Raw genomic sequence first — 72089 nt, forward strand, 5'->3', positions numbered from 1 at the left:
ATTAACGCCACTGCTGAGTTTATCAAAGATGTTCAGTGGCGGATCCAGGGGGGGGGGGGGGGGGGGGGGGGGGGGTTCCGGGGGTTGGAACCCCCCCTTTTTTGGAACCCCCCCTTTAAAAATGACTGGATCCTCCCCTGATGTTACACATGTACAATCAACATACATGTGTATATATACATGTTTATAAATATAATTATATTGCACACAACATAATAAAACAAAAAAGAAAAAGAAACAACCCTCCAGTGCTATCAAACGTATTTTATTAAGAATAACATTGGAAGGACTAAATAAATTTAAAAAAAATACCAAGTACTTTAGTCCGATCGATTTAACGCTGACGTGCTGAGTGATCAAAACTCACCTTTTCGGCGGAAAATGAATGTTCGATAGACAAGAGAAAATAATTTCACATTAATTCACTAAGTTGAAACGTGTGAAATTATGATTAAACGCACCCTCCTGTAGTGGAATAGTATTCATGGGTATTAAAATTGGTCCTAGTTTCTCAGTCTGAGGGGTTCGACTCCTACTAGAGGTCTGCCCGATTTGATGTATGGTTGATATGAGGACTTTGAATCCAATGCCTCATGCAGGGAAAGTGTCACGCTCTCTTCATGTTAAAGAACCAAGACTTAACAAGACTTAAGGGTTCGTAGATGCATGGTCTGTTGGAAGGAAAAAATAATCTCTATCCAACATGAACATATTCATTTTTCAAGGTTCCTGCTCTTCATCACTTTGAAGAGCCCACCTATTAGATTTTTTGTTAATTTGTTATCGTCATGAATATGCATGAAATATTTACCATTTAACTTTAAGCAAAGAACAATTAATTTATCAAGATAGAACATAACAGAAGTTTATCATTTGTTCCATTGGTTGACTATGGTTAATTATTTTCCCTTTTTGGTATAGAGACTTTCAACTTCAATATTTTTTTGTAATTATAGGAAGTTTATCTTCATTCTCCTCAAATGATCCAAATTTAAAATTCAATTTCTTTTTTTTTTTTTATAATTTAGGTTTAAAAATGCATGATGTTTATTTATATTAAGTCAATATAATGTCGAACAGTTTTAATTGCTTTCAATGTGAAATGAAATGTTGAATGTAATTATTTGTTCTGAAGTTTAAACAATCATTAATAGTAAACTGGACTAAAAAATTCAAAAATACAGCGCAGTTTCACTTCATATTACTTTTAAATCACATGTTGAGCATTTGTGACATTTTCCTTCGGGTTGAGTTAACCTAAGACGTATTAACCATTCTTTTGAGGCTTTTTATTGTTGTCACTACGCTTATACTTCTTTGGCTTCAAAATTGTAACCATCAGGATTTTTATAGGAAACATCTGTATCACAAATTACCAAGGATACATGCCTCGTGTCTATAGCAACAATTCTACCCCCTTTTTTTCCCTCGTATATGACATCACCGAATGAGACTTGTAACCATATTGTTACTTGCTATGATCATCATGATGAATCTCTATAGTGGACAAGAAATTGTTAACCCTGCAGATATAGTCCAGTTACCCCGGGTTATTTACAGAGCTCATGACACTGCAGATATATTCCAGTTACCCCGGGTTATTTGTAGAGCTCTTGACCCTGCAGATATATTCCAGTTACCCCGGTTTACATTGTATTTGTAGAGCTCATGACACTGCAGATATATTCCAGTTACCCCGGGTTATTTGTAGTGCTCATTACCCTGCAGATATATTCCAGTTACCCCGGGTTATTTGTAGAGCTCATTAAACTGCAGATATATTCCAGTTACCCCGGGTTATTTGTAGAGCTCATGACCTTGTAGATATATTCCAGTTACCCTGGGTTATTTGTAGAGCTCATGACCCTAGCTGCAGATATATTCTAGTTACCCCGGGTTATTTGTAGAGCTCATGCATGTTGCTCAATATTCAGTCTTTGCATTTATTGTTTTGGTGACTTTTCTTTGCTCGCTTTTTCCTTTTGACACTTGTATGTCCGTCTTTGTTTTTGATTTCAACATTTTTATCTTCTCCATCTTCGTTAAACTGTTATAGATATATTTATAACTTTATATTCAATGTTGTCGCAGATAAGGCCTGAATCTATTTGTGATCTGATTTTGCTGCGAACACCACATAAACTTGGTTTAATATTTACAGACAGCACTAAGTACCATTTATAAACACCAACAACACTATTGGTATGAAATATTTGATTAGGACAATACTGATCCATTAATTCTATGTTTATTTTGGTCCACTAAAACACATTAAGTAAAATATTTTAAATGCAACTTAATTGAAAATATAGATTTACATGATTGTCCTAACAAAGTAAAATCCGGAATTGAAAGAAATGATTTACATTTTAACAAAATAACAAAATGGAAAAACGTGTACGAATAAAGAGAAATATAAACAGTCTAATAAATCACATTTTCCTTTATTTACACATCAAATAATTGAGATAATTACAAGATATGGGCTATTTATGTTGTTAGCATTCAACACTATTTTCAGTGACCTTGGCTATATCATATCGGACAGTTTTTATTGGTGGAGGAAGCTGGAGTGGACGAAAAGAACGATGAGTCGATCACACCTCGCGATGAGCAAGGTTCGAACTCACATCCTTAGAGTGTACAGGCTAGAGATCACTGAAGATGAACTAAACAGACTAACTCGGTCACTGGTGTAGTACCCATTGTTAGTCAACTGATGGATATCAAACTAGAGGTTCTAAAGAGCCTGTGTCGCTCACCTTGGTCTATATGCATATTCAACAAAGGACACTCTCCAACTTTGTAAACGAGAATAGAATTCATGACAAAAATCTCTGTTTTGTTGATCTTGTATTGCTGATCATTTAGTCTGTTTAGTTTCTCTCTATCTTCTTTAGTTTTAGCCCAAACACAAAAGACAGTAAAAAAATCCTCATTTAAGGGCAATCACTACTATACAGAGTGACATTCTACTAACTATATCAGCAACATTTGACTTGTTAGTAGCTATATATAGATCTTGCCTTGCTGGTCATTTTTGTGATTTAAAGTGTCCATTTATTTATTATAATTGTTATCATATAAGGCAAAACGCCCCAAAAAAATGGTAAATCGTCATTAAAGAGCAATAACACCAATAAGGAGTCTTAATTGTAGATCGTGTCTTGCTGATCATTTTTGCTTATTGAAGTTTCTATCTATCTATTATAATTTTTAAGATATAAGACAAAAACCCCAAAACTTGATAAAAATTGTCATCAAAGGGCAAATAACTCTAATAAGGAGTCGACTGACGATTTCGACCATGTTAAACAGATTTGTAGAACTTGCCTTACTGATCACTTTTTCAATTCAAAGTTTCTCTCTATCTATTATAGTTTTCAAGATAATAGGCAAAAAATGGTAAAATGTGTCATTTAAGGGCAATAACTCCTATAAGAAGTCATTTGACAGTTTTGACGGACATGAACAGTTTGTAGAGCTCATCATTCTGAACATTTTTTATTCTTGTCAGATTTTCTCTATTTATTACGGTTTTCAAAATAATAGACAAAACTTGCATTTTACCCCTATGTTCTATTTTTAGCCATGTCGGTCATCTTGGTTAGCAGGCGGGGTCATCGGATACTTGATATCCCAATGATGATTGTGGCCAAGTAGTTTCAGTAGACAAGATTTTTGAAAAAGTTAACGACGACGGACGACGACGGACGGACGACGGACACCAAGTGATGAGAAAAACTCACTTGGCCCTTCGGGCCAGGTGAGCGTAAGTAAAAGGAGAGGAGGGAGGTCTTAAAAAGCTCATTTTACCCCACGATATATTCATGTGCCGTCCCAAGTAAGAAACGTGGCCAGTGATCATGTCATGTATATATATCTTAATCTTATTCTTGATATATCTTAGTATATTTCTTAGTGTTGTTTTTTTTATTTTTTTTTATTTTGAGAATTTTAGCTTCTGTTTTATTAACTAGTATTAAAAACTCTTCTAGACTCGGGGCGATTTGGAGCTTGATATAAACTGCATACACAACTTTCTATTGTTGAAGACTAAGTTCTTACTAGATGTATTTTGTTTATTTGTGTCGTTTGGGTGCTGTATCATAAACGTACTACATCACTTATCTCATTATTAAAACAGAGTCAACAGTTTATACCATAACACTTTGAATTCATCAAATATCACAGTTCTAATTTATTCTTCTGTAAGCATGCAAGAACATTTTTGTTTGGACTTTATAGTACATTTAATAATAAGGAGATGTGTTATGATTGCCAATGAGACAACTATCCACCACAGTTCAAAGGACGTGGATGTGAGCAATTATAGGTCACCGTACGGCCTTCAATAATTAGAAAAACCCATACCGTATAGTCGGCTTTAAAGGCCACGACATGAAATCAAAGTACTGAAGTACTGAACATCGGAAGACCGCAGGTTCTTGTGTATGGTCAAAAGCACATGTCACAGAAACAGATCACATCTCTATACCTGAAACTGAGGTTAATTTACAGAGATTTTTTTTTCTGATACAAGTTCCTGCTTGGATGATGAATAAATGACAGAAAATTCAACCTCACCGTAATAACTATTATATTGTAGTGATACAAATCAGTATACCTTAGACTATTATACTAATATAATAATAGTTCCAAAGAATACACTGGTTTGTTGTTATATATTATATTAATATTACGGTTGCATGTATATATAATTTTCATCTTTTTGTATATCATTCTATTCTACTATTATTATAGTGCAGTGCAAGTGCATGGTGGACACTCTTCTGTAAAAAAAATCAAAGCCTTAAAGGCTGTAAAAGCAATTGCTGCCATGTTAATGCTTTGTGGACTTTTATTTTTCATCCATATATATAAGAATTAAACCTGACAGGACAGGAGTGTTGACTAGTGAGAAGCAAGACGGTTTTAACTTTATATCAATAAAAGACTTTAGCAGGAAACCATTTTAAATATGTTTTATATTTCACAAGGAGACAACAAGTTTACCAGGCTAAAGTTGGGGTTAATTATACATGTGCTGAAACATATACCTAAAAAAAAAAACAATATGGATTGTCCCCTGGTAGTGTTTGTAACTGGGCAATAATTTCCTTTATTGATTTAATTTTAACAATTTTCATAATAAATTTAAATTAACCATTCAGTTAAAACATTTCAACTTTCCAGACGCAAATGTTGAAAAACGGGCAAGAAATAAAATATCTTACAAGACATAAACATGTGAAAAATAAATATATATTTCAGCTTACTAAAAATATTTTCATAATGTTACTTTGACATCATTTCTTAAAACTAATTCCCAAACATAATTGCTCAGTTGATATGTGTCATCCTCATGCGATACGAAATGACTGTAATTCTGATGCAATCCCGAAAAGGGGGGTCATCACAAACAAACATGACATTAAATTGTCATTATACGAACTAGAATAAACAGCTCTATGTTGCTTTGATATTTATCAATTTTCAGGAAACATGTGAAATAAATTTCAGGTCCATTTCATTATAGTGCCTAACAAGATTGTGTGAGGTAGACGAAATTGACCTTAAAACGATCGTATTGTCTTTTGATGTCCAAAAATAGGCAGATCGGACATATAAGGACTTTATCTAATGACTACATAAATTTGGGATTTATTATTATTATAATATTCTAATGAAACTGAAAATTGTATTTTTTTGTTAGGATAAACAACAATTTTACCTGGCGTAGCCGTGCATAAAATGTTTTTCTGCGAAAAATGGCATATTTAATGGAATAGAACGTTAATACAGTAAACTTTTTCGCAATAGGCTATCAAAAATAATTTATCTAGTGTGTTCTTTATACAGAAAATTCGTCCATGTAAAACATTTAATAGTTCACAAATGATACGCGATTTTAAAGTAAAATTATTTCTTAAAACACTGCAAAAAATTTCATTCATATTGATAAAGTGGTATCGTCATAAAGTGCGTTGAAATGAACAGTGGTATGGCAAACATCGAATTCCCTCACAAAATGTTATCACACACTATAGTAAAGGGAGTCAGTTAAGTTTGTTTATTTTTAGGTTACAGGTAATCATTTGACATTACGTATACAACCTGTGTGACCTGTGTAGTGATTTTGATTTTACGATAAATTCATGAATGAATGAACGATAATTTTATGAATGAACATGAGCACCTGACCTCTTTCTTAAACACCAATTAAACATATAAAACCGTATTTAAAAGGAGATAATTCAGTCAAATTTTCAGTACTAAATCATGAACTGAAATGATTCCATTTTTTGATGAAACATCGTACGAACGAAAAACGGAATCGCAGGTATAAAAATGCACTTTTTTCCCTTGTAATGACCGCGGATCTATAATTTTTATAGATCGGTTGAAATCCCAAAACTAATTTGCATAATGGAAATTTAGGCGATAGCAATACATCGGAATGACCTGAAGGTCATCCTCTGTAAAAAGTGGCTTAGGTGATTCAGTTAAAAACAACAACAAAGTCCTATTACATGAAAAGTAACACACTTGAACATGAGTATATTTGCTACAACAAGTAAAGTAAAGACTAGAGAATCTGCCAGCAGTCCACTTTGTTAGGATGTTTATATCATTACATGATTGTTGAGAGACTGTTGTTTGAAACTGAAACTTCAGTAACCAACATTTCAAAAATATTCATGACGGAGTTGATCAATAAACAATCTATGCAACCTTTAAAAATTTGGTCTACTGGGATTGAGGAAAATTTGGACTGTCGCTGTCTCTTTTTAATGGACAGAAACTTTGCCCAGCAACTTTTGACCTAAGGACAAATCAGAAAGTTGTTCAAAGTTCTTTACCACACAAAGAGCGCGTTAACTGTATCTCAAAGCACTGGGGATTATAAATTATTGGGCGCATGTTATTCATCCCGCAGGGTGTTTAACTGCCACACAAGAATCATTTGAGTTTTATACACAAGTCATTTCAATGTGAAACCTTTCATTGTTAATTTTTTTTATTATTAAAAAAATGGATTGCATTCGACAATTTACAATATTTTCCAAAAGCCAAAGGTATCAATCATCCTTTGGATCACAATGAATTGTTATTGACCTTCCATATAGAATCAAAAATAGTTATCCTTTTATAATTACAATGTTAGTACATCATTTACACCATTGAATTTTTAAACACATTGGCAAACTACCAAAATTTCCTCCATTGCTTTCGACATTATGTTTTTGAACAAGTAATGTAACTCAGATATGAGAACATTATGAAACGTGACTTCGAAGTCATTTTATCAACTATTTTTTAACATTATGAAATAAATAAACAAATTATATCTTTAGCCTTTTTTAATAGTTTCGTTTACGGCTAAACATTTTGAGGACCATTTTCATTGAGAACGCCATAGGTAAGCCAATTCCAGATCATCCACAAACTTCGTGTAAAATTTTAATTTAGAATTAGTGCATTTTTTTTTACATCTTTATACAGCATCATCGCAAATGAAACAAAAATTTGAAGAAATAGTTTATTCTGTCTGACTTTTTAGTGAATTCAGGCATACGACCTACATATAAAAATGCAGATGTTGCCGGTTCCAACAAACTGACGTTGCTCAATGTAACGTTACAATTATGAATTAATTGTCACGTGGTATTTTCATAAACATACTTTTGAGTTGAAAAGAGACATTTAAGCTATTAAAAGGTAGACCTTGTTTGTAATGTGATATGCTTAGTCAAAATCATTAGCAACTTTTCAATAAAATTATGCATTCAGTATCCCTGTAAGCAGGTTCAGTGAAACATAATTATTCTCAGACCAGTGCCGATATTCAAAGGGGAATATTCACAAACGAACCCCTTGAAAATGTCACGTACATCATTGCTAGTAATTTGATATGATTAGTGTTTAAATCATGCTACCTTGTACATAGTTTTGTTCAAAATTGTTTTACATAAAATGCATATAATCGGTAGATTTATTAGACGGTGACGATGAATCATTCAAACTCATTTCATCACCTTGGTTATATTGTGACATTTGACTGTATGGTGCAATATCAATAACATTTGACGGGTGATCATCGACATTGAACACGTCATCATGGGTCTGATTTCTGCTATACGAAACCGAGGCTGCTGCACTAGATTTTGCGCGGGAATAATCAACGCCTTCCATCTGATTCATGTAAATTTCAAACTGCTTTTGTGCTTGTGATCTGGTTGGTAGGATTGGCTTGCTCTGCTTAGAACTTTCCGTATACTTTTTCTCCTGTTGGAAATTACAGCAACAACGACAAAGTATGCAAATTATTATTCCGATGCCTAAAAATATTCCGAATCCAACTGACATCCCGACAATCATGTCCGATTTTATACCAGATGAGCCCTAAAATAAGGAAACATAGAACACTGTCATTATAATATAATACAGAATCTGATTTCTTTAATCTCAGCTTACTTAATGGTAAAAAATACCAGTGTATTTTGCTTTTATTTCCATATTTTCGTGTTCTCGTTTCAATTTTCTATAAAACAAATGCTAATTTAAGTATGACCGAACGACCCTTGAATTTGTTTCGGAAAAAGCTCAAATTGACTCATCAAAATACATTGAAATATTTTTTAGTGTTATGTACGAGGCAAATTGTTTGTAATGTTATATCCACCCCCCCCCCCCTTTTCCCCTTCTAGGATTAAAACAAAATAAACCGTTCTCGAAAAATATTTGAGTTTGGTAATGATAAAATAAATAAAAAAAACGTCATTTTGAGTAATACGACGGGTGTCACTACTATAGTGGAGCTGGAACTTATAAGTCTTCCAGAGCACCTGAGTTTTCCGCCAGTTTCGTTGGGTTTGTGTTGCTCAATCTATATTTGACTGTGACAGACGTGTTTTGTATGTTGCTTTATGGGAAATTTTCGCGTGTGTTTAATTTACGCTATATTCGCTAACATTTGACTGTTAATTAAGATGCATTGTACGAGGCTAAAAACGCGAATAATGAATACAGTAAAGTTTTAACAATCCACCAAGGGTCCAAACCACAAAAAAAAACCGACGCGAAAATAACGCGATATACGGTAATTAGATCTTACCGTGTATACTGCTGTTGTGGATGTAACAAGTTCTGAAAATTAAAAACAAAATATTTTTATATGTGTAACCACAGTGAAAAAACACCAAATAAAATAGGTTTATTGTCCAAAGAAGAACATTATTGCAGTACAGCAAATTTGTCATGAATCGACGCTATTGTTACATTTTTACATTTATATATTTATATAAGGAAATTCATTTGAGTTAGCACAAAAATAGTAATCTACTGACGTGTAATGTATATATCAATTTACATTATAATCTTCTATAAGGGCTTTTTGTTATTTTTCTACTATCTTTGATCAAGTTATGTTTGTCCACCAGGTTTGCTTACCCCTTTTACACACTCCTGACTTTGGTACGAGTACCAGTACTCATGGTACGAGTAGGCAATGCTTTATTTTTGTTCTCTATAAACTACATGTAGGAATGATATAACAGTTCGAGACTGTTATACTAGGTTTGTGTATGATGTGTTTCTAGAGCATGAAAAATGTCAGATTTATCTTTAATTTTCTTTATTAAGAAGCAAAACCTTTTACGAAACATCAACTATTTTAAATTATATTCCTTTTATGAATAAGAATAATAATAAAAAAGCAACACGTCAAAAATAAATAAACAAGCATACATACAAAAAAGCAATGTTGAGGTAACAATTTATTTGTTGGATGCTGCACTAGACTACGCATTATCTTTTTATGATAATAAAAGCGATGTACTTAAGCCATAGACAGAACACATAAAGTTTAATCCTGATCGAAGTAAGGAATTATTCATTTTCTTTTAAACAATATACCAGTTGTTTTCTTTGATGTCAGAATCTTTGAACAGAGAATTGCATATTTCTCCTGAAATAGTATCCAAATATTTTACGGTTTAGCATCTTAGCGATCAGGACTATACTTTGGGTTGTACTGTTTCTACTACTGATTTGGATAAGGATTATGAATTTGATCTAATTATACATTAAGTAAAAGCATTAATACCTTGTACAACAGGATCTGGTACATAAACTGTACATATAGAAACAAATATGTATACTCTGTTTAAAAGACATATTTAGAAGAGAAGTTCCACGTGCATTTAAGTTAACTAACTTGTTTTATCTCTTGTTAAACAAAAGAATACGACAGAGATCTTGTTAATGCAAAGTATTCAAAACATATGATCAAGTAAGTTGTCAAAAACTAAAAAAAAACATTGCTCTTTTTCTATAGTCAGCTATACCAATGAGCTCTGCAAGTAAAATATTTTAGTCACACCGAATTTAAAACGTTCGAAGCAGTTTTCAGGATTAAACATAATCAAGACCATTTGGAAAACCTTGTATACGAATGCATGAAAAATCAAATGAGATTCCAAAAAAATCAAAACGTTAACGCACATTTAAACCCTTCAGAATACCGGTATTTGGATAGAGAATTATCAATAAATAAATGGAGAATGTGTCCATTTGACACAGATGATACTCACGCTTGCATATAACGTTATATAGGGACATAACTCAAGAAGGTAAAAGTGACGCAAACTAAATTCGAACTTGATCTGTGTTTATGGTAATGAGCATTGTGTATAAGTTTCATTACATTCGGTTGAGGCAAACAAAAGTGAGAGAACGGAAACCAATTTTGGGACGTATGTATGTACGTACTCGTGAACGGACAAACGGACGGACAGACGGACAAGGGTAACACTTAATGCCCCCCTCCGATGCGGCGGGGGCACAAACAAGTAGAAAAATCTTTTTTTGAATGTTTAGTATTGATCTGGTCCTAAATAAATAATAAAAAGGAACAGACACAGAGGCGTTTGTGTTGTTTATCTAAATAAATAATAAAAAGGAACAGACACAGAGGCGTTTGTGTTGTTTATCTAAATAAATAATAAAAAGGAACAGACACAGAGGCGTTTGTGTTGTTTATCTAAATAAATAATAAAAAGGAACAGACACAGACTGAGTCGTTTGTATTGTTTATCTTTAAGTCACGTAAATCTTAAAAAAAAAAAAAAAAAAAAAAAAAACACTCGTCCATCTATTTTTGTAGCCGGTTGGTATTTGATAAAATGGTATAACGATCGTGAATTGCTTAACGTTTCATTAAGTTTTGCAGAAAAAAAAAACTGCTACGATCATAGAACATACATTTAATGGGATAATTGATGCAAGAACCAGACTTTGGTTTCCACAATATTTGCTTTAGAGTATCAGGACTATTGTCTGACTAAAGTTATGCTTCTGACTGTAATTATAATGTTTTATAATGTTTATATTACAGATATTGTACACATTACCGGTCTATGACATGGTATTATTTCAATTACTGCATATCGATGAAAATATAATTCCAAGCACTCCCATTATAACTTTTATACAACGCACTTGAAGGAAATGTCTTCAATCGATAGAATCTTTTGTAGTGTGACATTTTTTTGTTCTTTTTTAAATGTGACTTTGTTTTTTTTTTATAATCAATATGTTTGAACTATAATAGCGAAGTATTTCCGTCCAAATCAATCCATGAGACAGAATATTCACAAAGATTAAACTGACTTCTCCAATCTAACAGAGATGGGTCATTAGTTGTAAAAGCCGTGTAACAATTATAACAATGTGTTACTTTGTTTATTGCTCTGTAACCTATGCAAGATTAGATTTAAAACTGGAACTTTCATGAAAAATAACAGGAATTTCTATATTTGTCGATTGACACATTGGGGTTTACAGAATAATTCTTTTTATTAAAATAATATGTCAACATTTGTTATATAACTCTTAAATTTGATTCGATACTAGATAAAGATTTTGTTCATTGAAGTTCCATTTCCTGTCGGGCGAAAAATCTTGCACTGATTTTATTGTCAGAATCAATAAGTGTGCCTGATACGGTTTAGTATATCCAAGCACAGTACAACAGCAATGTGTCAACCGGAGGCATGTTACGTCAATATTACATTACAATGGAAGTTGTTGGATAAAATCATTGCCTTCTTCCTGAGCATCAGGAGGTTAATGTCATTTATGAAAGAAAATGAAACTACTAACATAGTAGCAAACGGCATGGCGAACATGTGGTTTTATCGAAGGGTATAGGCAAAATCAATTGTTTTCTTTTAGTCAAGCAGCTAAGTCCAATTTTTCATCAGAATTCTGCAAAATGTGGTAAAAGCATCAAACTTGGTATATAAGCTCCTAGCACCATTCTAGGCAAAATAAGATATGGAGCCAACCTGAAAAAAATCAACTTCCATGTTTTTCCAAGATGGCGGACAAAATTGCAAAAATTCTCAACTAAATATCAAAGAAACCGTACACAAGGTGGTAAAACAATGAAACTTTATATATTATCTCTTTAGACCCTTCTTAACAAATAAAGATATGAAACCAATATAAAAAACTATTAACTTCCGTTTTTTCCAAGATGGCGGCCGAAATAACAAAAATGTTAAAACAAGTCAAAAGGAAGTTGCAAATAAAGGCAACAGTAGTATACCGCTATTCGAAACTCTTAAATCGATAGAGATAAAAACAAATCCGGGTTACAGACTAAAACTGAGGGAAACGCATCAAATATAAGAGGAGAACAACGACACAACAAAAACACAACATTAAAATGTAACACACACAGAAACGAACTATGATGTAACAATGGCCATTTTCCTGACTTGGTACAGGACATTTTAAGAAAAATGGTGGGTTGAACCTGGTTTTGTGGCATGCCAAACCTCCCGCTTTTATGGCAATGTTAAATATAACATTAAAATGACAACATTACATGACATGACTACAATACATATAAATGGGAGAACATATAGGACAAAGAAACACACGAATAATAGCTAACAAAAGGTACTAGGTTTAAAATTTAATACGCCAGACGTGCGTCTCGTCCACACAAGACTAACTAGTGACGCTCAGATGAAAAAAGTTTGAAAGCCAAAACAAGTACAAAGCTGAAGAGCACCGAGGACCAAAACTTCCAAAAAGTTGCGCCTAACACGACTAGAGTTTTCTGCCTGGGACAAGAACATCCTTATTATTTAGAATAATTTATACTTTTGCAAACAGTAAATTTTATAAAATGACTATATAATAGATATACATGATAAAACCGAAGTGGGGACTAACTACTGAATAAAAACGGATACATTACATAAAACAACTTAATCCAACACATAAAAATACACAGCCGAGTTAGCCAAAGCCTCAACGCACAAAGTGACGTCACATTTGAAATTCTAAAAAAACCCACATAAAGTGACGTCACATTTGAATTTGTAAAAATATTTCCCAAAAATAAGATAGAATTAGGATTGATTCAAGATTAGATTTGTAATACTGACATTACATTCATTAATAACAATGAAAATTACAATACTATTAATATCAAATTGTGGTAGTAATTAGATAATTAATTATATATATATACCAAAAAATTATATCAGATGAGTACAATTGAAAGTAATATATATACAGTAGCTGTTATATGCAATAATACGTTCATTCATCTTGTTTGTGTAGGTAAACCCTATACTCGCTGCAGTCCATCAGGCACAATCTCCACCACACTTGCCTAAAGCTGTATTCGGAAGGGCGGATTTGAAACCCTTGCATTGTCCTCGACAGCCTTTCTTGCATCCACAGTGAACAAGCTCCTGTAGTGAAGAGGTTGCCTCTGTCAATATTGTCCAGAACGGGTTCTTACATGCCGTTGTCTTGCTTTTTCCAACCATACAAGTCTGGGGATGGAAGAACAGGCTGTAAAAGATAACACTGTATCCAAATCAATCCAGCTTGGTACACAGAACGTTTGGCATGTTGGAAAAGTGCCCCTTTTTTGGTGGTACAGACTCGATTGATCTACCTTTATGTACAAAGAGCACTTTTCTAGCTTCATTTACACTGTTTGATTCACTTATCCGATGGTACAAAAGAAAAACATATCGCTCCAGCAATGGTAGAATTGAATCACGGCATATTGTCCTTGGTTGGTCGGCCATCTGTCTAAAAGCAGCTGATATCTCGGGGAAAGTATTCCATGTATCCCATGCTGTTTCTTTCCTCGTCCTGCAAATGAAGATACAATGTCGCAACCTGTAAAGGCATGGAATATTGGTAAAATCCTATATTTAAGAGAACCCAAAGATTGTGCAATATCATGAATAGGAATGTAACGGAAATGTTTCCCGATTGCAAATGTTATCCATATCTCATCAGCTTCTGTGTCCTTAAATACAGATATAGCGATCACAATTACGTCTGTATCCACAGTTTTAATGCTGATCTTTTTAAAACCTTCCCTAAATGCATCTGCAACGTGAAGCATAACTCTCGTAACAGTTTCTTCGTGTTTGCACGGTTTTAGTTTTGACATATCTATGTGTGCCTGGTTTGAAATCACATTCTCTCTTACTGTACAGATAACATTCTTTTCAGTATTTGCTGCTTCTGCCAACCTTTTTTGATAGAAACTGAAACAGCTCCCTTTTATTCTCATCAACCCGTAGAAAGCCATGCCAGTTCTTAGCTATAGGGATATTTGTTTGAGCCTTCGAATTCCCTTCCCTCTTTTTTCTCTGATTGCACTTTTGAGGCTGTTTTCTACATATGTGTCCCATACTACATCAACGCGTTCAACATCGCTATTTCGGTTTACTAAGTAGTGAAGAACATTTTTACCGCATAATCATGAAATGATATGCTGCACCAGGCTTGAGCATATTGACTACTGCTGCACATTCAATTATTGTTGCATTCACTTGAGGGTTAACTATTGTTTTAGATATTAACGGCTCAAGACATTTTCTTGATAGATCTGACTTATCACACTGACGTATGGTCCCATTTTGACTCATGATGGCGGATTCTTCTGGTTACGGCGAAGATAAACTATTCATTTTGTTTGGAGGTCTCCATATCGCGATGGCCATTTAAAAAAACTATTGGCGATAGGCTGGAAGCGTCAGGTTGGACCAATGCTATTTCTTTTATGCGGTAAAAGTGTTTGTTCCCTACATAGTAAACCGAAATAGCGATGTTGGTCGCGTTGATGTAGTATGGGACACATATGTAGAAAACAGCCTCAAAAGTGCAATCAGACAAAATAAAGGGAAGGGAATTCGAAGGCGAGTTCAAGCTCAAACAAATATCCCTTAGAATTGGCATGACTTTCTACAGGTTGATGCGAATTAAATGGAGCTGTTTCAGTTTCTATCGGAAAAGTTGGTAGAAGTAGCAAATACTGAAAAGAATGTTATCTGTACAGTTGGAGAGAATAGGATTTCAAACCAGGCACAAATAGACAAGTCAAAACTGCAACCGTACAAACACGAAGAAGCAGATACGATAGTCAAGATTCACGTTGCAGATGCAGTCAGGGATGGTTTTAAAAAGATCAGCATTAAAACTGTGGATACAGACGTAATTGTGATCGCTATATCTGTATTTAAGGACACAGAAGCTGATGAGATATGGATAGCATTTGCAACTGGGAAACATTTTCGTTACATTCCTATTCATGATATTGCACAATCTTTGCTCTTGAATCCATGCTTTTACCAATATTCCACGCCTTTACAGGTTGTGACACTGTATCTTCATTTGCAGGACGAGGAAAGAAAACAGCATGGGGTACATGGAATACTTTCCCCGAGGTATCAAGCTGCTTTTAGACAGATGACAGACAAACCAAGTTCAATATACCGTGATTTAATTCTACCATTGCTGGAGCGATATGTTGTTCTTTTGTACCATCGGACAAGTGAATCCAACACTGTAAATGAAGCTAGAAAAGTACTCTTTGCACATAAAGGTAGATCAATCGAGTCTGTACCACCAACAAGAGAGGCACTTTACCAACATGCCAAACGTTCTGTGTACCAAGCTGGATTGATTTGGATACAGTGTTTGCTTTTACAGCCTGTTCTTCCATCCCCAGACTTGTATGGTTGGAAGAAGCAAAACAACGGCATGTAAGAACCCGTTCTGAACAATATTGACAGAGGCAACCTCTTCACTACAGGTACTTGTTCACTGTGGATGCAAGAAAGGTTGTCGAGGACAATGCAAGGGTTTCAAATCCGCCCTTCCGAATACAGCTTTAGGCAAGTGTGGTGGGGATTGTGCCTGATGGACTGCAGAGTATAGGGTTTACCGACACAAACAAGATGAATGAACGTGTTATTGCATATAACAGCTACTGTATATATATTACTTTCAATTGTACTCCTCTGATATATTTTTATTGTAAATATTGCAACGTCATATTGACCTGTTTTATTTTTTTTGTTATTTCAGCCGCCATCTTGGAAAAAACCGGAAGTTGATAGTTTTTCATATTGGTTTCATAATTTCATTTGTTAAGAAGGGTCTAAAGAGATAATATATAAAGTTTCATTGTTTTACCACCTTGTGTATGATTTCTTTGATATTTAGCTTAGAATTTTTGCAATTTTGTCCGCCATCTAGGAAAAAACCGGAAGTTGATTTTTTTCAGGTTGGCTCCATATCTTATTTTGCTTAGAATGGTATCTGGAGCTTATATACCAAGTTTCATGCTTTTACCACATTGTGCAGGGTTTTTCTGATATTTCCTGGACTATTTGTAGTTCAGTTGTAAGAATTATTTCTTAGTTTTATTATATTTATTATTTTCTTATTTTAGGCCTCGATATACCATATATCCTAGGGTGATTAGAGAATTGCAAGGTGAACTCGATCAATCAACAGGGGAATGTGCTGATTTAAATAAAAAATCTTATTACTATAGTATTGTTCGAATGTATATAAACAAAGTAGGCGATTGAAATTAAACAGTGAAAAACTTGCCATATTTATGCTACCATATTATGTTTGTCGAAATGTATAATTGTACTGCATTTATTTTTTTTTCTATTCAATATTCGTTTTACTAAGGGAGCTACCATTTGATTTTTATGGCGGGGAGGGGGGGAGGTAGGATGGAATTTGAAAACAGGACAGGAGTTTTAAGTAAAAAAAAGGCAGGATGAGCAACTTGGCAAAAAAAAAGTCAGGATAAACTAATAAAAAAAAAATGCAGGACAAAATTTTTCATCCTAGACCCCCAATAAAAATCAAATGGTAGCTCCCTAAATAGGATCAAATAGAGCACATGCAAATCTCGCAAATTTCAAATATTGACTGCAAAAAACCTTATTTGTTTTATTGTCCGGGTTATATGATAATATGCATTTTTCTGTACTCTTTTATGACAAAATAAACGTAAATACATGCATCGAAATCATGACTTACGAATAACGTTGTCTCGTAATTCTACGAAATATTTAGTGTTGTTTTTTTTTACATTTTTTCGTCTGAACTTTATAATAACATTAACGGTACCAATTTTACTTCGGTGATGCTCGAGGCCAAAATATTTCAAAACCCGAGCTGAGAATACCAAAACAGACAAAAGCCAAAGCCGAGAAAGGAATCAGAGCTTTCCACGAGGGAGATATATTCCTTAATTTGAATAATTTTCAGAATTTTGTAATAGATAATAGCACAATATTCTCATTTTCATGCCAGTACAGATCAAATATGCATATCCTGCATTGTCGACAAACATTGCGATTTTTATGTAACCATATTCTTTCAAGCCCTACTCGATTATTCAAACGTGAACATAATTAGAAATAGTATTTACCTTCATATGAACAAACAAAATGATGCTTGTAAGAGCAGTCAGATGTTCTAAAGTTATAGTTTGTATACACATCTAACCTAACGCAATGTCTTCTCTCAGTATAGTAGGGTTCGTTCTCAGCCCATTTTGTCCATGAAGCTTGTGCCCCATTGCTCCATGTAAAGTTGTTTATACTTTGAGTAAACTGTAAACCAATGTATACATCGGCAGGTGCAGTGTATCTACAATATGATAATTCATAATAGTCTGCATAATATTTTTTATTATTGTTTTGTTTGTAGTGGAGTGTGTTTTTGATTGTTTTGTTTTTGTTGTTTTTTGGGAGAGGGGTAATGTTGCTTTTTTTTGTATTTTTGTACCGTTACTCAAGAGTTTATGTTCGAATTTTGCCATCCTGGAATGCAAACGACTGCAAGTGATCGGTTTAGATTTTTGCTGAACTAACCAATTTTGGATGACGAAATGAAATACAATTCATATCTGGATTTTTCACTTTTTCATCTTCGAACACTTTTTTTTTACAAAAACACTCATGTTTTGTTTAATTCAACACGACTAGTTGCAGGTATAAATTATTTTATTAATCTTTTATGAAAAACATTTTGTTCTGGTGTTGTGTGTGTCTAAATTTGCAACTATATAAAAACCCGAAAGTGACTTTGGTATAGAAATAAGGTCACACGGGCTTCAACCGTTTGGTATATAGACTACTCTTGAGGGAGCGGGACGTCTGTTTTTGATATTTTGGAATGTATAAAAGTGCAGTCATGTCCTGTCTGACTGCAGAGGTCAAATAAGTCAGTATGTCAAATGTATCAATCATTGCACGTAAGAGAACCCTGGCGCCAGACAAAATTTCTAAACGTATACTCAGTAATACCCAACAAGATCTGTTTTCCAAACATATTCAAATACAAATTAAAACGAATTTCCATTCATTTGTTTTCACTAAAAAAATCTTTGAATCATAATTAAATGTCACAGTATTACAGCTTCTTAAGCATACTTTAAGATTCTTACAAAAGAAACAGTTTTATTTCTAAACCAAGTTGAAAACAGATTTATGAATTTTAATAGATGGAGAAAATCTATAACGTGGTATCTTTAGATAAATATTGAGTCTTAATCCCAAGCACAAATAAACGGGACATTCCAAACCAAATGAAATTTTAACAAAAGGTACTAAAAGTTCTAAATAACAAGAAATGAAACATCGTTTTCCATTCTGCAAATTTTCCTATTTGCTTAATTTTTAAACGTCCTATATAACACAAGTAATTTTTTGTTCTCGCCAAACAAACTTCACTTTTATGTATTAATATTTTACCTGTTTCCACCTGTTATAACATATTTAACCGTTTCCCATTTTTCCTGTGAATCAACAACAGCTAACATTTTCCCGTTTTCTTTACATATTGTATCCGCCTCCTCCCACGTGTAACCATTAGAGTTTTCCGTAAAGTGTGTCACCTCCCAACTGGTACCACATTCTGTCATATTAAAAAAGAAATGTTATAAAATTAATCATTTTTGGAACAATAAGGAGTGTGTTCAAAAATTATATTTAAATTTGTTATCGGTTTCATATCCTCAATTCCTAAGTGCAAGTAACAAGTGTGAAAATTACGTGAAAAGAAACAAACTCAGTCAATATAATTATTAATATCATAATAACACACAAGAAACCAAATAAGTACATTTAAACTGGTTGTGATGGTTTGTCGATAAGAGGCATTGATTGGACAGACAAATTGCCAAAATAGTTTTCAATCATTTTCAGATATATGATAAGAGAATATCATTGTAACCTTTTTTTTAAACATAATATTATTGGTTTTTTTTTACGATAAATTCATTGAACAGTTGAATAAGTTTGTTAAATGAAAAATTATGAATTTTTCCGTCTTAGAAGGAATATATGTTTGGCACCATGAAGCCCGTCTCTAGTCATCAAGAAACTTCGACAGTTCGTTTTTTTTTTATATCATTATTAAAGTTATAATATTGTATATTGTGTTTACAAAGCTGTTTATATAATTAAGAAAAATGCAGAAATTGATTTTTAATAAATTCTATAATTTTTTTCATGTTAAAACAAAATTATCTCCAAACTGAATTTGTCGCAGTTACAAATTTTTGCCGCAGTGACTTTGTGTCCAGTGACTTTGTGTTCGTGACTTTTTATCTATTACTTATTGTCTGTGATTTTTGTGTGTGAATTTTTGTCCTGTTGACTTTCGGTGTTACATTCGATAGCCGACCAGGGAAAACTTATTTACCAATAGTATATGTAGGATGTACATTCAGATTGTTTTGATGACAGAACTTTTTGGAACCAGATTTTACGGATTTTAATGGTTCGTCATTTGAATCATAATACGATTGAGAGAAAACAAATCCGGGTTACAAACTAAAACCGAGGGAAACACATCAACTATAAGAGGAAAACAACGGAACAACAGAAACACTGAAATGCAAAATAACAACTGCCATATTCCTGACTTGGTACAGGACAGTTAAGAAAAAATGGTGGGTTAAACCTGGTTTTATGGCTAGCCAAACCTCCCGCTTATATGGCAATGTTAAAAAACATCGATAAAATGACAACACTACGTGACAGAAATACAGCACAAACAAACGCAAGAACACTCAGCACACAGAAACGCACAAATGAATAATATAATAGTCGTTACAACATGTAAACCGCAGAATAACAACGAACATCTTCCATTAACGACAGCACAGGACATCACAAACAGTGACGTATTTATGTAACGCATATATAATCTTGAAATTCATACATACAATTATTTTCACAATGCTAGTCCAAACAATTATAATGACTATGACGGCATTGAGAGGCTATTTTAAATAAATGCTGTGACGACGTCATAATTATTTGGACTAACACAATGACGGCGTGCACAAAGTTGACGGCAACTGTAAAATGCGCTTTTAAAAGTAGTTTTATACAACCGTGTTTAAAATATCTTTTAAATAGGAAGTTTTTTTATGATAAAATAATGAATGCTAGCCATTAAAATCCACATTACTAGTAAGGTTATCAAAATTAAATCTATAAAGTATGAAACGACCATAGAGAAAACGGCAAAGATAGTTGAAACTTGTAACATTGAATAAGCATAAAATAGAGTTTTTGACCTAAAATTTATACAAATTCAACATATTTTCCTGCATTTTCTTATAATAGAATTTTTCGGATTCGGACTATGACGTCAGACGAAATTCAATGCAACAAAATTCAAAAACGGCCATGGAAGATGAGTTTGGAATGTAGTTCGTTATGTGTAAGAAGTAGTAATTTGGAAGGATTGATATTCGAAAATGTAAGAATCGGTAAGAAAAAATATGTAATTGCTATTTTTTAATTTCGAAATAACTTGATATTCCATATGTGCATAACAAGTGGTTTAAAAAAATCTGCAAAATATGAATGATTCGATAGTCCAGGCTGAACACCTGAAAATTTTAAATATCCAGCTATTATGTTACAGTTTAAAGAAATGATGTTTTAACGCTATTTTCTGAATAGGGTCCACGACATAGTCGCTTATTATTTCCGTTAAACTGCTCTTAGCATATATTTATTTATATTTCCGGAATGTGTATTTGCTGCACTTTGTTGTTCGAAAAAAAAAGAAATATGTTTAACGTTTATGTTTAAAGTTATGTGATAAACTAAGTGTCCAGTGTTTTTGTTACGCGTTTGTTTTCTGAGGCAAAAATGTCGACGTCGTAATTGATTTAAGTATTTTGAAGACGTTACGTTTGTAGACTCAGCTATATGCACGCCGTCAATACTTTAAAATCCCTGGAAATTGGAAATTAAATCGACTATACTGACAAATAAGTATAACCGATTCCTTAGTTTTCAAAGTTGTCCGTTTTTTTTTATATTATTTGTTATCCATTAGCATACCGTGCTATAGTCTCTGTCTACGATTTTACAGGTCGAGCTGTTTTGTACATTTTCGAAACAGGTAAGGCCAATTTCCGCTGAATTTATTTTGTCATGAAATAAAAGTTACTTTATAACATTAGTTTTAAATAAAAGAAGTATTCTGTAATATTTGTTCCTTACGGAATAAAGGGCATATAGTATGTGTTCCAATAGGAACAGATATTATGGCATTGCTTATTATAAAATTCACAGGGGGAACTTCTATAAGAGGGAATACACATATGTTGACAATTTCACACCAGGGTCTAGTGGAGAAATGCTTTTGTAATGTACCAGTTTCCACTTTTCGTTCGTTTAAGAAAATGTGTGTTTTGTTGCCTTAGTTTAAAAAAAACAATGTTTGATTTGAATTCACCAATGGATGATTAGGATTCAGGTGTACCGATTATCAGGTTGTCCGCATATTGGTATTGTAAAATATCAGCTGCGAGTCACCAATGAATGATTAGGATTCTGACTATCAGGTTCTCTGCATATTGATATTGTGAAATATCAGCTGCGAGTCACATTATGAAGTTTTTTGTCGAGTGAACGCAGCGAACGAGTTCAAAAAAGCTTCAAATTGTGTCGAGCAGCTGATATTTTACAATATAAATATGCAGACAACCTGATAATCAATTTATCGGATTGTATTTGTGTATTTGCATGATAGAAACAAGAGTTTTTCTTTGTTTCATCAGTAAACCGGAAGATGGGGTGATATGTTCGAGTCAAAGGAGTAAGTTGCCGAAGGGTTAAAATTGGCCATAAGATTTTAATGATCAGGCCAAAATACTAGACATTTCTCAAATAATACAAAATAAGTTCATTTTGGCACATCACATTGAAAATGACGAAATATTGACTCCTTAAGTATGTATTATTTGTGTTGTAACGTCAGTTTTGGTCAAATTTTCAATATAATTCTTAGCAGTTTTTAGGATAAATTATTTCGGCCGCCACCGATGATCCAGAATGTTTTTGTGTCTAGGGATTTAATGTCGACATTGGCAACTTTTGGTTACAGAACATTTTGGATCTTAGGTTGCGGCCAAAGGTTTCCATCAAGCTTTAAGGTCCGAAAAATGCACAAAATCATCGTATTTTGACAATATATCTAAACTGTGCTGATTTTGAAGACAATAATGTACTCTTTTGAAAAGATTTATTTTAAGAAAAAAGTAAGGCCTTTGAAATAGATCCATCTCAGAACCAAATTATAGCCATTTTGAAATTTTATGATGAAGTTGAAATTCAAGGCCATATTTGGCCTAACGTGAACCTTGTCCTTTATCAACGTCGGTTCATACATGTATTATGCATTATGACGTCGATGAAATGTCTGGGTCAAAGTTATTGAGGATTATCAGGATTCACGCTATAGATGATAAGGATTCACGTTACGGATGATCAGGATTAATGTTATGGATAATCAGGATTCACGTTATGGATTATCAGGATTCACGTTATAGATTATCAGGATTCACGTTATAGATGATCAGGATTCACGTTATAGATGATTAGTCGATTACTTGTCTAAACATTTGTTCTTTAACTGCATGACATGATGTGACATTTCAGAAAATTCGTAAAGTACATTTACAAATCAAATGCAATCTAACCAATTATGCAAATGCAGATAAAGTATTTTAAAACATGCTCTTCAAAAGAAATTTATAGTGATGAAGACAGGATTTCAAAATTGATTTTCCATGTTGTTTGGAAAGTGAATTAGATATCAATTCAATAAATTCTCATTCAAGTTGGAATTCAAACAAAATTAATTTAAAATGTTGAATAACATGAGTGTTCTAAGCATCATTCATTTAAGTATAGGTTTTACTAGTCCATCCTACATTCATTCATTCGCATCGAATGACTAGTTTTCAATAAGTTAGAACTATTATATTTTAAGCTTCTAATTTTATTGAAAAGTGTCAGGAATATGACATTTCATTTGGGATATATTAAATTCGATTGATGTGCTCAGTGTTTCTTGTTTGTTTTTGTTATGTTGTTTGTATTTTGTTGTTGTTTGGTTGTTTTTTAGTGTGGAGAGGAGGGGAGGTTTCACGTGATATTTATCTTTCATTTTTATCATTACCTTGCAAATAAGCTGTATTCTACATAAGGAAATGCCTGTACCAAGTCAGGAATATGACAGTTGTTTTCCATTCGTTTGATTTGTTTGAGCTTTTGATTTTACCGTTTGATAAGGGACTTTCCGTTTTGAATTTTCCTTGGAGTTCGGTATTTTTGTTATTTTACCTTATATTGTTATGCTTGCCCCAGTTAATCGTTGATTTTACTGTCGCAAAATGGGTTCTCGGTTGGAAAACTGGTTTTTGCGACAGTTAAATCTTAGATTATGAAGTTTTCATAAAAACATATCCAAGATATTATATGATAATATGGCAAATTTTGCTGTTTTTACTGAGTAAAATGAATAGTTTCTATGTTAGTCTAGACCAATGTGGCCTACGTTTTGCTTTTCACTAGTTGTCTGGTTAAAGGTAACATAATGCATCTCCTCAAAACGGATTAGAAATCGTGCTCCCAAAATAAAATATATCGGTAAACTTCCATCTCTAATAGTTCTTACTGTATTTAGAATACTGAAAATTCCGTATCCAAGGAGTAGCGACTGTTAATAGTGATCCTTCTTGCTCGTCACCAACAATTTATTTGGGAATCTAGTCCTTCAGTAGAGTCTCTGTATATATAATCTTTTTGTTGATTATATCTATATTGTTGAATTTAGATACCGCCAGTGTTCAAGATTAAATGAACATAAAATAAGAAAATCTATAAAAGTCAATGGATTCTACCAATGAGTTATTTCCATTGGAAGATCGTTCATGTTAAAAAAGAGGCTTAGCTACTAAAGTCAAAATAACTGTTTAAACATTCATGAATGTGACCATTAAGACCGTATGCCTGAATAATATCATTTTGTCCGATGCTTACAAGAATAAATAGACAAGAGGATTGTCAGAGTGACAGACAATCAAAATCGTTGCAGAAAAAGTCATTCATTTTAAACCTGATTTACTCGATTATCGTGATCGGTTAGTTTAGAGGCCTGTCATACTGGATGACGTCGGTAAGTGTAAAGCCTGGCATACTCGATTGCAACTGCAAGTTAGAGCCGTGCTACTCGATTAAATAGGTTAGTGTAGAGTCTTAGCATAGTCGTTTTAATGTGTAAGAGTAGAGCCTGGCATGCTCTGTTACATCGGTTAGTGTAGAGCCTGGTATACTCGATAACATCGGTTAGTGTAATGCCTGGTATATTCGAGTACATCGGCGAGTATAATGCCTGGCATACTCGATTGCATCGGTTAATGTAGAGCCTGATAAACTCAATAACTGGCAAACTTATTACATCGGCTAGTGTACTGTCTAGCATACTCGATAACATAGGTTATCGTAGAGCCTTGCATACTTGATTACATCAGTTAGTGTAGACCATGTGCATTACCGATTAATCCTTACATCAGTTAGCATAGAGCTTGGCATATTCGATTGTGTCGGCTAGTGTAGTGCCTAGATTACATAGGTTAGCGTAGAGCCTGACATACTTGATTACACCAGTTAGTGTAGACCATGTGCATTACAGATTTATCATTACATCAGTTAGCATAGAGCCTGGCATATTCGATTGCGTCGGCTAGTGTAGTGCCTTAATTACATAGGTTAGCGTAGAGCCTGGCATACTTGATTACATAGTTATTTGTATATATTTTTTGCATGTCATTTAATGTAACTTTGATTGTATTGGATTTTAGAGAATAAAGTGTTGTGTGTGTGTGTGTGTGTGTTAGTGTAGACCATGTGCATTACCGATTACACCAGTTAGCATAGAGCCTGGCATATTCGATTGAGCCGGCTAGTGTAGTGCCTGGATTACATAGGTTAGCGTAGAGCCTGTCATACTTGATTACACCAGTTAGTGTAGGCCATATGCATTACCAGTGAAGTGCCTGGATTACATTGGAAAGTGTAGATCAAGGCTTACTCAATTGCATCGGTTAGTGTAGAATCTGGCATACTCAATTACATCGGTTAGTGTAATGCCTAAAGTAATCGATTACATCAGTTAGTGCGATGCCTAAAGTACTCGATTACATCGGTTACCTTGATGCACCTAACAATATGAATGCAAAGGTTAAATGTTCATCTGTAAATAAATTAATAATGTTTTAAAGACCTTTGTTAGCATGTTACTAAAATAGACTTTATCATGGTGCATATTTTTTCTGCAGGATGAAAACAATTATTTGTATGCCATGACAAATTGATAACATTTCCTTTTCAAAGTGAAATAATGTTTATGAGTTTTTTGTTTTATGGTCTGTGTTATAATTACTTTGAGTGTGTGACGATTTTATTATTATTATGTACAAGATGTATGCAATTATTGAATTTATTTCCTCTTCATCTAAACATATATGTTAGTGCAGCAAAACATGAAGATAATTAAATTTGCATTTGATGTGTTAGGTATGAGAAAGATTTCAGCAGAAACGTCAATAATTACTAGAATCTAATTACTTAAAATAATCACTTTTATAGAAAAAGATAACTGACAGCATACGTATTTACATGAGGTATACTATTATGCAATTTAAGTTTACTCAGAGGATTCAATGTAATAATTTGATTAATTATTTAGAAGCAATCGTACAACTCGTTTTGAATTTTTCTATTGGTTATGATACTTTAGTGCATTTCTCAAGTTCGGATGTCAAATACTATGTTCTGTTGATATACATCATATGAAATCAAATATCAAGTAATGTCATTTACTAGTGATACTTAAATAGAGAATGGAAATGGGAATGTGACAACAATCCGACCAAAGAGCAGAAAAACAGCCAAGGCCACCAATGGGTCTTCAACGTAGCGGGAAAATCCCGCACCCGGAGAAGGGCTTCAGTTCGCCCCTAAACAATAATGTTTACTAGTTCAGAAAAAATAGACGCCACACTAAACTCCGAAACATATAAATGAACCAAAATTTACAAGAAGACCACAGATGCGATGCGTTAACGGAAGAGAACAATAATGAATTTTCAGCCGCAAAGTTTAGAGTGTTACAACCAAAGAGTGATTCTGAAACTTAAGTTTCGCTGTTGTTGCTTACGTTCCGAACATAATTAGAATTAACTTTTTTCTCTCAACATTTTCATAATCTTTTTAACTTTAACATGGTACATCAAATTGATAATATGTTTACATCCTTGATCTATTGTCTCTGGTCGTTAGCAAGCATACCACATTTCCTCTTTATAAGAATAAGAATAAGAATATTTATTATTCCAATCAATTTATATATTAGATGATCAAAACAAGAGACTCGACACCAAGGGTTGATTTAATGTATATAAATATGGTCACGTGGACTTCTCAACCCCGACAGTAAAACCCATTATGGATATAGTGCGTCTGTTTTGCAGTTGTAAGGATAGCGCTGTGGCACCGTTAAAGTCCACAATTCCTCTAAAGTCCACAACACCGCTAAAGTCCACAACAATTTTCCGTTAAAGTCCACAACGCCGTTAAAGTCCACAAAATTTCCGCTAAAGTCCACAAAATTACCTCCGCTAAAGTCCACAAAAAAACACCGTTAAAGTCCACAATAACAAGTTCCGCTAAAGTCCACAAAAAAGCACCGTTAAAGTCCACACTCTGTGCGTATAAAGTCTAGAGCCCTTTCAAAACCAATTCACTTTATGTAAAGTTTGTAAGTGAAAGGCCGAGTTATCATAGTCGTAAAAAATCCGTAAAAATACTTTTTTCGCTTACAACTTCGATAAAATGCCCTCAAAGTTATATCCAGAACAAATATTAATGAACACTTACAGAATTATTTCGCCTGATTAGGAATTAGTACTCGTGACGTCATAAAACTGGTCGCTTTTGGTCGCCATTTTGCAGTGTCCGTAATTGTATGATAATATTTAATAGATTTTGAGTGGATATTATGTTCTCAGAATTAAGACATTGTTATTATACGATGTAACATGGGTCCTTAAAATATCCCGTTTTAATAATAATATAGTCCTTTATTCAAACGCAATACAGCTTATAGAATTTACATATAGAAATATAATATTATCAGTGATTAATTAAGCATGTGTAATACAAACTCCGTGAATGAAAGAACCAAGAAGAAAAGTAACATGATTAATAATATTCAACTGTTTGGATTAATCCGCTCCAAAAAGTGAATGCGTATAAAATTCATTTGCAAAAAAACACGAGTAATTGTTATGCCTGTAAGAGAAGGTTCCAAATGCAAGAACTAACTTTACAATCTATATCTCTAGATCTATCAGTTTGAGCCGCGCATTTGCCTGAAAATCCGAAAATGTGTTCCACTAGTGTTATAATATGATTGATTGATTGCTGATTGCTTAATGCAACTATTTTATGCATATTCAGGACAAGAATTAATAAACAATTTATGCAACTATTAAGTTCGTCAAGGAAAGTCAATCTGGATGAAGGTGTAGAAAATTTGCATTGAAACAAGCCATTTACGGACCCCTCAGTAAGTTGTCGCAAGATTTTTATTTATTGGCGTGCAGTGAGCTAGGTTCTTTCCCTACACGAGGCATCGAATTTGATAGCGTCCCCATTCCGACCGAATGTGGCTGTGTATTTATACATCCCGCACATCAAAACGAACGCTCACTTTAGCTTGCTACGGTTTTGCTACCGGACGGAAGAAATCCAGAAATGATCATATTTCTGTACCCCAGTCAGAATTTGGGGTCTAATTAGTATCATGAATATAACTTAAAAGCGAGATCACGAATTCAAATAATAATGTAGATGTTAAGAGGTTAACTATACAATGAAAATCATCTTTTGAATATCTTATGATGGACATCTATATTTAATACTTTGTGGCCAATTGTTAAATCTAAAGCCCTCCTCCCCGTCTATCACATTAATATTTTTTTTAAAACCTTAGAACCATTATTTATGAAACAGATAGAATACTTTCCTGTCTTATTGTAGTCTCAGATTTAAGCAACAGAAAATTTGGACTTCAAAAGTCAGTTAAAATTTAGGTTCCTAAACATATTTTAGTGAACAAATTATACGTAGTAAAAACAACTGAAAGCCTCAACCTAATGAGTTTCGTAGTTATTTCATGAAGTGTTTAACTGAATTGGGTTAGAGTAAACATCAAAGTTCCACTCAAAATCTTTTTACACGTTTAACGGAGTCCAATTACTAAAGCAGAAAATAGGCGCTAAAATAAATTAGTAGAACGAGTAATTCAAAATAACACTCGATAAAATTTCGTTCGTCAAAACCGCTTTTCTGGCTTTACTTTCATCTTGAACGCTCAAACCAAACATTAGAAAACCAGGGATGCATAAACGCGAGGCAAGGGTAGGAGCTATATGACCGAAAAGTACACAAAAAGAATATCCAAATTTATCTAATGTAAACTTTCTACCTTATGGAGTTGGAACCTTATTTTCTTTATAATTTCTTAACATTTCAACGGGAAATTATAGAAAATATGTTACGACATCATGGCAGTGACGAGACACTGGCTACTCAGCTGATAATACCTTCGTTCGTTAATCTTAAGAAAATTAAAAAATTAATGAATCTGCGTTAACATAAGATTACTGTTAATTTAAAGGGAAAAAAACTTTAGTGTTCATTTTGTTACTTTTACAAGTCTACTCTCGTATTGGTGCGGCAGCAGTCCTTTTGCGCCAATTGCTATTTTTGAGATGTATCATTTGCGCCAAATATTAATTTTCAAAGGTATCAATTGCGCCGATATACATGATTCATTTGCGCCAATTTACCTGTACATGAATTTCTCATACATAATAATCATGAATTATTTTAGGTACCTTAAGAGGTATTTTCAGGCTTTCAGCATTTATATACAATTCATTGAGTCAGTCATGGAAATAACATACCACTGGTGTGATGCCTTTTGTCTGCTAAATCAGGGTGCTGTTACCGGAAAATGTTATCTTTGATTCAAGAATGTTGTGAAAGATATGATATGAGAATACATTTTATTACTATTCATTTTGATTTTGAAGAAAAAATACATGTCGACGTGAAATGTTTTTCAAGCTTGTATGACCAAGGCATGTCGTTTTCACCTTGGTCAGACATAGGGACGAACAATATTTTTTGCCGTTGAAAAGTATCGGAATTTTACGAGAGGAGAATTCAGCCATGGAGATTATGTTTGTGTCATTAATAAAACTATGTTGTCTGGCTGTAAACTGCATGTCCCAAACCAGGATAAAGGAGGAAGAAATTCATTTTCTTTTAATGTGCCGCAATCGTAAACTTTATTTTTGGCGCAAATAATACTATACATTTTGAAAACTAGTGGCGCAAATGTAGCATTGGCGCAAACGTGTTGTAGCGCAAAAAGACGCATTGGTGGCGCAAACGGATTTCTCCCGTTGATGCTCCTTGTGTACGTTGGATATTTAAGTAATTAGTTTATTTGTTCATTAGTATTTTGTTATAAAAATGATTAATTTACAGAATTTGAAAGAAAAACTATGTGTTTGCCGTTACTTATTAGGAATTCCCAATTGTATAAAAAAAACAGGCCGCTACATTTTTTTTCTGTAATAGTCGAGTAAACCATTTGTATTCATGGTATTTTTCTTTTATCAATCTTTTATCTCTACTTTTGTTGAAATCTATATCAAATTTTGAAGTCAAGTTAAAATTCAGACTTCAAAATTATAAGCAACAGCTATAAATCAAAAATAAAATAATATACTTACTTCATCATTATAATATTAAGTTACGATCAAATATATCTATATGTTATTTTCAATTTAAATAAAATTCTTTAAAAACATACCTCCTTCTTTCAAAAGTATTCCAGAAAGGAGAAGTAATATTACATTGAATATGTTTTCTTTATTTCTCATTTTTCCATTGATATATCCATCCTATCATCAAAACTGTTTGTAATCCTTATCTCGTATGTTTCGTAGACATAAGGAAAATGGACCAGATTTCAATATTTGTCGTCTCGTACGGCGCATGAGTTCTATAGCCTTTAAGTGGCATCGATTTTATATCTGCAGCTTTTAACCGTTGAATTTAAAATCAACACATACATTTTCCTGTTGGTATCCGTACTACCGGTATTACAATGAGATACATTAAATCATACATTGATCTGTCGCCATTTGATATTACAAATAAAATTTTAATTGTTCGCCTGAACCAAAATAATTTGTTATCAATATATTTTATTTTTCAGTATAAAAGGCATTTTAATAGGGAACAAATATCATTAAAGGGGTATTCTGTATTAATGACAATTAGTTTGACATTCGTGTACAGAGCTAAATAATTCAGAATCTGATACTATATCAAATATAATCGCATTGTTCCCGTTGTTTTGTTTTTGCTAAAACGATAACGTTGATGAGTGTCCACGTTTTGAATTCCTTACATTTCCTAGAAACAACGAGAGGAAAATAAGTTGGAGAAAAAGAATAAAAATAGCACGAGGATATAAAAAAAATGATCGATTTTTTCATATTTTGCCAAAATGAATATCATATCATGATTTCCAAAATATAACAAGTTTTCCAGATTAATTATGCTCAAAATTAACGTTAATATATTTTAAGGATGAATTATAAAAAAAAAGCGCTATTACATGAAAAGAAGGGAAAATGAATGATAAAATTTTGATAAAATGTATGAGTAGATAGCTCTTATAAAATGCCATCAGAATATATAATATAGGGTCGTTGTACTTGTTTTCTTACTAATTTGTAGAATAAAAATATTTACTAGATTCCTCTATAAAACTAAATTAATTGATCTATCTCCCCATATAATAGAAAGTTATACATTTTTTTAAATCAATTTATTTATTTTTTTGTATTCTTACAAAAATTTATCGTCAGATAAAATCGCATAAATGTTTGTTTTAATATAAAATCTCTAAAATAAACTGCATTCCTGCATCAAAATTTCCTAATGTAACTAAAAATCTGGATTGAATAAAAATATGTCGAAATTTGGAATCGAAATATACTAAGCTATAGATCGTCATATGTCTAAAGTTAAGCAGAAATATTGAAGATGTACCTTCAGCATACAACTCTACAAATAACAAAACAAACTAAAAAAACGTTTAAGCACAGGGGCGGATCCAGCCATTTTTAAAAGGGGGGATCCAATCCAGGATAAATGAGGAGGCGGGGTTCCAAACCATATGTCCCCATTCAAAATCATTGAACGTCAAAAAAGGAGAGGTTCCAACTCCCGGAACTCCCCCCTCCCCCTCCCCTGGATCCGCCATTGGAGCGTATGACACAAGACAACAACTGATGAGATTCCTACGGAAGCCGGTTCGTGTCAGGATGAAGTTTTTATTTTAAGTCGTTATGACAAGTAAATAAGTCGTTATAACGATTTAAAAAATAAAACTACACCCTGACACTAACCGGTTTCCGTAGATTCCTGATTTGGTAAAGGCGCATCAATAATGGCGGGTAGAACTAGTTTTTTTTTATATCTCAACCCTGTCACGAATACATCAGTTTACCAACACCAGGTTCATAAAAGGAAATACAACAAAACCAGTACAGGAAAAACACTTAAAATCTCAAATAATAATTCTACCTAATATGTCAAAATCTAAGTCGTTTAAGATTTAGCAGACATATTCTAAGTTTGTAAAGTGATTTTGTGATAGAATATATCGCCTATTTTCAGTTTGCAAAAATTGCACTTTCTAGTTTTTATTATTAAAAGTTCCGCAGATCTAAAACGACAATTCAGACAATCGTCAATAGTAAGCTTCCCGTTCCATTAATCTGTCTTTGTATTAAAATTCAAGGATTATTGATCCACCTAATGTATCAGATATATGTAATAAACTTATTTGAATCCCATATCCCGTCGACGATCGGCGTACAAAAGCGAAAATCATGATCCACCACAACAAAGAAAAACCTGAATATGATTCAGTTTTCAAGCCTTATGTTGTATTAGAGTTTTAAAAAAAAGCATAGTTCAAAATAAAGTACTTCGAAAAAAATCCTCTCTGAGATTTTCCATTGGGGTCGTTTTCTCTGTGTGTTATCATATTGTGTCCATATATACAAAATATGTATATTCGATATTTATTATGACATGTTTCTAAATATCGATTTGTTTCCAGCTTGCGTGAATTGTTTAAGAACAAGAAATTAAGTGCATTTTGATAGATATCCCGGTCTTAATCTTAACAAAGGAAAGAGAGACGAACACTGACGCTGAACAATATTTTGATTTGATAGGTCTTTTTGCATAATTTGATTAACCTGAAAACCAGTTTTTCGTTTAGAACAATGTTATCTCAGACTAGTTTGAATGTTCTGTTTCGACATTTTATAAAGGAAAATTCGTGTCACAAAAATATCAAAATTTGAGTACTGTAAAGTTGACATTAAAGTGGTTATAGATTACAAAATTACGTGCGAATACTTTAGGCTGCGCACATCCACTGATACGCCGGAATTGTTTAAAATGATATTCATGTACCTGTGGTTTGTCATCCGAACTAGCGATGTTATAGTGTTGAATACATTTTGTTAAACCATTGTGGAGACGTCAGCCTATTCATTTACCGTGGATTCTTTTTCTAGAATCAACGCTTCCTAAATCTGCCGCTGAAATTGACTCACCAAATTATATTCAATTGTTTCCTTTGTGTGCCTAATTTCATTAAGTTTGAATTGGCTAATTTACTGATTTCTGTTCACTAATGGAATTAATTTAAAAACTTACCTTTAATTTTTGTAATGTTTATATGCCTTCACTGGGAATCGAACCCTTCTTAGAAATCTGTTATGTGTGACTGACATCAACACATCGACGAAACCTCTCGGCTATCAATGGGTTACACTTTAGATGTCTATTTTATATATATAAATGAACATCTGATATACATCGGTTTATCGGACACACAGGGCTTGTACCTTTATATAGACACAATAGGCAGTCGTATAGTATGAGTTGGTAGCCGCGAGGTTAGCATGGTTAAAATCAATGAGTTAAAGATACGGATTTGTCGGTTTAGGTTCGAATCCCTGTATTCTCTCTGTTGTTCCAATTGTTAAGTTATCCTGTTTTTTTTCTAATTTTGCATTTTAAAGTGGATATTTTTGTAATAATAGCGAGTTTTACCGTTTTTTTTTATTATTATTGGCTATTTCACATGTTTGAAACAAAAATTATTACATTCTATTTGTCAATTTTTGTTTTATAAATATAGTATGATTTCATCTGTTTTACTACACAATTTTACAAAGGTTTGTTCGCAATTTCCTATGCGAGAAAATCGTGATGTGCCTAGAGTGCTAGAACAATTTCGATAACATACTTATTATATATACTTTATATATGCTTTTTGGTCGGGTTGTTGTCTCTTTGACACGTTCCCCATTTCCATTCTCAATTTTATAAGAAATAATTTCGAATATGTCTTATTTTGTATAAACAGATAATATTCATATGCCTGGTAATATAAAGATCTTTAAAGGTAGAAGTGTTATATTTGTATTGTGTTAACCAATTAATTGTAATCTGAGATTTATCAATGCATCGTTGGACACGATAACATGGTTATTTAAACTCACTTAAAATACCTTCTAATTAAGAAAAGGCTTTAATTTTGAAAAGAAATTAACACAATAGTTTAAGTTATAGATACAATGGATAAGCGTAGATTCATGAAAAACAAACCATTCGCCCTCCGGGCTCATGGTTTCTTTTTCAAGAATCCACGCTTATCCATTGTATCTATATAACCGAACTGATTTTCATTACAAACGGTCGTAAGCGAATATGTTTTTATTACATTGATCGAGATTGACAGCAAGGAGATGGTTTTGTACTTCAAAAAACTATTTTAACCTTGCTTCGTGGTAATGTGGCTATGACACCACTATGAACCTCATCAGTGGCCATCTTTAATTACAAAAAAATGTAAATTCTAACACTTTTTGACCTTTTAATACGAAAAATAGTTATTGATGGTTGATCTATGGTAGTCAAACGTTACAAAACTTACATCAAATAGGGGCGAGCAAAAGGTTAAGACAGTCAACATATACATATGTATATAACATTTGTCTACTATTATGATAGGTCTTTAATAAGTGTCTACGACTGTTCTAGACATCTCCCTTTATTTATAAGCCGTACGCTTGTCATATATTTAGTGCAGACTCGGGAACTAAGTGGTCTGTGTAGTTCACCTGCAGTTATAACTAGCATGTCAACAATGATGTGACACACACATGTTTAACCCCGACACATTCTATATGTTCCAGGTCAGAAGCCTGTAATAGAATGGTTGTCGTTGGTTCATGTTCGTTATACTTGTTTTTCATTTTCGTAAATTGTTTAGTTATAAATCATATTATAAATTATAAACATTTGCTTATATCCACGTTATTTGAACTAAGGTGTAGAGTTGTCTCATTGGCAATCATACCACACCTCCTTGTTTTTATATTGTGATTTCAAATCACGCGCATGACAAAGTACATTCAGGCCTGCAATTTGTTATGAAGTCAATGTTAATTTTTCCTATTTCGTTTTTGAAGGATATATACATTTTAAAAATGCTATAAAATCATGATGATGTTAAATCCTCAGACACCAAACTATTAAAATGTCAATAAAGATCCAACGATTTTGCGAAATTAAGCAAATCATTCTCCATATGTGGCACCCGTCGTGTTGCCCATGTAAGTAAACAGTTGGTGAAAAGTCTAATTCGGTAGGTCACATTCCTGGAAAAGAGGATGGACTTGTTGTTCCGACAATTGGAACATATACGCCGTCATTTGTGAAACAGATATTATATAACGGTCAACCAACTCGTGATGGCGTCTGTAAAATTTTCGAAGGGATCATTTCAATTTCACCACTTGGAACTCTTGGTTGTAGCAGCAACCCTCTATCAAAGTAATCATGATAGGAAATGCAAGTTCTTGAATACTGTAGCAACAGTGAAATATATGCAGGCGCTGCAAAGAAATAAAAAGTTCACAATTGGGAAGCTAAATTCATCTCTTCTGTCGTATTCTGGTTTATATTTTACTTCAAGTTCGAAGGGAACAGATGCGTTCAACATATTCACTAAATTTTGATTTATTTAGTGAGAGGTCATCATCTATGTAGCTGGAAATAAAATTAAATACTAATAAGGCTAGCTTCTTTTCGATCTTCCTAAGAAACTCCTGTATGAAGACAGTCTGCTATGAATAAAGTAACAAGTCGGCAAGAAGAGGAGCACAATGGGAATGCCGATTATTTATTTAAAAACACGTCCTCCAAACGTAACTAATATGTGGTCAATCAAGTCAAAAATCCAACATCTTGATAATGTCCAAAAAAAAATTGTTAGAATCAGAGTAATTTTTTACAAAGCACTATTGATCCCTTCCTAAGACACAATATACTTGTATCTACGTTGGTCATTCTTTTTATGAAAAAAAGGACCATTTCTCTCAATTTTTCTTTTAGAATGTATAAACCTATACGTATTGATTTCCTTTATAAAATCGAATTTTTATTTGTACTAACGTTTATTTACAGAAAATTAAATTTTCAAAACAAATCATCATACGCCTAGTGTTATTGACAAAAACTCTTATAATTTCTCCGTACAAAAGATAACATTACTGTGTCTAATTATGACTTTATAAGCAAATTTACGTAAGATTTAACAAATGTTCTATATTGATTTGTTATAGTAGCTTATCTATCAAATTCAGGCCAGGTATTGTCAGAACAACTGCTTTACAGAGAAATCAATGGAATGAACATTCGACACAAAAGGGTTAAATTCAAAGAGCGAACGGAACAACCATACGGGATGTTAATATTTTGATTCATGTATCTAAATTGGAATCAAGGCCAGAGCTAGTCAATATCAACCAAGCAGAGTATACACCCACACAATTGATTTCTATTCATAGTTGTTTCAGTTTTGGAGTAGGGGTTCTTTTTTAGAATGTATGAGAAAACACTGGCATTTTGGATGACATTTATACAAATACTTATTTGGTATATAAATTGTATGCAAAAAATAACTTTTATAGTTAATAGTGAATAACTGAATAACAATAGTATGATCACGTGACTATGAAAGCCCCGCCCAAAAGCAGAATTTCTCACATGGAACCAAATCGAAAATGCTTCAATACATCATTCATATGCACAGATCCAAGCATGCAAACAAATGAACACAGTCAGACACAATGTTTACAAATGCGAAGAGAATGGTGTGCGTCGAATAACTGAATAAACAAAAAATCAGTAGTTTTTAAACATTATATTAGACATTACGGCAATCTCATTCAGCTATATAAATTTACAGTTTACAAAACTTTGAATGTTTCGAAATACTAAATGTTCATCCCATAAATAGATGTCTTTAGCTGTATTTGGCAAAATATTTCGGAATTTTAGGTCCACATGATCTTCAAATTCGTAATTTATTTGGCCTTTTTTACTTTTTTGATTCGAGCATCACTGATGAGTCTTTTGAAGACGAAACGCGCGTCCTGCGTGCAAAATTTTAAGCCTGATTCCAATACTGAGTTTATTTTTAATACTAACAATAAACTCGACAAAGGAAGAAAAAACATTGAAACAACAATTAAAAAACTTCGACAAGATAGCACACTAGGTTCAAGCATATGCTGTGGTGTTTAAGGAGAGAGGTTGAAATAGTTTACAAGAACCTAAACCTCAAAAATGCTTATATACAACATGTGTATAGTATAACACAATACAGATACAAGAAAAAAAATCACAAACATGATCTAAGATATAATAAAAAAGAAAGCTATGGAAAGCAGCATCGCTGCTAATAATATGGTAGCTAAAGTAGTCATAACTGAGGCACGAATACTCCTGCCAATGAAACAACAGTAACAGACTATGAAAAATGAATTTATAAAAATCACAGACATTCTTTTCGGTCGTTATGGAGTGCAAATGAATAAAATGTCATATTTGTGGCACAAGTATTTGAAATCGTCAGATCATTACTAAATAAAAAGATTAATGAGTTAGGAAAAATGTCACGATATGTCACTAGATAGCCCACTAGGTTCAAGCATATGTCTACAAAAGACTAATCAGTGATGCTCGAATAAAAAAAGTACAAAAGGCCAAATATTTGTTTTAATGTTAAACACCTCTTTTAACTGCACTGATTGTTTTTATGTTAAGCGCTTAGAGTAATTTTGGTTAGATAATGCGCTATATAAATATTGTAAATTCAGAATTCTGTGGTGGATGTGACCTTATCAACATAGCAGTTTTATCAATGTTATTTTCATTAAACTCTTAACATAAAAGTTCAGTTATTGGCTATCATGACTTTAAACCGAACAAGAAAAGTGCATTGCCAAACAAAAGATTTTATTCGTCTTGAGTGTCATGTTCAGGAGCGATGAATAAATTTGAAAGCCTTTTTGTGACTGAATAAAAGCTGGCAACTGATGAATCTATGACCATAATCTATCTAACAATAGTATGCTATTTATTTGCTATATATTTATCCTTGATCTTGGTCGTAGGAAGGCGTCACAGCATAAAATTAAAATAACCTTTCAAGTCGTCATAATTATTTGGACTACTACCTCATTTGATAGAACGATGGCTACCTGTGCATTGGTCCTGGATTCGAGCAACGACTGCCACAATGTTAAGTTTGGAAGGCTTATCATGTTCAACTGCTACACTATGGTTTTGGTCTTGCAGCTAACTGAAACCATGCCAACTGGACGTAAAACATTTATCTACCCGGCTTTCATATTTTGGATACGTGTAAAATTAGTGCTTACAGAACATGTACTTTTAAAGACTAGTTCGAATGCAATTTGACATGTAACACCACTTTGGATAAAAGACAAATGTCGTTAATTCCACGGCTTATAATTGGAGTCCTAAACGACAACGTTATCTGCATATTTCAAAGATGTAATTTTTAACATTTTACGAGTATATATTACACGGTGTCTTCTGGCTATTCCTACATTTTGTATTTTACTAATCTGGCTATTTCTTCATGGGAGATTATGGGAAGAACAATTGATGTTGTTATTGCAAAATATGTTGTTGTAGTCATTAGTGTCTAATTAGGTCACAGGTAACTTACTTGTGAAAATTAAATAATAATAATTTATATGAAATTTATGAAAAAAAATGGGTTTTTTTTTGTTGTTTGAAAACATGTATCAAGTATTATTATATTTAAGTGTTTCTAATATGGAATTTCTTGAAAATTATTTAAAAGAAAGGTAGTAAAAGCAACTAGTAGTCTGGAAAATAAAGTTATTTAAAAGAAAAGGTAGTAAAAGCAATTAAAAGTCTGGAAAAAAAAACTATTTAAAAGAAAAGGTAGTTAAAGCATTTAATAGTAACCAACACTTTCAACTTTAGCTTCAAAGATTTAATTAATCTCATTATTTGAATAAATTATGATTTTTTAAACAAAAACGGAAGGTCCCAGAACAACAAATCAAGAAAGAAAACAGGTTAGAAAGTACATATGTAAACACAAAACTTACCCCCACTTCTTCAATAACACCAATACCACAAACACGTGTTCCAACAATAGTACATCCACACTCAGATACAAGGACGTGATTCACGAACCAAATACCCAGTCAAACACGCCCACATTTCTTAGTTTCATTACATATGTAAACAACAACACTACAAGGTCAATTAAATAGTTCAAGTGAAAAGTAGACAAAAACAGAAAGGGTAGACGATGAAGATACTGCTTTTTTTTTACACATATACATGCCTTTCATCTTAAGGTATTACTACAACGAACATTAATCCAACACAAATTATATAATCTAAAGCTTGTAGTACTAATGGTCAGGGTTGGAAACTCAACAGATACCATCCAACATATAGTAGAATACATTCCTTAGCGACCAAAAAAATAGCAAACTTTTTAAGCATATCAGATAGTTCTCAAATAGTACATTAACATTTAAGCAACAAACAAAATATTCTCTACTCAGTTTTCAAATTAGATGCTAAAGCTACAATTTTTTTTTCTCTCTAATACTAGTATTGAATTATCAAACTAATTCATTTAAAAAGTCGTATGCATTACACATAGACATGTAGATTAGCGGTGCCAACCAGTGGTCGCCTCCGGACATGGTAGTCGTGATATACAGGGCATGAAATTATGTTAAAGTTTATTCAGTTTGACATGTACGTAGCTTGGAAAACAGTGGAGTCAGCGCAAAGTACAGCGATTGTACTGAAATGACAACAAAGCCCGTACAATTCAAACTGCAACCCTTGTAATTAATTTAGAAGTAGAATGTCCCGAATTTTATAATATCATTAATTAATATTTTCATTTATTTAATTATATTTATAAATTTTTTTTTTAATTTGATTTAATTTTTTTAACAGATGAAAAAACAAACAAAAAATAAGAAAAATATAACAAACATACAGTATTTGTCTTTTAATTAAAATTAGATATAAAAGTACAGGTCAAAAACCAAAGTCTCAATCATTAATAGAAGTTAATTTTCAAAATACTAGTAACACTAATTTCTTTCTTAATTTGTTTTCGATTTAAATTTATTAAAATAAGTTTAAACTAGTATAGGTCAATTAGGCGCACTACCTCAAAGCAAAGATAGTCGCCTTCAAAGTATTATATAATATATATTTATTTTTCTAATTTTGTATTTTTAATGGACTTTTTTTCTAAAGTTTAATATTACTAATATAATGGACTCATTCCAAAAAGTTAGTTACCAGGGCGCAATTACCAGTTGGTAAGCCGTCCACCAAAAACATATAACCGTAACCGTAACAACAAATCCATTAGAAGGTTAGCATAGTAAACTGAAGAAGTTAATCAATGCACCCCACCCAAACATCTTCAGCATGATAACGTTGTTGAGACAAGAAGAAGCCTTCCATGCTCTCACATGTGGGTCTCTAAAAACACCGCAAAGGACCTCCTTTGTGCACAAAGGAGCACAAAGGACCACAAATGAGTTTGATAAGAGCACAAAGGACCTGAAATTCATTTCAAAACATAAAAATATTATAATTCATGAAGAAAAATGTAAAAAAAAAATCAATTTCAATAAAGATTGCGATTTTAATTATGTACGATTTTTAGTTATCACCGGTATCGGTTTGAACCTACTTTATATCCGGGTTAAGTGATAGTTCGTGTATGTGAATTTTTAAATAGTTTAAATATATTAACATAAATGATAAAAATGTCAATTATTATTCTTGATATTTTATTGTTGTAATTTTTCAAGGGTAAAGCATTCCCAAAACTTCGAAAATTATATAGGATAGCAATGTGTTGTTGTTTTTTGTTGTCTCATATATCATCACTTTGTTTTCTTACGTATGATAATATTTTTAAGTGAAGTATAAGAATACTTGCATTATAACAAAAAAGTCAAAACTTTATATTTCCAATTATGATTTATTAAGATAAAACAAACATGATAAATAAATACATATGATTTAACAATAACATTTAAAATTTTGGTTTTGTCCTCACTGCAGCTGTCCTTGGCCGGTGACGTTGACCAGGCTTCTTGCCGAGACGTTTAACCTTCGGTATCGCAAAACCATTTGCCGCTCTTAACATATTGTCACTAAACTTTTTGTCACTGGCAAGCTTTCTGTAAAGCACTTCTTTTTCAATTTGGGAAAGACTTGCCATTTGGAATGTTGTATTCTGTGTTTCTTGAAATTTCCAAAAAGTTCATAATTGCCGTTGCCAATTATACTGCGTCTTAAATCTGTGTGGTGAAGTTGTATCACATTGTAAATTTTATCTAAAAGTTCTGGTAATTGATGAGGTTTCCAGTTCAGTGCTACCTTAAACCGGTGGTTCATGGACTCACAGTTATTGTTTGTCCAGAGTCTGTTAGAGTCATATTTCCGATAGGGTTGATTAACATAATTGAACAAGCGGTTTTTAAGTCTTATCTCATAATAATTGGCAAAACACGGAAAGCTGTTACAAAGTTCATTGGACTTGGTGTCGAAATCTATGGTGTCATCAGCTGTTGCTATGCCATTATCGTTAAAATGTCGGACATAATCTGCGATCTTTGATTAGATGTTAGAGGCAGCTTGTTTTTTATGTAATCTGTTACATTGTCTTTTATGTGTTTTGTGCAGAGTAATCTGTCCGGCTTTGAAAAAACGCTGTCTAATGCAACTGTCAAACCACCTTTATCGTCGCTACCAAGTTTGACGTCGAAACATTGCACTTCCGTTAGTATCCGAGCTTTGAAGTGTGAAAAGAAAGTGTAGTAAGTCTCCATGGAACCGTCCCAATGGAAAAACACTGGCCCAATGAATAGTGGATGGTCACGAGTTGACCTCGAAATGACCTTTTTGTTTTTATAAACAAAGTTTGTCACAAAAACTGAACCTAAATTGAAAGTTCTGTCAACACCAAGGACTGTACTAGGATCAGCACAAAGGGAACGGTAATTCTAAAGATAGGAAATGGGGTTGAATATTTTTCAATCCGTTTTTCAGAAATTTCAATATATACTTTGTTTTATCAAATTTTATTCTGCACAAAAACAAAGTATTTACCGAAATTTTCTTACTTGACGAATAATATATTTCTATGACGAAAGGGAACTGTATGGCAGTAATTCTAAAGATAGGAAATGGGGTTGAATATTTTTCAATCCGTTTTTCAGAAATTTCAATATATACTTTGTTTTATCAAATTTTATTCTGCACAAAAACAAAGTATGTACCGAAATTTTCTTACTTGACGAATCTTAAATTGCTATGACGGAAAGAATCTAATGTTAGATGTATTTCTATTTGTATCCATTTGATGAGTTAAACCTTTTTCAACTGATTTATATAGTTTGTTTTTATGTTGTACTGTTACAGCACTGTCCCAGGTTAGGGGGAGGGTTGGCGCCTTCAAACGAGTTTAACCCTGCCACATTCTGTATGTGCCTGTCCCAAGTCAGGAGCCCGTAATTCAGTATTTATCGTTTGTTGCTGTGTAACATTTTTGTTTTTTGTTTATTATTTTGTACATAAATTAGACCGTTAGTTTTCTCGTTTGAATTGTTTTACATTTGTCATTTCGGGGCCTTTTAAAGCTGACTATACGGAATGGAATTTACTCATTGTTGAAGGCCGTACGGTAACATATAGTTGTTAATTTCTGTGTCATTTGGTCTCTTGTAGAGAGTTGTCTCATTTGCAATCATACCACATCCTCTTATTTTTATATTCACACACTGAAAATAAGGTTACAGAATGATGAACTTACGCCAGTCCAGTATGGAGATGCTGCTTCTCATCTCCTGCATATTGATTAAGACTTTGTATTCTCTTGTGTGTTTAATTTAGTGCAATGTATTACTGTGTTAGTGCTCTGTTTTAATGTCAGTTTAGTGTACTTTTTTGTGCTTTGTTTCAATGAATATGTAGTGTAACTCAAAATTTAGTGCTTTGTTTCAGAGAATAATTACTATAATTTTAATATATTTATATTTCAATTGATATAATTTACTTGTATATATCAATGTTTTCACCTAAATAATTTCAATTGCTTGTGAATAACATTGTGCCTATAAATTCATTTTGTGCTTTTGAATATTATTTTTTTACACAAAATGTGCTATGAAATTATTAATTAAAATATTGTAATAGAAACTGTTCTTTTTCTTTATTTTCCACAAGATTTACCTTGGTTCATTAGTTTCGTGTTGTTACAACATAGTCCTACATAATCCTATTGTTTATGTAGGAATGCTATTTCAGTTGATATTTTATAGTGTGTCTTTCTATGTTGTGATGTTACACTATTGTTTCAGAAAAAGGGTGAAGGTTTGGTACCATTTAAACGTTTAAACCCGCTGCATTTGTTTGCACCTGTCCTAAGTCAGGAATCTGATGTTCAGTAGTTGTCGTTTGTTGATGTGGTTCATAAGTGTTTCTCGTTTCTCGTTTTTTATATAGATTAGACCGTTGGTTTTCCCGTTTGAATGGTTTTACATTAGTAATTTTTTGGGGCCCTTTATAGCTTACTGTTCGGTGTGAGCCAAGGCTCCGTGTTGAAGACCGTACTGTGACCTATAATGATTTACTTTTATAAATTTTGACTTGGATGGAGAGTTGTCTCATTGGCACTCATAACACATCTTCTTATATCTATAGCCAGAATAACTTAAGAATAGAAATCACAGTAATTCGTTTGTAACGTTATAACACACACAACAGTTTGGAGTTATAAATCGTAGAAACCATAATAAGATTTATCGATGATTTAAGATATAAAGACACATATGGAACAGACGTCACAGTTTGATATGATTTTATTAGAAACAGAATTAATATTACAATACGTTTTATTTTAGCGAGTAAACTTTTCTGGCGATTGATTTGTGCAACATACAATTACATCATCATAATGCTCTATTTATTTCTAATATCAAACCTGTGTTTTATAAAGTTTCGATTTTTGGTTATTACTTTTAAAATACGTAAATATGAAGCCAGTGTATTTTTCACTTTTGGTTATTTTGGCAGGTAAGTGCAATTATAATGTTATAATTTGATTTAATTGTAGTTTTTATTTCAACAAGTAAATGTGTATACAAAAAGAAGATGATTTTTTGTTACTTTAGTATTTCAGCAAGTTGAGGGTATGACCAGCCATAGACCAGCCACTTGTGAGACTTCAGATGATTTAGCAAGGTGTAGTTATTTATGTGTGGGTATTGGCTGTCAATTTGGAGATTGCGACGTACATGTAGATGTAGATGTAGGGTTGGAAACCGTGATGAACTATTCACAGGTATGAGGTTATCAGTTGCATGCAAGTTATGAAAAATACCGGTAATACGAAGTGGTTACTATTGATTATCAATGTATGTGGTAAACATGAAATATTACCTCGACATGAGAGGATATGTTTATATTGTAATTCAAATTTTATTGAAAATGAAATGCACTTTCTTCTGGAATGCCCTCTTTACAATAACCTCAGAAGAGATATGACTGATTATATAAAAAATACCCCAGTTTAGTTAATTTAAACAGAAATGATCTTTTTATATGGATCATGAGTAATGAAGATAGCAGTTTTTTATCTATTTTATGTGCATACCTTGATAAAGGCCTGCAACTTAGAAAATCAGAAAATTAATTAAATACTCTAAAAGATATAATAGATAGCAAAATTATCTCCACTTGACCACTGACCCTTTCCTCATGCATTTGAACTATTATTTTATGTTTCTTTAATCACTCTGTAATGTCTATGTCATGTTGTTATTAATGTTATGCTCTTAATGGGCCCTTTAATTTGGAAAAATAAAAATATTGTATTGTATTGTATTGTATTGATTGCGACTTTTTTCTTCATAATTTATTCAAATATTTTAAAGAGAAAGTTTAATTTAAATTTGCACAATATGGTATGAACCTTTCGAAAGAATTGAGAGATTAATGACTCTCTATTCAGCACAAAAAGTAAACAAGATCATAAAAGGTATTAAATTATCATATAATTGAGACAATAATCGTAGAAAAATTAGGACTAAATTTCTTGGAAGGGTTCGTCGTAAATCCTTTAAACTTTCTTCGCTAGTGTCATCTACCATTTTACTCTTTTAACGTACTTTGAATTATATACGGTGATAAATCAGATTGGTAAATGTATCTTGTCCATTACTGAGTCACAATAATTTTTTAATCCATAAATACAAATACATTTTGTAAAACAAACTATACAGACTAAATTGGTCGTAAATCGTTTAACCTTTTGTAAAACCCATCATAACAGATTTTAGAATCTAAACTCTGGGAACAATACCAGTAGAGACTGTGAGACTGGGTTAGAACGATTATAATTCAAACAACAAATTTAACCAAAAAATAAAAGGACGAATGGAAAATTTGCCTCTGTATTTGGTAACCAAAATTATAAAACCATTGATGCACTTATTGTTACATATTTATTTTCAATGATTGATTAAATTTTCTCAGAATTTTAAGTGGGTTAATTCTAAGTCGGTAACTGTCGGAATATACGGACTCGAGTGGTAAATATAAGGTAACGAATGAATTTTTTATATTTGTTTTCAGGCATAACACCAACCACTCATGTGTTCATTGTGAAGTAGAAGAAGCCGTATATCAAAGAAGTGGCAAATTTCCACGTCTATTGTCGAGTTGATTTAATAAAACATGAAGACGAATTGCGTTATATATTGGATAAAACTGATCGTTAAGTTTTTCGTTGAGAAAATTCTATCTTTATACTTTGTAATTTTTAAATCTGAAACCTATAAAACACATAACGCATCACCAATAAACAGTTTTATCTCCGTCATTGTATTGCGAAGCGTTTTTACAATATACAAATAAGGCGATGTGGTATGATTGAGAGTGAGCTATTACTTTTCAGAAAATGGAGAAGGTTTGGTACCATTAAAACGTTTAATCCCGCTGCAAATGTTTGCACCTGCCCTAAATCAGGAATCTGATTACAGTAGTTGTCGTCTATTTATGTAGTTCATACGTGTTTCTCGTTTCTCGTTTTTATATAGATTAGACCGTTGGTTTTTCCGTTTGAATGGTTTTACACTAGTAATTTTTTGGGGCCCTTTATAGCTTGCTGTTCGGTGTGAGCCAATGCTCCGTGTTGAAGACCGTACCTTGACCTATAATGGTTTACTTTTATAAATTGTAACTTATATGGAGGGTTGTCTCATTGGCACTCATACCACATCTTCCTATATTTACTAACATCTTTGTAACGTTTTGTGGACTGCTGATAGTCTTTTTTAGTTGGCCAAAGTGGTGTTTATAATTCTTCGACTCATAATTTTGTATTTTCACTTTGGTATCATCGTGCTGTCAAAAACGAGCAAAACCCTTTACAATAAGGTAAGCTATATAAAAGATCTCAGGTAACCTAAATTTGAAAATTTCTAAAAATAAAACCAACTTCCTTTCAAGCCAATGAAATTTTATGAAGAAGGAAATACTCTTACAGGAACGAAAACCATTTGAAAATAACCCGGCTTCTGATTAGGGTTAAGGACATTAAGTGTGCAGCTTGTTTCAAAATGCTTGTGAGCGTTCAGGCATACATTTAACCTGGGGAAAAGTTGTGTCAAGTACGGCTAAGGTAATCTATTCCTGGGATAACAGTGATAAAGCCGAAAAATGCATCAGGCGTTTTCAAAGAACAAGCACCAAAATGATGAAAATGATATTTCTTGTTCAAAAAACAACCACCATGATCAACAAAACTGATATTCTTATTTCACATAACAAGCTCCAAAATGGTGAAACTGATATTTTTTGTTCTCAGATCCAGCACCACAATGGTGAAATTGATATTCTGAGTTCACACAACAAGCACAAAGATGAAACTGGTACGTTCCAGATCTTCACACTATTTGAGATCGTGGATGACTACAAGTATACGCATTGTTTTTCACTATATAAAGAGCGTACTCGAACCTCAATAGTAGTAAAATTCCAATACCCGCATTTCTACAATTGAAAGGCTGGAAAAATCATCTCTGATATTTTTTGTAGATCGTAATGATTCCTACATAGATTTTACATTACTCTGTCATTGTATGCATCATTATCAGGCAAATGAAAAAAATTAACAATACTATCAACAGAAACGTTTAATATCCTGTAATTATATAACAATGCATTAATTACAGATTCTACTTTAAATTTTCAAACTTGTATCATCCTCACGTAAATACTGATGAAAAGTTTCATTTAATCTGAACGCTTATTAGCTATCTTCACAATACAGTAACTATTTCAAATAGTGAAAGCTTTTGGTACAGTTTAGATCAGTTTTTAGTTCCAGCAAATTTAATGGAATCAATGGTTTCTGTATAATATACTTTAAAGCATCTGTTCTATTCTGTAGTGTATTCACAAGGAAACTACTGACTGCTCCTTGTACAAATTCGTGATACTCTGGAAGCTTTGTTGTATTCGTTGTTATCTTACAATGGTGAACGTCTCGACATGCTTAAAATAAAAAATAGTCATATTTGGTGTTAGAATAAGACTTCAGTTGGAAAACATACATAACTTATGTCCAATTTGGTTGAATATAAATTCTTAGATGTATAATTCGTTTACAGTTGACTAAGTGAAACGCCTCCCCAGTGTAACATGTAAAGGTTTCGTAGTCAACTGTCTAAATAAACTCCTAATAATGGTAGTTTTCAACTAGATTACGGACGAAAACGTCGTCTTAAGCTGGTACATGCCGATTAATGAACAGTTTTATAATGTTGTATAGTATTATTTAAAAGGGTCAGTTTAAATTCGGCAATTTGTAACTATTCATGTAGGAAGTTCTAAGCGGCCAAAGATATAATGAGTATTTATTTTTTTTGCAATGAATAATTTTATTGAAAGTTAAAGCTTTCATTATTATTATAACATTATGTTTTTTTTTCTAAAATGATAAAAGGTAACACCTACCAGCCCAAGGCTCAGGGTCCAATATATCACAGTGACCAAAGTCCTGAAAATACCAAAAACAATATATATATACATCCTATTCAAAGTCAAAATGGCAGACCAGGAAGCAATAGTCGTTTCTCAAAAACTATATACATATGTGCTTTCAGGCAAAATCAATTTGAAAAAGATTAAAATTCTTCAAGTGGAAAACCTCCGAGAAGTATATATTGATACTCAAATGTAAGGTAAACTTTCCTTGTCCCGCCTCTTATGTTTTAAAAATCTTTTATTTTAGGAAAGCGTTTCGTTGATTGATTGTTGATTGTATTTATTTTCAGTGGCTATTAGAACGAAAACAAACAAACAATAAATCGGATTAAACGTTCCCATTCTGACAGGCTGTTCTGACACGAGCGTTCCTTGTGGTAGAGATGACCTCTCAGACCGATATCATCGGGATAAAAAAATCTCAATAAATACACTTAATAGAGTAAATGGCACACATTCTTTGAATAATTAGACGATATAATGTTACATTTCGTTTATCCCAATGACTATAAGAAAAGAACTTTACTAAACCATAAAATGCCTTTTATAAAAACAAAATAACAACAGATGGTTGTACACAATTTGAATATCATAGCAGAGTTTATATAATATACTGAAAAGTTTTTCAACAATTATGAATATTTACATAAAATCCTATTGTTCACTGTTTCATATTGCTTGAGTGGTTTTTAAGACAATTTCAATAAATCAATGTAATTGTTACATGATTTGTACAAAAAGGATTCTATTTGTATCTGACAGACAATGAATCTAGTTACTACCAATAGAATTTTGATTTAGGTTATGAAAAGCTGTTATTTTATCTTGGGGATAAATACTAAAAAATTCCAAAATTTATCAAAACCATTTTAAACTACCTTTAAACATTTATAGGTCGTTCATTTATTTTGAAATACGCCATAATATTTTCATAATATCGAATTACACAAATGAAGCTGTGATACTATGAATTGTAGTGTAGTATAAAGTTTTTTGAAAATTGTCCCGGTGTGATATAATTTCACCAGAAATTGGCCAAACCTCTGTATAATAATCATCATCTCTTTAAAATAACCATTATTGTATTTGTCTTAATTTCCAGGTCGCATTCTGAATATGATGACCAAAAAAAAAGAAACCAAACTGAATATTTTGAATATAATCATTTAAAGGACCTTTTAATTATTATTATTTTGATATTATCAAATGTTGATTGCTGTTGGTTGCTTGACGTCCAGTAGCAAATATATATAGAATAATATATGGCAAAATCCGTATCGCATGCTGTATCACCACGAGAAACCAATATCAGTCCCGAGGGCCGTAATGTCCCCTACAACCTTATTACATGCTCAATATAGAGCTATGAAACTGGCAAATAATATACTTTAAGACCATGTATTTAAAAGCATTCACTAACAATAGTGTCAACTGTTCCCTCCTGTAGAATACAACCCACCTTCCCAATATTTGTTGTTAAGTTTAATCATTATACTACAATCTGAACTCATTTGTATATATAAATATGGACAACAATGTTACCAAGTATCATCTATTCAAAGATTATTAACAGACAAACAGGAGATTCCTATATACACAGTCATTGGACAAAAGTGAGTTTCCACTAAAATACTTATTGTATCTATTTTATAAAAATCGCTAATACAGTTACTGGGTAAAATTTTTTTTGATGATATGACATTTCTTGAGTAGGAACTCACTTTTTTCCTATGCCAGGAAATACAGCAACTGGACGTCATAGGTCAAACGTTGACGTCATTTGATTTATGACGTCACGCCAGGTATGCGATACGGATTTCGTTATGCGATACAGGGTAGGTGATACAGATTGGAAAAAGAACCTTTATTAGATATACAAAATTGCTGTATTTTGTACTAAATATATGATCATTATAGAATAACTAATCGAAGAATTCAAATAGAGAAAAATATTCAACGAGTGACGAACAACACATTAATTCACGAATGCGCGTAGCGCATGAGTTAATTATCAGTGTTGTTCGGTCACGAGTTGAATATTTTTCGATATTTGAATTCTTTGATTAGTTATTCTTTTTATTACATTGGCAAATGGCTTTTTTTTAATGAAATTAATGTAGAAAATGTAAGGAACTATATTTTTTTTCTACGCATTCACAATTTGTTTTGATCCGACGTTTTCGACGTCTTGACAACGCCTATTGTTGTATGACGTCAGAGAGTGAAATAACCACGTTTATTTCACATGTGAAATTATCGGTTTTTATTTGACTGGGAAATCAATGTAATTCAATGCTACCAATGTAATAAAATCAAATATCACCAGATGTGATTTACTCATAAACTATTACAGTATGTAAAAAAAACAGCACTGGTACTTACTGCTACATTCATTACAATTTTAGGGCAGCTCCATAGGTCATAAAATGTATTATAGTCATAGCCAGGAATTGCACATTTATTTCCCTCATCTGATAGTTGTGTTCCATACATAAATGCTGGCATTTTAATATCGATTTTGTCTTTGACGTCCTGACTGTAAGGTTCTAGGAAGACGGTCGACTGGAAAAAATGTGAGAGTTTTATCTATTGATTGTCTAAGTAATTGTTAAAGTTCCATGTATAATCAAGGCAACATTCACAGTGAATCTTCTAGACCGAATTTTTCAGTATTTTTGCAGTTCTAAAATTGTATGCTCTTCAACTTCGTACTTTATATGGCTTTTTTATTTTTTGAATTGAGCGTCACATATGAGTCTTTTCTTGACTAACGCGCGTCTGACTCATAAAATTTTAATCCTGGTATTATGATGAGTTTATTAGTATCCATAGCTATGTACTTTCGTCTGTTGCGGATGTTTGAATGTTATGTTATTCTGTATAATGAACTGTATATGGTATACGTTATTAAACCAGATCTAAAGTCTCGTTCCAGAAAGTAATATGTTTTGTTTTGTTTGTTTTTTGTTGATTAACGCCACTTACAGCCACTTTAGCTGTTTCATGCAGGCCAGTCTTTATTGATGGAGTAAGCCGGAATAACCAGAAAAACTTTAGACCTTCGGCAGAAAAGTTCATGTACATATAAATAGGAAGATGTGGCATGCGTGCCAATGAGACAACTATCCATGTGTGTTAAACGATAAAAAAAATTCATATTCTGTATTTAAATATAAATCAAACTTCATGCATTACTTGCCTATTGTCTTGAACTATACAATAAGAGTACACAATTATATAACTTGATTAATATCGTATTGACATAAATACCTTGAATAACTTAGGCTTTTCTTTGATCATCTTTAGAGTAACATCACACCCAGAAGAATGACAAACTAAAGCAGTCGTATTCCATGCTATAGTAGCCACTGTTTTATTAGACATATAATTCTGAAGCTAAAAATAAAAGATTCAATTTGTTTGTTTTTTTATATTTAAGAATAATTATATAGAAACTACGTGAAAAGTTTATGAGATTTTTGGGTGAACACTGGAAAAAAATCACTTCATTCAGTTGACATTAATCAAGTCAAGGAAGAATTATATCATTTACTTCAATGGTCAAGTATACAACGATGACAGGGGCGGGTCAAGCCATTTTTAAAAGGGGGTTCCAACTATATGTTCCCATTCAAAGCATTGATCGTCAAAAAAAGGGGGGTTACAACCCATGGACCCCCAAGCCCCCTTCCACCCCACCCCACACTGGATCCGCTACTGGATGCTCTACACAAAATAACGTTGAGATGTGACTCAAAGTAACGGCGACAAACAAGCGTCATTCAAGATCAAATGACTTGTGTTACATATACTGACGCCTTATTGATATTCTATAGACCAAAGAAAGTTGACAATTACCCTAAGTAAACCTGATTTAAAGTTGACTTCACATGCCTTAGTAAATGGAATATGACAAACGGAAATTTCAGACAATTACTATTAACAACTATTTATACATATAATGATATATGCATTGCCTAGTTATTTTTTCTTCTGACATTTTGAACTTTGCACAATTAGTTATCGCAATTATCATCTCGTTGGCGGTTTAGCATCCTTATTTCACGCAGGCGATATGATATACAATTTGTTATTCCCTTTCTTAAATTTATAACAAACCTTTCTAAAAGTGTCCGTTCATAAATATATAATATTTCAAAAAAGGTTTCGATTCACTCAGGCAAAGTCGACCTTAGATGGATTTGGGTATTATTTTAGGTTCTTTTTGGTTCTATAGCTTTTCTACTGTTTCGGTTCTTATACATCCTTTGCTTTCAAATATTGGGCTTTGAGCGTTCCTGATGAAGGTAAATCAAGAAACGCGCTTCGGGCGCATAAAATTATATAGTGTTGTTTTCATTTTTTACAGTATCTTCATAAGTTGCATGGGTTCCATCAATGTAAAAATTACAGGAAAAAAAAAAATTAAAAAAAATAAATAAATAAATACAGGAATGTTTGTCAACGATCAAATCTGTATTTACTTTGAATACTTACCCAAGTATATTGGTCAAAAAATTTTGAAATGTCTTGTTGTAATTTATTATCCTTCTCAAAATGAAGATTTTCTACAGGAAACCGATAGTCCATTCCAAAAACAATAAAACCATGAGAAGCAATTCTATATAATACTGTTTCGTATAATTCTACCAAAATGTATCCATTCAGACCGCCAACGAATAGAACTACTGGATATGTACCAGCTTCTTGGGGGAAAGTAAGCTGTGAAATACATTTATGTAAACATAATGTTAAAATCTGATAAAAACATCAGAAGTGCCCTAGCATGACAATTAAAGATCTGAAAAGTTAAAGAATTACAACAACTAAATGCAGAAGGTAAATTTAACATTTCAGTAATACGGACGATTGGGCTTAATGCCTTTTAAGGAACAATGGAAACACAAAAGATGTAGGGTATCCATCGATGACACAAAATCAGTACATGCACAGCAAAAACCACACAAAAAGCAAAGGAATAGCGATTTTATTGCTGTTCTTCATCTCAAAATCACAGTGAGGCCTTCAACACGGAGCAAAAAAATCTCTCACCTCACTGCAAGTTTAAGACGGATGCATATTTACCCTTCTGAAGAATTTGATACGGCATCATTTTTATGAGATTTGTGCAAGATTATTAATTGTAATCTCACATCCTACTACCGGCTATCGGTATCGCAGATACAATAGGATCTGTGTTCCCGATTGCAATTAAAAACAATTGTTTTTGCTATCGTGTACAACAGACTTTTGTCTACGGTTCCGATTGCCGTTGCAAAATATTGCATTTTTCAATAGTGTATAGCAGATTTTGATCTATGTCACCTATTGTATTTGCCGCATATGGCATGGTATTGGTTGCAAAAATTTGATATTTTTCATTTAAATGCAATATTTCTTATTTAATTGGTATATTTCTTCATTTAAATGCAATATTTTTTTATTTGAATGGTATATTTTTTTTCAATTAAATGCAATATTTTTTATTCAAATGGTATAATTTTTCATTCAAATGGTATAATTTTTCATTCAAATGGTAAAATTTTCATTCAAATGCAATAGTTTTTATTCAATTAGTATAAAATGTCATTTGAATGCAATATTTTTTATTCAATTGGTATAGTAGTTTTTTATTTATATACAATAATTGCATTATGGGAAATTCTTTGACGTCATAAGGTCAAATTTGCAACAACGTTTGTGATTGGTCGGAAATTGTTTGGATTTCTCCCCTTTCTTTCTAAACATGGGTGACCAAGAATTAAAAAACGCGTCAGAATATCGCCACTCTAACTAAATCTAACGTTCGTGCGAGTCCTGCACTGGCTGTTAAAATCTTGTGGTCATAACTAATATTTCAATTGCAAAATTTCGATGGTCAAAACGTTCGGTCCACTTTTCAAAAACCGTTTCATTGTATATGGATTTATATGCAAGTATATCGGTTTTTTTAAATAGATTAGACACAGTTGGTTTTCCCGTTTGAATGGTTTTACACTACTAATTTTTTGGGGGCCCTTTATAGCTTGCTGTTCGGTTTGAGCCAAGGCTCCGTGTTGAAGACCGTACGTTGACCTTTAATGGTTTACATTTACAAATTATGACTTGGATGGAGAGTTGTCTCATCGGCACTCATACCACATCTTCTTATATCTATATACAACGTAAACCAGACGTTTCTCAGACTGCTTTCTTTTTTTAATAAATCCTTTGCCGCGCGTTGTGTACTGATTGATAACTCAGTCTGGGAGAACAAGATTTATTTCAGTACCAGTTGTAATTATGTTTGAGCAAACTTTTAGTAATTGCAAATACTCTTATGTCGGTGCTTTGTGTCTATTGTCTTAATGTTATTTTTTTTGTATGTCTCGTACCGATCTTTTGTGTTAATTTGCTGATTTGTGCAGGTTGTTATTTTATTGTACTGTTACACCACTGTCCCAGCTTCGGGATGTGTTGCTCACAACCATGTTGTTGTACTGTTACACCGTTGTCCCAGGTTAGGGGGAGGATTGGGATCCCGCTAACATGTTTAACCTCGCCACATTCTGTAGGTATGTGCTTGTCCCAAGTCAGGAGCCTGTAATTCAGTGGTTGCCGTTTGTTGCTTTGTTATACATATTTGTGTTTCGATCATTTTTTTGTACATTAATTCGGCCGTTAGTTTTCTCGATTGAATTGTTTTACATTTTTGATTTCGGGGCCTTTCAAAGCTGACTATGCGGTGTAGGCTTTGCTTATTGTCGAAGGCCGTACGGTGACTTATAGCTGTTGATTTCTGTGTCATTTGATCTCTTGTGGAGAGTTGTCTCATTTGCAATCATACCACATCTTCGTTTTTATATCCACCCTGCCATATTCTTTATTTGCCTGTCCCAGGGATGGAGCCTGTAGTTTAGTGGTTCACAGAAAGGTTTAAAACCACTGCAGTTGATTCCTGCCCTTTTACCAGCTATCGGTGCGGCTATGGCATGGTATTGGTTGCAAAAATTTGATATTTTTCATTTAAATGCAATATTTCTTATTTAATTGGTATATTTCTTCATTTAAATGCAATATTTTTTTATTTGAATGGTATATTTTTTCATTTAAATGCAATATTTTTTATTCAAATGGTATAATTTTTCATTCAAATGGTATAATTTTTCATTCAAATGGTAAAATTTTCATTCAAATGCAATTCGGGATGTGTTGCTCACAACCATGTTGTTGTACTGTTACACCGCTGTCCCAGGTTAGGGGGAGAATTGGGATCCCGCTAACATGTTTAACCTCGCCACATTCTGTATGTATGTGCTTGTCCCAAGTCAGGAGCCTGTAATTCAGTGGTTGCCGTTTGTTGCTTTGTTATACATATTTGTGTTTCGTTCATTTTTTTGTACATTAATTCGGCCGTTAGTTTTCTCGATTGAATTGTTTTACATTTTTGATTTCGGGGCCTTTTATAGCTGACTATGCGGTGTAGGCTTTGCTTATTGTCGAAGGCCGTACGGTGACTTATAGCTGTTGATTTCTGTGTCATTTGATCTCTTGTGGAGAGTTGTCTCATTTGCAATCATACCACATCTTCGTTTTTATATCCACCCTGCCATATTCTTTATTTGCCTGTCCCAGGGATGGAGCCTGTAGTTTAGTGGTTATTGTTTGTTCCTGTCTCGACTCATATTTGATAGTTTGTAAATTGTTTTGTTATGTATAATTAGGCTGTTAGTTTTTTTGTTTGAATTGTTCGCACTTTTCATGTCGGGCCTTTTATAGACGACTTTACAGTATCAGGTTTTTGTCATTGTTGAAGGCCTTACGATTGTCTACCAAAAGCATTTGTCTACATGACGGCAAAAAGCTCAACAGAGCTTATGTTTGTAGTATTTCATGTAACCCGACTTAAAATATTTTTTTCTTATCTTATCTTATCTTATCTTATCTATAATTGCTTACATCCACTTCATATTTGAACTCCGGTGGATAGTTGCCTTATTAGCAATCATATTCCATCTCTTCATTTTTATATTATATACGTGACTTCTAAACTCGTGTTTTCCTGAACAAGCATGAAATAATTTTCACTGGGCTTTAAAATTAGCAACAAACAATCAATCAATTTAAACTTGTGTTAAATAAGAGGAAAACCATTTGATATTTATTTATTTGTTGGGGTGGGGGACAGAAGGATTTAATATATGAATATGGTTGCCTGGTAAGAGCTGAAAAAAAGGCATGATTAGTGACAGGTTGAAATGAATAATAATGCCCTCTCTTCCCTTCCCCATCCTTCATTTATAAATTTAAACTGACCACCACGGAATAGCCCAATAGTGTTGAAAGTAGCGTTAAACACCAATCAATCAAAATCCCTTCCCTAGAATATCAAATAATCGTCCCTTAACTGTTATTGTCCGTGTAGTTCTTATATTTATCCAGTTTATCGTCCTACAGGGATGTCCTACTAAGGCTGTCATACCATAAAAACGTTTATAAAACACTTCACATTCTAATATATCTGCATTCATAAATTTATTAATTTCATTTAGACTAAACGACGCCATGTTTGTTATGTGCCTCTGCCGTCAACCTATCAAAAAAGAAGAGGTGGAAGAGAGCCAGAAGATCTTCCCAATGCAAAAAAAAAAAAAAACAGAAATGGACTTCTTCTTGCTCACTTCCGAAGAACAAAAAAAAAAAACGCGCCCCATTGATATGTTTTAAAAACGCCTTGCCCCCACCCTTTTTTCCAAAAAAATGGCATTATTAAATATATAAACATATATATAATCATCAAAATTAAAATGCTATTGTATTTTTATAAGACCTACTTTATTACATAACCTGGGACTAATGACATCTATCTATAAGTCCTAGCATATATTAATTATTATAATATGAATATGTTTCTTGTTTAAATTACCACATATGATGCTATGCATGAGTCACCATTTATCAGGACATGAATTGGGTTTACATAGAGAGGATAAGGGACGACATCAGAATATCAATGAAGGATAAAATACTTAATTCAAATAGTTTTTGTTTGGGGGGGGAGGGGGGATCAAAATTGCTGCAAGTTTTGTTTAATTAACATCGAATTTATATATATCCTTCTTGGTCAATCAATTTTTCCCAAATTAAGTTAAGAGGGAGGGGAGGGGATAGGGGGTCAGTGAAAAAAACTATATGAATTAAGTTTTTTTTATCCTACATTGAACTTTTGATGTCCTCCCTAATGTGCAAAAAAATAGATAAGGGGCGGGACCAAACCTATAGATAACATAATAAAGAAATGATGAAATATACAAAATACGTTGATTGACTTTTGGTTGCCTTATGTCTAGTGGCAAATATGTCACGCATGTTTAGGACAAATATGATAGAGATCAAAGGATAAAGAATAGAGTGAAATGGTAAAAACTAAAAGATATAGAATTATAGAAACGATCTTTGATCTGAAACCCCTACCCTCACACACACACACACCATAACTATTACTGCAAATACTCGCATATATTCATCTCTATACAAATATCTAAATTTGAACCTAACCCCTCCCCCCCCCTGGTTCCAATTTATCCTGAATTGTCTTTATCAAAGAATTAGTTCCGGAGTATAACAGCTTATGTCTCTACTTGTGGGTTTCTGGTTCTGCTGTCGTAATTAGGTGATTTTTTTTCTACATGTAGTAAAAAAGAGGGGCTTAGTACAAATAATTGTAACGTCCTGGATGCTTTTTATTCTTTTTTCATGTGTGCCTTCCTGCAACGTCTCTGAGGATCAAGAAAAGTAAAAAATGATATAGCACTAAAGAACGTCATGATTACATGTATCTGGACTTAGAAGGGGGAGGGGGACTAGCTATGTATTTTTTGTTTTTGTTTCAATGTGTAGACTGTAGGAGAGTTTCTTCAGAAAAGGTTTTCATTGGAGATGTTTTTGCCATGCACGCAGGCATCTGTTTCTATCCATGAACAAGTTGTGTGTCAAATTAATTATTATTACTTGTCACTCGCATTTTTTGCTCGTCCTGGCCATTATTGGCACTAACAGCCAGTGCACGAACTCGCACGAACGCCAAATTTAGTTAGAGGGGCGATCTTCTGACGCGTTTTTTTAATTCTTGGTCACTCAAGTTTAGAAAGAAAGGGGAGAAAACCAAACAATTACCGACCAATCACGAACGTTGTTGCAAATTTGACCTTATGAAGTCAAAGAATTTCCCATAATGCAATTATTGCATATAAATAAAAAACTACTATACCAATTGAATAAAAAATATTGCATTCAAATGACATGTTATACTAATTGAATAAAAACTATTGCATTTGAAAGAAAATTATACCATTTGAATGAAAAATTATACCATTTGAATGAAAAATTATACCATTTGAATAAAAAATATTGCATTTAAATGAAAAAATATACCATTCAAATAAAAAAATATTGCATTTAAATGAAGAAATATACCAATTAAATAAGAAATATTGCATTTAAATGAAAAATATCATTTTTTTGCAACCAATACCATGCCATAGCCGCACCGATAGCTGGTAAAAGGGCAGGAATCAACTACAGTGGTTTAAAACCTTTCTGTGAACCTCTATCGCGCATGATTTACTAAGCCCATAGCAAGTGATTTAGATTTGCGATTTATTAGAGTAAGCTTACATAGTTTGTTGGTTATTAGTTTTTTAAAGTCTTTGTCTATTTTTAGTTGCCTTGGTTAATCAGATTTTCTATTTATCAGTGGTTGTCGCTCTCTTTGATCCTTTGCTTGAAATACAGTTTTGTATTTTTTAAATGATTGTGAAACAATAATTTTTTAGTCAGTTGATTATGACTTTGATTGTTTTTTTTTGTCCTGTGGCAACTATTTCATGCATATTCAAGACGATTTATTGTTTATATTAATTACGATTAAATTCAAATCACCTTCATGTTTATGTAAATTAAAATGAAGTTAAGGTTACCTTTTGTATGTAACGGACTCTTCTGTGCTGTTTTTGAAATTGTCAGTTCACCGACCTTCAATGGTTGATCAGTATAAGGATTTCCTTTATCTACATATATTGCACTACCTGTGATAAAAACAAATTATACTTCAACGACCAAACCAATGATTCCTAATACTAACACGTAAGTCTTATATCGCCATCAAGACTTGGACATTTATATAAAGTACAGAGTAATATCTGTGTCTATTTCGCAGATTTGTTTGTTGTGGTTTCTATCCATTCTATTTTTTCTCGTTAATGAACAAGAGCAGATGTGGGGGTATATGTGAATGAGACTGCAAAACACTGATAGAAATAAGCGAAAGACAGCTAGAGGTCAACATATATAATAATTATATTTAATTTGTTACTAAATATAACTTACTATCTGATTATAACAAGAGTACAACGCAGATAGTCATTTGACATCAAGGTTATTAACGTACACTAAAAATCTTCTTTATTCACAATTATTGACCAGGATTTAAAATAATCCCCAGCTACATATGTGTAACGCGGTTTCTCCTGAGGTTAATGTATCAATCTTTTGAATTGGAATCCGTGTAATAATTTTGTATTGTCTATATCTTTCGATTAGGTTTCTCTTTGTCTATTGGACTTCTCTTTGTACTGCATTTTTACAGTTCTTTTTAAAATTTTCAACATGTCTTGTATAATTACGTCAATGCAGCTTTATGTCCTTACTACGTGTATTTTTTTAGTGTAATCACCTGTGGCCTGTAGCTGAAGCAATTTATATAAGTAATTCCTATTAACATGGCAACCTCTCAACACAGTGAAACACATTTTAAATATAATTATGTGTACATACAGTATATGTGCTTTTTCAGACGCATATCAAAATGTTATTCAAAGGTAGAATTAATGAAACTGAACGCACGATTTTGATAGATTTCTCACTTTTCGCTCTTCGGTGATTAGGAGATAACTGTATTGTATTTTACGCTTGGCCTTCGTAAAACTTAGATTTTACTGTCGCAAGTTGAGTTTACCTAACGACGCGTAGCGGAGCTATGTAAACGGATATTTGCGACCGTCAAGCTTAAAATACAATACAGTTATCTCCATTCTAATGACACCTATTAAAATAAATTCTAATTTAGCAAATATTTTGGCTAAAAAAATGCCATAAATGAAAAAGTCCGTGAAACTGTTACATCGTCTTTAGCATCGAAACGATGTGACGTCATAGGTATACTCCCGATGTCAAATATAAACACTAGGCGAACTTATACTTTTCGTATGCCTCTGAATGGTTTAAATTTTGACAAAAAGAAGATTTTGAGGCACAAAATTCGGAATTCAAAACGGTGGCTTTCCTTAGTTACGGACCGGTAGAACGTGGAATATAACCTGTTAAATTATTGTCAACGTCCAATGAAAATTATCGTTCTAAACGAATTGCATTAGAATGGGTTTTATTTGCAAACAATGTGATTTCAATCTAAAAACGAAAAAAGGGTTTGTTATAAATAATGTCAGTACCGAAGTACTGACTACTGAGATGATGATACACTCGGGGACTGATAGTTCACCAGCAATGGTATCGATCCAGGGCTGTAAAAATGAAAACAACAAATGTATCTCTTGCCTTGCAATAACTACTTTGTTTTTGATGAGTAACGGCTTTTTTCTATGACAGAGTGTAAGTACTTACCATACATTCGAAAATACTGACAAAGAAGAAGACAAAATAAAAGAATCTTCATTGTTGATATCTGATATTAAACTGACCAGGTAAGAGAGTTTACAGTTTATCATAGTATACAAATGTGTATCCACAATGATAACCTATAGTTATGAAACAATAGATAATGACAGGACGAAATAAAACTACATATATGTAAGCCTGTAGTTAAAACTTTTTTTTCATATCTGCCTCGGTTATGGGGAAAGAAAAAAAAAAATCATTCTTCTGTTTACTCTTCGAAAGGAAGTCAGGGACGAAACGAAGAATAAGAATATTTTATAAATTGAATACTTTAAAAAAATAAATGTATTAAATCATAGTACCAAATTCAATAATATAGGCCCCATACAACATCAATCCATGGAATATGTTTGATAGTTTCGCTGCGAAAAGCTACAATTTTGAGATAAGTTTTGGATACAAAATATAGGTGAACCTGCAAAGGGTCCAACGAATCTCACACATCCTTTGCTTCGCTAGTCAGGATTATTTATATATGCACTTTAATGGTACTACAATCTGTCGATCGTTTGGCATTTTGGCATTGCACAAGGTCATGTTTTTCTCTGACTGTTAATAACGTCTTTAAACTAAATCCATTGGATGTTGGATGTGTACTGATTGATATTTTAGTCTTAGATACATGATTTTTTTATTAATATAAAAATAAGGAGATGTGGTATGATTGTCAATTAGACAACTATCCACCAAAGTTCAAATGAAGTTGATGTAAGCAATTATAGGCAACCGTACGGCCTTCAACAATGAGAAAAACCCATACCGTATGGTCGGCTATGCAAGGCCCCGACATAAAAAATATGAAACAATTCAACTGAGAAAACTAACGGCCTAATTTATAATAAACCAATTTACCAATTTACGAAAAACAAATACGACAGACATGAATCAACTGAACTACAGGCTCCTGACTTGGAAGGCCGTACGGTTGCCTATAATTGCTTACATCCACTTTATTTGAACTTTGGTGGATAGTTGTCTCATTGGCAGTTGTCTTCCGGAGCACTTGGTATCACCCGAGGTTTTTGGTGAGGTTCATGTTGCTGTACCTTTAGTTTTTTATGTAGTGTTATGTAGACTGTTGTTTGTCTTTACGTCGTTTTTCGTTTATACCATGGTTTTGTCAGTCTCTCTTCGACTTATGGGTTATGATTCTCTCCCTTTAATACATGTATATTCCGCCGTTTTTCTATCTCTGGTAGAAATAATAATAGGTGAATTGAGTACTAACAAAATTTGTTGACCGTCGCCATTTGTTAGTGCATCGTCCCATATCAGAATCATATGTGTTCTTGTCGCTGTCTTTTTATTTAATTAAGCCAGTTTAGAATTATGAATTGGTTTCAGACATTTGCTGGCCTCTCTTGATTGTATTTACTATTTTGAACCCTTATCCTCTTTTACATAATTTTCAAACCAATGGACTTGAATACTTTGCGGACATCTCTTAATATTTGCTTCAATAATACCAGAAGAAACAGCAATAGTTAAATCTATTGAATCTGAGAAAACAAATGCAATATTCGCTGATGACACAATCAAATGCAACATTTTTAAAAGGTAAATTCAAATTATTTGCAATTTTTTGGATCGACGGATCGATTAGTTAGCAAACTTTTTTTCTATACTACTTGTTAGATGAGCCTCCATTTTAAATTTGGGAATACATTGGCATTTGATATCTCTTATATAAAACAATAGTCATATTTTAACCGGAAAATATATTTTCATCAAAATTTACTCCATTTTTAAGCATACACAAATCTAGAAAACCTGAGGTGTTAACATAAGAAATTAGCTGTTTACAAAACTTTGTATTTTTTTCAAAATACTTTAGTATTTTCTACCTACCTCAGGAATTTTCGAAATACTAAGGATTGTCTACACCTTTGAAGAATTTAACAAAACCATTCGGAATTTTGAGTCCTCAATGCTCTTGGACTTTGTACTTTTTTGGGCCTTTTAACTGTTTTGATTCGAGCGTCTCTGGTGAATTTTTGTAGACGAAATGCGGTTCTTGCATACACAATTTTAATCCTGGTATCTATGTTTCATCCCTGTTTTATACAGTTATATGTCCAATTGTCGTCACCACAATCCCGTCCTCATTTTCTTGAATATGACCTACCGAATTAAACTTTTCACCGGGTTTGTAATTACATTAACAACACGAGGGTGCAACATGTGGAGCAGGACCTGCTTACTCTTCCGGAGCACCTGAAATCACTCCTAGTTTTTTAAAGGAGTTCGTTTCGCTCTTGCTTTAGTTTTAAGTGTTGTACCTTGTGCTTTTTAATTTTTCAATGTCTGTGTTGTTTATACCGGTCAAATTCTCGCCTATCCTTTATTATGATAAACGTGTTTCTATTTCAAATTTTCAAAGTCAGCCAAGTTTCAGGACTAGAACATTTCACTTTACCGATGGTTTATTGATTTGGTAATGTCTTAGGATTAGATAAGAGTCAATTATCAATCAGCTATTTTGTGATTCCTAATGATTATCACTTGATAAAACTTATCGACGTATTTTAGAGTATAACACGACGGGTGTCGCATGTGCATAAGGGTCTTCTCACCCTTCCGGAACACTCCATTTTTAATGGGGATCATGTTTCTAAGTCTTTAGTTTTCTGTGTACTGTTTTTTGTCAGCATTGGGGTAGTGTGGTGGAATCATTAGTGTCCGAAAGGTCGCTCAATTCCTTTTGAATACATAGTGGCTTAATTTGATATATCAATATATTTTAATTTTATTCAGTTGATAAATATTGGTAAGTTGTGTAGAAATTAAGGTTTGAACTCTTTCAGACAAAGTTGGCCGTGTCGTATGTGGTCCTGTACAGTTATTTTCCGTTACAAATTTCCACATTTTGTCGTTTGTTTGAATACCGATATTAATCAATAAAGTGTGGCTCACCCCAATTTATATGCCAAGGTACAATGTAAAAAGCAAACCAGAGGGTCATCGTATGGCCCTCAACAAAGACCAAAACCATACATAAAGTAAGCTATACATTGCCCCGGTATGAAACAATTCAAAACAAAAGAAAAATAACGGCTTGATTTATAATGCAACAATGAACGAATAATAAATATAGCAGAAAACAACAAACGACTAACACAATCCGTCTTGATTACAATTGCTGGCCTGTGACCTGTTTATAAAGAATATTTTGAGCGCTTAACCTCCACAACCTGAGACGGTGGTGTATCAATACGATTTTAGAGCACACAGTAAAACATCTTGTCTCATCGCATCAGTACTTAGCACAAAACAAATAGATATAAGACATATAACAGACTACCGATCTAAGGGTACTTGCAGTTACCGAAAACTTTTTCAAGGACCAAGTGAATGATAATGAATAGACCAATGACTAACAGACCAAAATACCAGTTGGTTGATTTTCAATTGATTAAGTGCAAAGACGTAAGCAATCACTATGTGCAATGCCAAAATAAAATTAGCGGATTTGTTATGTGGAATGGTTTAAAGAGGTTTTATTAATTTTATGTCATTTTTTAGTAAATGTTTTGATGTGTTATATGCTAACGCTCCGAACTTTGTAAATAATAAATTATGTTAATGTGTCCCTACCTTTTTAAATTCGAAAGACGATGTGGACAAGGGGACCGATAATCTAGTTATTTGTTAATTTAATGAGGAAAAGTTACTCACTATACAACTAAACAGAAATCTTGATATGAAAGGGTAAATAAAACTATTAAATATCAATGACAATAGAACATTTATTGGACAGAATGTAGACGTGTCCGACACTTTTGCTTTTTGCCCGTTGCTTCTAGTCCGTTTTGCGTTTTGTCCGAAAATTTTTGTCCGTTGCTTTTTTATCCGACACTTTTTCTTTTTGTCCGAAATTCTGTTTGTCCGATGATTCTTCTTTATATCCATTTTAAAATGTGCATATTTTGTAGATTCCATTTGAACTTCGAAACTTAATGACATATTTTAAATAAATACAAACCGTATTCCTCTCTATAAAGATTAGTACATGGAGTATCTGGCTTTTTTACTGTTCTGAATTTACCCTGGTTGGTAAAGCCGAGAATGCTTTAATTAACCGTACGCTTCGGTTAAAAATAAGTATTCGTAAATATTTAGACGATCGTTATAATGAGCATTATTAACGGAACGGAACGGAATAACAAATTCAAAAAGCTAAAATCCGATCAACATTAATCATCGTCGGAAAGGACGACGGGATGTCGTCTTGTTAGATATAATTACGAATGAAAGGAGTAACACTTTTTGTCTGACTTGCCAATTTCACATACATTATGGATCCGGTTATTGAATGAGTATCTAAAACACTTACCACTCATTTAAAAAAAGAGTTGTAAGTAAAATATTTAAAAAATGAATCATACCGTCTTTTACATAGATGTCTGTTTCCGTTGATACGTTACATACCAATTCCCCAGAGCAATTGGTACTTTGCGGAACAGAACGGAATGGAATAAAAATTTAAAAAGCTAAAATTAGAATCAATATTAATCACCGTCGGAAAGGATGGCTGGATATCATGTCTTCTTAGATATAATTACGAATGTAAGGAGTAACACTTTTTGTCTGAGTTGCCTATTTCATATAAAATATTGATCCGGTAATTGAATGCATATCTAAAACACTTACCACTCATTTAAAAAAAGAGGTGTAAGTAAAAAAAAATGAATCATACCGTCTTTTACATAGATGTCTGTTTCCATTGATTCCGTTAAATACCCATTCCTCAGAGCAATTGGTACTTTGTGGAAAGGAAAGGATCGGAATAACAAATTGAAAAAGCTAAAATCAGAATCAATATTTCGATCTGAAAAGTCAATAAAAAAATTGTAAAATTCAGACTGTTTCTCTTTTGGCATGGATAATGTTAATTTGCGGGTATATATAATTATACTTAATAAAGTCATGCGTTGTGATGGTCCCTATATTTTGGACCAATTAATATTAAAAGCTAATTCTCGTAAAGTACGTATCAATAATTGTAACCCTCTACCACAAGAACACATTGTATCTGTAATTATTAAAAAATCATCCAAATTAGCAATACATATTACATTATATTTTCATAATAAAACACACAGCTTCACTTAGCTTTTGAAAACAAATTGGACTGCGGGAATGGCAAAAAGGTAGCTTAGAATCAAACATGTAAGTTAGACTATCATCGCAATTGAATATAAATTTGCCTTATAAGGCATTCATCAATCTATTTTCCCCTTTTTTGTTGGGAAATGGTCACAACATTAGTGTTATTTCTTTAACCATGTTTGTTGCCTTTAAAAATTGGTTGGGTGTGGGAAATGCAATATGCCGTTTAATAAAAATGTCATGTAACTATATGTTATATAATAGAATAGTTTTTTGCCTGTTAATAAGGTCAGTGTCTGAACATCGTAGCAAATGCGGAGGCATGCGACAGCAGAGGAGGGGGTTGAAAACGGAGGGGATCATATCTCAAATCCTACGACTTTTTTTCCATACCCCCCCCCCCCCCCCCCCAAGTTAATCCCACATAAGAAATGTCACAGCCCTCAGCAGGGGTATTTATTTATTACTGACAGCCGGTGAAAAGAAATGTAAAATAAATGAATTTATAGTTCAACTCTTTGTAAATATGTTTTCAGTGCAACTAATTGAATAAAAATGATAATTCTATCTATAAATATGACGTTCTGGTGGGGTCTTCAACACAGCGAGACAATCCTGTACCCAAAGGCTTGCTTCAACTTGCCCCAAACAAAATGTGTACTAGGTCTGACAGGAAAATTGACTTCACGCTAAACTCCAAGACATATAAATGAACTATAATTAAAAAACATACAAGACTTAACAGAGGCTCTTGATTTAGGACAGGCGCAAAAATCCAGCAGTGTAAATATGTTTTGTGAGATCTCAACCCTCCCCTATATAATACCTTTAGCCAATGTAGAATAAACAAACACACAGTAAAACTCTGTTCAAAAGAGGTCTAAGTCCGATGTCAGGATAAGTACATTTATACCAAAAAGAAACTAAGTAAAATGACAATAAAACATAAATTACTAGCAGTTACTGACATGCCAGCTTCAGACCTCGATTAAACTGATTAAAGATTATGTGTTCATCATATGAAAATCATGCACAAGTCTAACATTGATGAAAATTTTACCAATTTTTCGCGTTTCTCCAATGTAAAGACAACATGGGGGAAATCATCCAACAACTCCAAGAGAATTATTGACCTTTAATGCATTTTGTATTTCCATATATTTTTTTTTAATTTGCCTTATACTATAATAATTATAATAGATAAATACTGGGTAGACACTGTAAATCACAAAATTATCAGCAATGCAAGATCTACTGAAGTCAAAATATGCTCTATAGCTTGTAGACTGTCACTCTTCATAGAAGTGGTTGCCCTTAAATTAGGATTTTTATACCATCTTTTGTGTTTTGAGCAAAAATTTAAATTAGATAGAAAGAAATTAAACAGACTAAATGATCTACAAGATATAAAAAAAAAAAGATTTTTGTCATGCATTCTATTCTCGTCTGCAATGTGGGAGAGTGTCTTTTGTTGAATATGCATTATAGATCTAGACCTGGCAAGGTTAGCGACACAGGGTCTTTAGAGCCTCTAGTTTTTGTCTTGCCATAGCAAAGTAATGAAAGTGAGACGTAGGTATATTGTTTTTGACAGAGGCGAAGTCTTCAAGAATTGTGAAAATTCATGATTTGGTCAGTTTAAAAGGAACCAAGAAATAACTTATGATAAACTTGTCAATAATACTTGTTATGTAGTTGAAGTAAGATCTGCACTTCTCATTTCCATGGAAATCATATTGACCAAGAGAAGCACATCAACCTTGGCCTTGTCAACAGTCAATATGCTTCTCTTGATATAACCCTAGGCTATATCGACCTCATACAAAGGCTATAATTTTATAATATATGTGTAGTTTTATTAGTTGACTATAAAATTATCACTTATAAAGATGGGTGATTTTTAACTAAACATAGGGACATAAGATGGGTACATATAATCCTTAAAATTAAAATCAGTAAATTGTAATAAAATCAATGTTTTAATTTCAGAGGTCATTTCTCCAAAAAAACAAGCTAAATGTCAAAGGGCCTGATGAAATCGAGTTTTTCTTGGACTTTTGGGAGAAGTGGAACATATAAGTGATACAGAAAAGTAGAAAATATTACAGTACATGAACGCCAGCATGAGCAAGAAGAGACCAGGTATTATGTTATAAAGTCTATATATATATATATTAATGTTTAAGTAGTGACCTCAACCAATCAAATTATATCACCACTTAATGAAGTGGGTGGTATATAGAATTTACCTTGACCAAATCGACATGTAAACATGTTAAAAAAAAACATTGAAAATATGAGTTATGTAATCCATCGTACTTCAACATAACCACCATAGCAATTCGGCAAAGCTATCAATAAGAAAGTGTCACAATGCCATCATCGCACTTCGGCTTGATCAAAAATGCACTTAGGCGTTTAACCTTTGCACATCAGCATGACATTCGCGGTTCAGAGTCCTACAGGTTGGATAACGATATTACTTTTGAATTTCTTTACTCTCAACAACAAAATAGTAATAAAATTGAAAACATAAACAGTTATTTTATAATTTCTAGTGGATTATAAGGGAGTTTATATTAAGTTAGACAAGACACATGAACATGTACCTATATGCTTTAAAAATAACATGTATAGTATATCATACAATTAAAACTCGAAAGGTGACAGTTGATGATATAGAAAGAAATTGTTTCCTTTATCAATGAGTCATTTGAGAAGGAAGAATATAACTGTTTAAATATGTATTCTGATATAATGTGTTTTTAATGGTTTTTAATATACATAGATGTTCATGTATCACTGTACGTAATATTAACCTTAACTTAATTATTTTGCTTGTTTTAAAATAAAGATAAATTGATAGTTAGTTGCTGTTATAATAAACTTTGGACCTTGCTTTATTTCAGAATCTGCCATGGAAAGAAACTAGTTTGAAGAAAAAGAAAAAAGATGAAGAAATTGATTTATTTTTGTTACAATATATTTGAAATGTATTTTATTATACACTTTACAAACTTTAAAAATATATTCTGCTACCACAGATGAACATTTATTATCAATCATGCAATTTCAAGAAAAACGTGTATGCATAGAAATTGGTTTGAACTTACGCTGACAGGATTGTTAAGGCGTTCTCAACTTAATAATATAATTTGTAAGTGCTCTTCAAAAAATCTTAAAATAAGTGGGGAATGTGTCCATAGGGATATAGATGATGCCTCCGCTAGCATATAATGCTATAAAGGGACATAACTCAAGAACTGTAAAAGTGACGCTTCCAAATATTGAATTTAAACTGTGTTTTGTGGTAAAAAGCATTATATAACATTTCATTACATTTAGTTCAGACAAACTCAAGTTAGAGAACGGAAACGAAAAATTCAGCAATTTTTTCATTTGCAAAGGGGCATAACCCTAGAACGGTAATCAAAGTGCTTGTAAGCACTGAATGGTAAAGATTGCTTTAATTTATCAGTAGGCAGTAAAATTGAATATTGCATTGTATAAAGCATTGGTTGTAGTTGATTCAACTACCATTATGCACAAAGAAAGATAACTCAAATTTTCAAAGAAGACTTTAAAATATTTTTAGAAATGAAGGGTAAGAATTGCTTTAATTTATCAGTGGAAGGCAAAATTAAACATTGCATTGTATAAAGCATTGATTGTAGTTGTTTCAACTATAATCATGGACAAAGGAAGATAACTCCAATTTTAAAAATTACTTGATATTTAGAAAAAAAAAGAAGAAAACTTTAGCAATTTTTCCATTTGTAAAGAGCATAACTCTAGAACGGTAAAAGTGACGCCACCAAAATTCAAAGTTGATCTGTATTTAGTGGTAATAAGCATTGTGTATATATAAGTTTCATAACATTTGGTTGAGGCAAACTAAAGTTAGAGAACGGAAACCAACTTTGGGACGTACGGACGGACGAACGGACGGACGTACAGACGGACAAGGGTAAAACTTAATGCCCGCTCCGCTACGGCGGGGGCATAAAACAGAGGGTCAAAGTGCAAATTGTATAGCACTCAGATGAAATGCTCATATGGTGCAATAGAATTGATACCATGAAAGTTTAATTTCAAACGCATAATTCACATAATGACTTATGTTTTTTTCATATATCCTACATGATATTTCTCAAACATATACGTTAGACTGCCTCGGTTAGTCTGAGAGTGTTTGCCTTGAGTGCAGGAGGTTATTATAGGTTCAAACAGGGGCTGAGTCAATGCAAAGACTTGAAAACTGGTATTTGCTGCGTCTCTGCTAGGCAAGCATCATTAATAAGAGCAAATACTGAATCGACTGGTAGTCAGAATAATGTGTCCAGGTAGGGTGACATGTCTTCCTGCAAACTGTTACTTTGTGAGTTAGCACTTTTAAAATCTGTCTCAGGGTGTCAGTCTCATACAAAGCAGGGTTAGTGCTCATGTCTCATTATTATGATCTCATAACCTGAATATGCATCTGACCTGCCACTGGAAGTAAATCAACCATTATCCAAACTTATGTTTACCATACGGTTTATGAACATGTGTTTACCATATGTTCTCAGACATATGGTTACCATGAACATGCGTTTACCATGTGTTTTCAAACGCATGTTTCACATATAAACATACGTTTACCATGTGTTTTCAAACGCATGTTTCACATAAACGCATGTAAACTATAAGTTCCCCAAACACGCGTTAAACGTACGGTGCTCCAAACATGCGTTTCTGACATGTTTAGAAACGTACGGTAAATTCCTGGTAAACATGCGTTTACATGCGTTGCATTTTTTGCTGTGTAACTTGGTACACTTCCCAGAATTGCTTTCTAAACTAGCTACCTAAATTTCTTTAAATTTTATTGTTAGAGAACTTTTTACTTTTTTTAATATATGGTTTTGTTTAAAGTTTGACTGGTTTACAAATAGATAGTCTAAATCTAGGAATTTAAATATATGTTTAATGTTTCATATCCAAGATTCCTGGTTGGGTTTGTTCATAGAATGGGATAGATTTATGGCCTCCCATAGGATAATATTTGAAGGTTCAATATCTTTCATAAGATGAATCCAACATTTTATCATCTTGATAATTACATAATAAAGTGTAGGGAGCGAACCTAGTTCCCCTTTACATGCCATATTTGATGTTTTTATATTAACTCCAAGTGAAAATTTACAAAGCTTAGTATGAATTTTCTATAGAACAAGATTATCAGTTTCTTTTGATATAAAGTTATCCAAATGTTTTTGTTTCTTATGTGGTATATAACCCCAAACAAGATGGGTAGGATAGTATGGTTATAAATAGTAATAAAGTACTAGACTTTGGGCTTTCCACTGAAAAGGTCTTCCTTAATTTGAAATAAGCTTTCATTCCTTTATTATAAAGTTTTTTCTTTGCTATTTGGAAGCTCCCAGATGCTGAAAAATTTATTCCTAAGTATGTGTAGTTCTGTACACATTCTAAAATCTGGTTTCCTAAGGATATTTTAATATTTTTATGTCGTCCTGATTTGTAAAATACAAGAACCTTGGTCTTTTTGGTGTTATCTGTCATTTTACAATCAACTGTAAATTCAAATAATTTATTAACACAATTTTGAAGTCCTTGCTCTGATGATGATAAAAGAACTACATCATCAGCATACATTAAAAAATTTAAACGGTGTGTTTTCAATTGGACTGGGTTACATGTTTGGTTAAAATAAGTTGACAATCATTTAAATATATGTTAAAGAGGCAGGGTCTAAGATTATCCCCTTGTCTTACTCCTATATTTGATTTAAATAGGTTTGTCCTGTGTTGGTCTATTTTTACACAGGTTTCTGTGTTTTCATACATACATTTTATAATGCCATAAAACTTTGTTCCAACACCTATACATTTAAGTTTATAAAAA

At 32.8% G+C, this 72089-nt stretch overlaps 2 protein-coding genes and 1 long non-coding RNA gene across 5 annotated transcripts; 1 reads left to right on the top strand and 2 right to left on the bottom strand.

Annotated features, from left to right (window-relative positions):
• Nucleotides 1–7004: 7004 nt before the first annotated feature.
• On the bottom strand, nucleotides 7005–39458 carry LOC127703129 (uncharacterized). Of its 3 annotated transcripts, none has more exons than XM_052207575.1 (6): nucleotides 39365–39458; nucleotides 19113–19275; nucleotides 17786–18006; nucleotides 10109–10135; nucleotides 9119–9150; nucleotides 7005–8406 (listed from the first exon to the last, which is right to left on the bottom strand). In XM_052207575.1, exons 2-6 carry the CDS (start codon nucleotides 19178–19180, stop codon nucleotides 7969–7971), a joined length of 786 nt encoding a protein of 261 aa, XP_052063535.1. In that variant the 5' UTR covers nucleotides 19181–19275; nucleotides 39365–39458; the 3' UTR covers nucleotides 7005–7968. The 3 variants fall into 3 exon arrangements, with proteins under 3 accessions (XP_052063535.1, XP_052063533.1, XP_052063534.1); XM_052207573.1 differs by lacking the exon at nucleotides 39365–39458 and adding an exon at nucleotides 30622–30904 and having other exon boundaries at nucleotides 7006–8406; XM_052207574.1 differs by lacking the exons at nucleotides 10109–10135; nucleotides 39365–39458 and adding an exon at nucleotides 30622–30904 and having other exon boundaries at nucleotides 7006–8406.
• A 4804-nt stretch (nucleotides 39459–44262) lies between these two features.
• Nucleotides 44263–46057, top strand: LOC127702257 (uncharacterized). The gene is made up of 3 exons (XR_007982344.1): nucleotides 44263–44384; nucleotides 44483–44652; nucleotides 45945–46057. It is a non-coding gene; the product is annotated as an uncharacterized LOC127702257 (long non-coding RNA).
• A 1443-nt stretch (nucleotides 46058–47500) lies between these two features.
• Nucleotides 47501–51452, bottom strand: LOC127703134 (uncharacterized). Its single transcript, XM_052207619.1, has 3 exons — nucleotides 50742–51452; nucleotides 48330–48372; nucleotides 47501–47867 (listed from the first exon to the last, which is right to left on the bottom strand). The coding sequence occupies exons 1-3, from the start codon at nucleotides 50862–50864 to the stop codon at nucleotides 47647–47649; spliced, it is 387 nt and encodes a 128-aa protein (XP_052063579.1). The 5' UTR covers nucleotides 50865–51452; the 3' UTR covers nucleotides 47501–47646.
• Between the last annotated feature and the right edge of the window lie 20637 nt (nucleotides 51453–72089).

This window comes from Mytilus californianus, unplaced genomic scaffold (assembly GCF_021869535.1).
Source record: "Mytilus californianus isolate M0D057914Y unplaced genomic scaffold, xbMytCali1.0.p SCAF_5, whole genome shotgun sequence".
NCBI classification, from domain to species: domain Eukaryota; kingdom Metazoa; phylum Mollusca; class Bivalvia; order Mytilida; family Mytilidae; genus Mytilus; species Mytilus californianus.

Bases quoted from the DNA above. Each gene is read 5' to 3' on its own strand.
- LOC127703134 (XM_052207619.1), bottom strand. From the start codon at position 50,864: ATGCCAGCATTTATGTATGGAACACAACTATCAGATGAGGGAAATAAA. The intron at 48,373-50,741 runs GTAAGTACCAGT...TGGTATTTTCAG, and splicing joins AAATTGTAATGAATGTAGCA to GACTTTGGTCACTGTGATAT. The intron at 47,868-48,329 runs GTAGGTGTTACC...TTTTATTTTAAG, and splicing joins GGACCCTGAGCCTTGGGCTG to CATGTCGAGACGTTCACCAT.
- LOC127703129 (XM_052207573.1), bottom strand. From the start codon at position 30,691: ATGAGAAATAAAGAAAACATATTCAATGTAATATTACTTCTCCTTTCT. The intron at 19,276-30,621 runs GTATGTTTTTAA...TTAATATGACAG, and splicing joins AATACTTTTGAAAGAAGGAG to AATGTGGTACCAGTTGGGAG. The intron at 8,407-9,118 runs GTAAGATCTAAT...TCCTTATTTTAG, and splicing joins CCACAACAGCAGTATACACG to GGCTCATCTGGTATAAAATC.